General features: G+C 40.8%; 1 long non-coding RNA gene across 2 annotated transcripts; it reads right to left on the bottom strand.

The window, feature by feature from the left end:
* Positions 1 to 14,874: 14,874 nt before the first annotated feature.
* Positions 14,875 to 52,339, bottom strand: LOC120396415. 2 transcript variants are annotated; one of them, XR_005593123.1, is made up of 3 exons: positions 52,205 to 52,339; positions 45,358 to 45,473; positions 14,875 to 14,976 (listed from the first exon to the last, which is right to left on the bottom strand). It is a non-coding gene; the product is annotated as an uncharacterized LOC120396415 (long non-coding RNA). The 2 variants fall into 2 exon arrangements; XR_005593118.1 differs by lacking the exon at positions 14,875 to 14,976 and adding an exon at positions 43,332 to 43,425.
* Between the last annotated feature and the right edge of the window lie 8,609 nt (positions 52,340 to 60,948).

The raw sequence follows: 60,948 nt of genomic DNA, 5'->3' as shown, positions 1-60,948 counted from the left end.
TGTGTCCACACTAAGGACACTAATTCGACTTTGTGAGTCCACACTAACGGGGCAAGCGTCGACATTGGAAGCGGTGCACTGTGGGAAGCTATCCCACAGTTCCCACAGTCCCCGCTGCCCATTTGAATTCTAGGATTTCCCCACAATGCATGCTGGGGGGAAAAATGTGTCAAGGGTGGTCTTGGGTAACTGTCATCATTCAACGTGCTTTCGGACGTCTCAAGGAAGCGCTGTGCATCCGGGAGGCTTTGAAAGCTAGGTTCCTCACGGATCATGGTAACCTGTGACTGTTCAGTTTCTTTACAGAGAAGCTGAACCTGCCCCTGCTTCAGTTTCTGTTGACTTTCTTCTGTGGTTACATACCCCGTTCACCATGTTTCCCCCCTTCCAACACACGTTTAAAAATAAAGTTAATGGAACATTGTTAATTAACAACGTTTTCTTTATTAATGAATTCGCGTTAAAGGGTTGAAACAGGGACGCAGACCGTGGTGGGTAGGGTGTGCAGTGATGTTAACACCGCTTCTACACTTGAGGAATGATAGGCTCCTGCTCCTAGAGCGGTCTGCAATGCCGGACTGGTTGTTTCAATGGAGCCTGCCATCCCTCCTTTTCAGGACTCTGTGTGCGGGGGCTACGTGACCTTGTGGCGGGGGAGGATGGTTACAGATTCCCCTGCTGCGTGGCTCTGTGGTCCGGGACAAGGACCGCTGCATAAGTTCTGTAACCGCCCTCCCATGCCACAAAGTCACGTACCCCACACCCACACAGAACATGGAAAACACCTCCCAGACCGACCAGGGTGCCTACTGACTGCACTGTGTGTGTGACCTGCTGTTGATCCTGCCCCCGTGTCTGTATCCTGGTAAAGGTGACTGTCCTATGCAATTAACAACCCCCCCCCCCTCACAGACAGTCTTCTGTAGAAAAACTTGACGGAAATAGTAATTAACAGCAAACTACTTTTAATAATCAACTACACAGTTAGGGGATGAAACTGGGATTGGGGCTTCGGTGAGCCAGGAAGGGAAGGACTTCTCAACATTTAGGGAATGAGAGCCTTCTTGTATTTGTGCACTCTGCAGGGGTGCAGTGACAGTTTTCACGGCCCCTGTCGCCCCTCCTTCTTGTTACTTTGGGTGAGGGGGGTTTGGGACTTTGTGGCGGGGGAGGGCGGTTGCAGATACAGTGCAGGGGGGCTCTGTCCTCCTGCCTGCAGTCCTGCAGAACATCCACAAGGCGCTGGAGCGTGTCAAATTTTCCCTGGGCATTTCCTGTGTGGCTGGTCAGAACATCCAAGCTCGGACTGCTGTCCAGAGCGTCAACAGAGTGGTGCACTGTGGGATAGATCCCAGAGCTACTAAGGTCGATTTCCGTCCACACATAGCCTAATTCGACATAGCCATGTCGAATTTAGCGCTACTCCCCTCGTCGGGGAGGAGTACAGAATTCGAACTAAAGAGCCCTCTAGGTCGAACTAATTAGCTTCCTGGTGTGGACGGGTGCATGGTTAAGTCGAATTAACGCTGCTAAATTCGACATAAACTCCTAGTGTAGATCAGGCCTTAGTTTTGATATGACATAAAGTAATGCTGAAAAATTCAGAACTCACCATGACACAGCAAGTATATTGAGTGAAAGATACTTATACAATATTCTGTATAGACATTTGAGTATTTAAGGATTTCTCTCTGCAAAAAGTAAATATTTTAAAGGGCCAATTCTGTGGAGCAAACCAAACAACATACTGATTGACAAAAAGGTACCAGTAATTTATGTTTGATTACAGTGTGTGTGTGTGTGTTATACATCTTCAAAGGTTACATTTGTTATTTCACCTTGACTGATTAAAGATTAAAAATAAAAAACATACAATATTTATTATGTGATCACATCTGCATTCCAATATGATGTGCAATTTACTTCATTTTCACTGGTTTTTGACAATTGGCTTTTCTGACATTTTGTGGAATAGTCACAAAAGGAAAATGCCCTTTTCATATGAGTGCAAAATTATTCTTAAAACTGCAAGTTGACAGCCTTATTCTGAGTGATGTGAGTGGTCTGGAAAGTGATTTGGAAACTGGCCTCCCCAACAGGCTTGTCAATACATTCCACCAATAAAAATAAAACTTATAGTTGTGATGAAAAAGTAATTTAATAAAACAAAGCTGCCTAGGTAAGAGAAACACTAGACTGGCTTCTCTGTATTGTATTTAGATCTGGTGATTTAGTACAAGCCCAGCTGTAATCAAAAGACAACTGTTCTCTTTTTATGTTCTTTGTAACCTTCTTATTTACTTGCAGTAATTTAATAACTTCAATTGGATCAAACACATAATGTACTACACTAATATGCCAATCTTGCAAATGCATGAGTAAAGTTAAGCGTGTGAACAAGAATCTGCACGATTGGGGCCTGAATGACCTCTGTCTTGTAAAGACTTGTGCACATACTTAAACTTACATGTTATGAGACGTCCCATAGACATCAGTGGGGCTGCTAGTCTGATTAAAGTTAAAAACATGTGTAAGTCTTTGTGGGATCAGGGCCTAGGTTTTTTAAGGACAATGGCATTTTCAGTTTAAGCCTAAACAGGGCAACAAACTAAGAAGATGCTTTCCAAGCTCTGGCAGATTACAGTGATGCAGAAATGCTGATTAAAAAGTACTGGCCTATTTGCACACTCTCATTTATAAACTTTTCAATAACCTGGTGTACAGGACCAAAATGGAGGAATTTTTCTAACTGGTTAAATTTAATAAACCAGAGGAAAAATGTATAAGGGAAAAAAATAATGATTTCCTGTCTTTGAGTTGGCTTCAAGTTAGGTAAATAACAGTCAGCTACTACAGCTATATAATTTACAGTTCTGTCAGGAATAGAAGGTTGTTTTAAAAAAAAAAAAGTTAATTCACAACATACTTTCTTTGGAAAAAGGTTGGTAACCACCATCATGTTTTTGTTATTCAGTTGTCTCATAAATCTGTTCCATTCAATTGAAATACAGAAAGTTCTAAAATAAGGAAATAATTAGTTATGAAATTTTAAAAAGAAAAAAGAAATTTGACTGATTACACACTGTATAAATTCTAGATACCCTATGATTGTATCAATCAAATATTAAGGCAGAGTTAACAGATGAGAGGAAAACAAACAAATGAATATTCTTAAGGGCCATTATAATTTCACATGCTATGCTGAGCATATTATAAAATGTGCACCAATAATAGAATATGACAACAAATAAAAGAAATCAGCAAACACTATTAGAACACAGAGCACACCATGGTAATTCCTCTGAAATAAGATAACGCAACAGGAAATTCTGCTTTTATAAGGTGCTGAGCACTTTAAATGCAGCTCATATCCTTTTGTAGGTGAGAAGGGAACATATTGTTTGAACCTGTAAAGTCAGGCTTCAGTTCTAAAAACAGAAGTGGTGGAATATGTGGGTTCAGCTGAAGATACCAGCCTCGAAATGACAGAAGCCTCCTAGTATGGGACTGGAAACAAACTCCCATATGTTCAAAATAGGGACCTTGGCTCAGAAAGAACTTAACGTGGTGAAAAGTTTTATGGATCATAAAGTTACTTGTTAAGAATCAGTCTGGCTGAAGGCTTTTGCCTAGTTTGGGACCCCATGTACCTGCTATTCTATTGTTATGTCAGTTACATTTGTAGAGACTGCAATCAAAACATTTTTTTAAGCTTAAACCTAACCGATTTTGTTGGAGAAAAAGAACTCTTTTGAAAGAAATGTTGAAATTGTTAGGAAAAAGATTGAGGAAAGGAAGGGGAATTAATGGAATTTGATTCATTGGGATTTTGTGAGCTGTACAAAAATCTGTCACTATTGACAAAATAGACAGTTACAAGGTGGAAAAAGAAATCCAGGACTAAATCCTAAGACATTGAAGCCAACGCGAGCTTGTTCATGTATTTCAATGGGATCCAGATTGGGCCTTATATTTTTGTGGGTTTGCTGAAAAACAAAAATACTTGATTTCACTGCAGATCTTTTGTGAAAAGAAAGATTTTTCTGCTCAAGTGTATTTTGCTGTATAAAGCAGTTTTTGCTATGAATATAGTGGATTGCCACTGGCAAGAACAACTCAGGCCTGATTCTCCACTGCTTCGCTCCTTGTGCAGTCATACACACCTAAGCAAAGTGGCTGCAAAATGCTACCAAATCAAAAATAGTAGTGTTTTTGCACACACTTTGCATAGGTGTAAGGCAGTGGGGTTTCAGGCCTCACCATTTCCAGCTGAGTCAAGTTTATGAACACTCCACAATTCAGCCTAGTAAATATAATTCTACCTTTCTTTCTCCAAAGTACTTAAGAACATTAGTACTCACGTGCTTAACTTTAAGAAGATGAATAAGTGTTTTGCTGTTTTAGGACCCAAAGCTGTGTTACCTGGCAACAGTAATAAAACGTTGTTTTGGGAAAATTCTTAAAGGGCAAACACATTACAAGCTTCCATGATAAAGCTCTGAGATCCCAATAAATCAAGAAAGCTCTTCTGGGAAGTTGCTTGTTTAACTTTTTGGTAAGGAAGGATCTATAAAAAGAAGATCAGCATCAAGGAAACCAGTTTGTTTGTGCCTATTACATTATTGTTAATAAACACTAAAGTGTATCATCGTATCATCAGCATTGTGGAATTTATCAGCCTCTGTAACAAAGTTGTCCTTTTCCCATCAGAAAATATGACCTAGTTTTAAGGATATCTAGACTAAACTTATGGAATCACAATATATTTTGTTTTAAATATGGGAAGATAATTGGACTTTCCTATATATCAAGAAAGTTGACCACATTTGCGTGACCAGGAACATGCCTTGGATAAAATCCATTATATAATCCCTATAATTACCCACGCTCTTTTGAAGGTCACCATTTTATACTCATGTGTTTGGTATTTCTTGGGTTCCTCTAACAATAACATTCATTCTCTTTCTAGCTAGACAACTGGAATTAAAAGATTTTTCATTAGGACAGTCAAAATTGATCAGTGATTTATTGCTTAAACTGTTGATCTCAGGACAGGCTGCTTTGATTTTCTTTTGTCCTTTGCTTTTTCAGACTTTGACTTCCAGTAACACAGGCACCAAGGTGAGAGCTTATAAAATTTGTGAGATGGGTGGGTTGAATTGTATGCCTCTTGTAATTAAAAAAAACAAAAAACTTAATGATTTGTTTAACAGAATAATTTTCAAACTTAAGGATTGTCACTGTACAAATCTGTCCAAGAAGTTTAGTTAGTGAGAACTTTGTTTATTATGGGCTAGATTGTGGAGTTACCATAAGCCATGAGGAAAGAGCAATATAGCATGTGCTGCCCTAGGAGCATTCCAGGAAACCAATTGTGACTCAGTCAAAATGAGGTTCCCTCGTACTCCCCTTGTTCTGAGGGTGGGGGAAAGTAGGGGTGGATGGGAACCACTTCTGGACATCTGCAGGAGAAGGTAGAGGAATGGCAGCCTCACAGCAGCTGCTCTTACCCCTGTTACTCCCAGGACAGAGTATTCATGTGGGTAGGTTATACAGCAGAACAAGGGGGCACCCAACAAGTTCAACACCACTTTCAATGGGGCTTTTTTTCCTACAACTATACCTGTCTAGGTGCATAAGGCAGTTCACAATGAACTCTAAGAGGAAAATCCAGACCTTCTAATCCTAATTTGGGGACAGAGGGCCCTGAAAACAGTGATACCACTATAATCCTGTATCATGGAGGAAAGGGTTGGTTGAGGGTGTGAATCCTTTTTCTGGGCCTTCACATGTTTTGAGGGTGGACTGAAGGCATTGGGATCAGTGGGTCAATGGCTACACAGATTTCCTAGATATTCCCCCCACCTCCAGCAGCTACAGGGTAACTTTTTTTGTCAGTTCACAGTCTTGGGGGAGGGATATTTCCCCCACCTTGGGGCAAGCCTGTACAGAACTGGGGCTTGACATGAGATAGGACTGCAGTCCTCTCTCAGGCAAAACGCTTATCGAAATCAACTGGCGTTTTGCATGAGTATGGCCTTTAGAATGTGATTTTCACGAACTATTTCTTTAAGGATGATGGACAAATGCATTTTACAAAAATATGATTAGTTTTAATTTGATGTGCTCAATGCCTCAAAGAGGTTATAACAAGGACAGTCATGACTGAGTGGGATTTGCCGTTGAAAGATGGTTTTGAACCATTCACTTTATGTTCTAATTTCTATCATTTACCAAACAAAACAAAACATCCCCCCCCAGGTATAAACTCTGATGCTTTTTCATTTGTTCCAGTTTCCCTTCTCATGTTTTAAGACGACATTGCTCAATTATGTGTACAGTAGGGAATGACCTGAATTATTTTCTTGGCCAGTGTCTGAAAGCATGAAGTATTACAAATTAACACTCTGAAATGGAATAGAATGTATATGGCCTTCACTTACACCATGGATTGAGTCAGAGTTCCCTTATGATGCATAGGTATATTCGGAGCTACTTTGTACATAGTTTTCCTTGTGTGATTTTGGTGACCAACCTGTAAAAAATTATTTGTTTAAAAGCAAATGCGAGTCCACGTATCTATTGATAAATATGGCTGTACACTTTGACAAACCCATTTCCACTAGTAGCTTTTACAGGTGGATGACAAATTCATGTACTCAATTTCTACGGCCCTAGGCCTCAGACAACAGGCATGATGAATGCCACAATTTGCTATTATCACAGCAAAGCTTTAACACACAAAACTGCATGAAGTACTAGCTCCCCTCTCCTACCACACCCTTACACTCTGTCCCTCCCCACAATAAACACACTGTGCATCGGTCATCATTTGGATGGAATATTAAGACCAGAATTTTCACACCAGCTCAATATCTGTATTCGGGTCCAGATTTTCAACAGAACTCTGCTCCCAATATACTGATCTCTTTTGAAAATCTGACCTTGTGCTTCGTAATGGGAGTGCTGGATGCTGAACACCTTAGAAAATCTTGTCCCAGTTGTGGGCGCTGAGCACTGGATAGTCTGGCCCTGCGATCCTTTGCACATCTGTCCAAGATACCTTATGCTCTTTTCTGGTGCATTTCAAGTAGAAGTTGAAAAACCCATGACTCTTTTCAAAACAGACTCTCATCTCCAAAGATGTGCACGAGCTGTTGATGAGCACATAAAGACTGTCAGATTTGCTTAGTGAGAGATTGCATTACTAGTGGCACCTTAAAGACTAACAGATTTATTTATGCATAAGCTTTTGTGGGGTAAAAAACCCACTTTTTCAGTGCACTTCTCTTAGTCTTTAAGGTGCCACCAGACTCCTAGTTGTTTTTGTGGATACAGACTAACACGGCTACCCCCAATGCATTACCAGTATGAAGCTCATTGCCCTGTTACACGTTTTTGGATACCTCAAAAGTGCTATATAACTACATTCTCTTCTGTCACTAAAGCATTCTTATGTCTGAAGGGACAAAATGTGCTTTCCTCATCAGCACCAGTATTTGATTAGTGGTGCAAGTCACTACCTTCGGGCTTTCTATTAGAAGCTTCTTAAGCATTAAGTGTTAGGGCTTAGAGTGAAGCCTAGTGGAAGCTGGCATAAGATAGCATGAGTATTATGCGCTTGACTGAAGGTTATGTAATAATGTGTGCTTGACCTAATGTTATAAAATGTAACATATGAATCTGCGATAGTTTAGCAATGTATTTTATGATAAACAGGCAAAGCACAAATAAACAGATGGTAGCATCTTAGAGGCTTTATTCAATAAGAGCTAACCTCATTGATGTATCAAGTCTATTGGGAAAAGGACTGAGACAAATGGTTGGGTTAACTATCAGAAATATAATTATGGTCAATTGGAATACCACATATAGATGACCAAAACCTTAAAATTGCTCTCCCAGAATACCAAATGTAAATAGAAGGTTGAGATTTGATCAGATATGGTCCTGGGTGTATGTGGGAAGAATGGGAAAAATGTATAAAAGGTTCTCAAACCTATCCCTAGCTGGAACACTAGGATGATGGCATGGGGCAACTGCGTAGGAAGCCTGGCCTAGCGCCTTCCTCTTGTGGTGGGCTCCACTGACTGTTTCCCACATCTTTGTTTCTAATGGTCTCCATACAGTTGTAGGTATGCACAATGTAAGACTTAAGTATGAACAACGTAGGAAATCACTTCACTGTACTACTTATCTATTTTTATTTTGTTGGTATTTGCCTGTATTAATGAAAGCTCAAAGTTTCTGTGTGTGCTTCACTAGTCACAGCTTAATCAACTCTAAGTAGTTGCCTGGACAAAGAATCTTTGCACCACAGACTAATCCCAGGCTACAATGGTCTGAGCAATTCTATCACTAAGTCAGTCTGAATAGAAAATTATGTTTAATTTGTACATAAACCATATCTTTGGAATATGCTTTCTATGTGATGCTGCTATTCATCTGGACAAACTTTTATTGAGGAAGATGGTACATTAGAGACTTACACAAACATTTGCACTGTAATAAAACTGTACTTAAGTGACAGAGTCTAGGATTTTGGAAATTATTTACTATCATTTGATCACAAATTCTCCTGCATGCAAACCTACCACTGAGTTCAATGACTACAAGATCAGCCTTTTGGTGAACACTTCTCACTGAAAAGGAATACCGTAGTTATAATTTCTACTATGATTTAGTTAAATTCATATAACATGTAGGATTTGATTTATGGCCTTGGGCACATCACTTAGCCTCTGTGTGCCTCAGCTTTCCCGTCTATAAAGAAGGTATTGCTGTTTAGAAAATTTCAAATTTGCTCATTTTACAAGCAGCTCTAAACATAGGGATAATTCTATCTGCATCACAGAGCTAATGTGACATCTAATTCCCTTTCTGCTTTACCTGCCCCTGACCCTAGAGGCAGATGTGACTCCCTGAGAAATTTAAAGCAGCCTCAGGGCTGTCCTAAGTTATGCTGGCTGGTTCTAGGCATGTAACTGGCCATAGGGGTTCTTGTGTAGTGGGACATGACCACACTATAAGGCACTCTGATCACACCCACTGTCTTACCCCCTCCCTTTGTAATGTCTCAATGCTGGGGAAGTGGGAAGCAGTGATAGTGAAGAGCAGGCATCGTTCCACCTCACCTTAGAACTCCCCTATATAAGGAGACTCCCCGGCTTGCAACTAAGCCTGCTTTCTGTCCCCGTTTGTGCTGCTGGAGGAGAAATGAACCAACTGACTGAACCAAAAAACAAAAAAATTGAATGGAATGGAATGTACTGGTGCAGCCCAGCAAAGCTGAAAATACTAGAACCACAGCATAGGCTTTGCACTTTTTAAAAAGAGTGTAGATTATTACAGACAGACTTTAATGTGGGCTGTAATTTTGGTTTTCTCCTTTTGACTATGCCAAAAATATTTTTGTTTTTGTTCAGGCTGCAATTGAGAATTTTATATTATCAAGCCACAGCATTGTGACCTTTGGACCCAGAGTGAATATTCAAGGCAATTTGGAGCCAATATATATATATTAAATTCTAAGGAGGAAGAGATTTAAAAAATGTTTTGAGTCCTGTAGTTCAGTTCTTCATTTCTCCTCAATATTTATTAATTTTGGTGCATTACTACTGATTTTATATGGGTGTTATATCAAAAACATTCAATTTATTTTGGTCAACAGCCAGACAATTAGACTTCTAAATAGCTGTATGGAACTGGGTGAACACACAGGCTCAGTGTGTCTTTTACATAGAAATAATTTTATATCTAAAGCACCCTCTCCTGTCCAGGTACTACACAAATAGTTAGTAATATAAAAATACCCACATAAAGTATCATTAAAATTGGCTGATAGGTCTCAAAGTGTAATCGTAAATAGGAATTGTTATCGAGTGGGTGTGTTCTTAGTGTGGTCCTGCAAGTATCAGTTCTCGGCTCCAAGCTATTTAACATTTTTATCAATAACTCAGTGGCAAACATAAAATCTATGCTGATCAAGTTTGCAGATGACACAAAGGTTGGGGGAATGGTAACTAAGAAGACAACAGGTCACTGAGACAGAGCGATCAGGATCAGTTGGTAAGCTGGGTGCAAACACAGAATACAAGTTTTAAGACAGCCAAATGAAAAGTTAAACATCAAGGAACAAAGCGTATGGGACGTACTTATATGATAAGGAATTCTATCCCAGGAACCAGTGACTCTGAAAAAGACTTGGGGATTATGATAGATATTCAGTTGGACATGCACTCCCAGTGCAACAGTGGGGCCAAAAGGGCTAATGGAACTCTTGGATATATAAAAATGGAAATACCAAGTAAGAGTAGGAAGATTACATTAAGCCTGTATTTGGCAGTGATGTGACTGCTGCTGGAATACTGTGTGCAGCTCTAGTATCCACACTTCAAGGATATTGCTAAAATGAAGACGGTCAGAGAAAAGCCAAAAGAACAATTAAAGGATTGGAAAACATATCTTAGGGTGAGAGACTTGAAGTGTTTAATCTCTTTTAAATAGAAAGAGTTAACGGGTGACTCGATCACAATTTATAAGTACCTACATGGGGAACAAAATTTGATAATGGGCTTTTCAATCAAGCAGACAGAAGTATAACAAGATCTAGTGGCTGAAAGTTGAAGTTAGACCAAGTCGGACTGGAAATAGGTGCATATTTTTAACAGTGAGGGTTATTAAACAAGGTTTGTGGTGGATGCTCCCTAACTAGCACATTTTAATTCAAGATTGGATGTTATTTTACAGGATGTACTCTGGTACAAAGAGGAATTGATGCAGGAAAATCCTATGCCCTTTGTTATACAGGAGGCCACACTAAATAGTCCCAGGAGGACTTATAATTTATGAATCGTTCTATTTATAATCAAGTAGAAATATAAAAATCAAAGCAAAAGACTGAACAGGATTGCTAAAAAGAACTCGAAGGGTAAAAAGCAACCTAAAGGCTAAATGAATTAAAAGAGAAAATGTGTCCAAAAGAAGTCTTTAAATGTTGTTTGAAGTCACGCCAAGATTGCTAGGCCTTTTTACTTTCAGCCTTTTAAGGAAATCAAAAATAGAGCTACAAGAAAGGACAAATCTGTGTTTCTTAAATGTGCTGTACGAGTCTCAACTTATTTTATAGGGCCAGCTACTACTCCCATTGACTTGGGAAAAAAACCCATTGACTTCAATCAGAAGGGGAAGCCCATAAGTAGATCTCGCTTCTTACCTGAGTACCATATCCACCTCCCCTCCCCTTTCCATGGTTCTGCTGGGCAGCAGTAGCATTCTGAGACATGTCACACCCTCTTCCTACCCTTGATAACTGCATCAAGCCTGATACTTTGCTTCCAACATCAGCCAGGGTTTGGTCATGAGGTTAATAGTTAGAGGTAACATGGCATTCAAAAATGCTGACAATTTTTAACCTGGTCCTCACACAAACCCTAAGAGTAGAGAAATTGGGAAACACAGGTTAAATAACTTCTCCACAATGACAAAGTGAGTCAGTGGCTGAATGCCTGAGCCAAAATATATCAAATAAAATGAAAGGATGCCATTGATTTCAATGGGCTTTGGAGCCACCCTGGGACTGGATGAGAATTTAGGCAATCCTGAATCATAGCCTCAGACTTAGTCCACTAGACCCTGCTACATCCCTTTAATGCTTTGCTGAAAACTGAGGAGGAAAACTTTTCACAGTGCAGGTAGACAAATGTGCGGTGCAATACTGTACCTAGGGGAATCATTCCCTTCGGCTACACCCAGGGTTACGTTTATACACTGACAACATGATGTTTTATTACCCTTATGATAGCTCCAACACTCTTGAGTAATGTGATCTTCCCTAATGTGAGAGAATCTCATAGCATGACCCAGTCTTTCCATATTTATTTGCATTTTGTTTCCTATGTTTGAACAGAATCCAATGTAGGCTAGTAGTCGCAGTAAAAACCACCCTCTGAACTGAATCCATTCCTGTAGACAGTTGGTTTTGCGCTGAAATGGGGATAGGGCTGAGCTCATATTATTTGCAAACTCATCTGATAAGTAATTGCTTCTATTTGCAAACTCACCAAATTTCTTTTGGAATCATTTCGACACAATCATTTGTTCTGTCCAAACCTTAAACATGCTAATAAAAATTATGCTTCAAATGAAATTATGCTGCAGCGATCACATTCTGAGGATGACTTTAAGGGTGATAAAAAAAAACAGGAGTACTTGTGGCACCTTAAAGACTAACAAATTTATTTTAGCATGAGCTTTCGTGAGCTAAAGCTCACTTCTTCGGATGCATAGAATGGAACACACAGACAGGAGATATTTATACATACAGAGAACATGAAAAGGTGGAAGTATCAATTGAGATGTGCACGTAGATTTGATTTATCCTTACAGACAGGCTTCAGTCTGAAGAGGGATAACAGACATACATCTGATATCGTTAGCACTGAGACAACTCCCATGAGAGTGAGTGAGTCAGTGTTTATGTGGGTTCTGCAATTCACAGACCTGAAAACTAAAGTCATATGCACTGAACTACCCTCCAACTTTGTATATGTGGGACATTCAGCACATCACTTTAAAAGTCACATTTGCAAACAGAACAGTACAATACACAGGCACTAAGGGCCTGACTGAAAGCTCACTGAAGTCAGTGGAAAGATGCCAATTGAAGTAAATGGATTTTGGACTGGGTCCCTAAATTGCAATCATAAATGATTTATGCACATATGTATTGTAAACAGGCAAATGCATGGAAAATTAGGTAATTCCCAAGTACGGTTTGTGCGTGTTAATCATTAAATTCAGGTACAATTGAGGTATCTATCGTTAAAAAACTTCCCTTAAGTACTCCAGTGGTAAGAGCACTAGCCTAGGACCCAGGTTCTATTCCATGCATGACAGATTTCCTGCATGACCTTGTGCAATCACAGTCTCTCTGGGTATGTCTACACTGCATTGGAGAGATATATTTCCCATGGTGGGTAAACAGACTCGTGCAAGCTCAGCATGGGCTACAGCACTAAAAATAACAGTGTGGACATTGCAGCACTGGAGGTGGCCCGGGCTAGCTTCCCAAGCAGGTTTAAAACAAATAAAAGGAAGTTCTTCCCACAGCGCACAGTCAACTTGTGGAACTCCTTACCTGAGGAGGTTGTGAAGGCTAGGACTATAACAGCATTTAAAAGAGAACTGGATAAATTCATGGAGGTTAAGTCCATCAATGGCTATTAGCCAGGATGGGTAAGGAATGGTGTCCCTAGCCTCTGTTTGTCAGAGGGTGGAGATGGATGGCAGAAGAGAGATCACTTGATCATTACCTGTTAGGTTCACTCCCTCTGGGGCACCTGGCATTGGCCACTGTCAGAAGACAGGATACTGGTCTAGATGGACCATTGGTCTGACCCAGTATGGCCATTCTTATGTTCTTGTGGACTCAAAGTGCTGGGTGGGCTTGGACTCGAGCCTGAGCCACCACCAAGCAACAATGTCCACGTTGCTATTTTTAGCACACTTGCTCGTGTCTGTCTACTGACACTTGGAACCTGCCAGCTGCAGTGTAGATGTCCCTTCTGGGCTTCAGTTCCCAACCTGTAAAATGTGAATAGAAGTATTGCCCTGCCTTATAGTGAGGATAAATACATCAGAGATCGTGGTATCTCAGCAGTTCACAATAATGGAGGCCATGTAAATACCCTGGATAGAGGTAACATTGTAAAACATGCCTTTGCTGATAATCCTATACTGCACGTTTCAGCTGTTCCATCATCTCCTTGGCTTGGAAAAGTTTCAGTCTCCCAGAAGGCTGGAGTCATTTTCTTCATCTTTATAGTGAATGCGAGTTAGTACTTGTGAAAAGGTACAGGAGACACAGAACAGGCACAACTTGGGCTATGGCTGTATAATCTTCACCACACATCATCATCCACATGGCTTCATCTTGTTTTTGAGGCACCGCTTAGATGCTTCAGAGGGCAAGTCATCGCTCACTGAAGTGCTTGGCTTGGCAGCTGAGCAGGGGCGGCTCTAGGATTTCCACCGCCCCAAGCAGGGCGGCACGCCGTGGGGGGCGCTCTAGCGGTCGCCGGTCCCGTGGCTCCGGTGGACCTCCCGCAGACGTGCCTGTGGAGGGTCCGCTGGCCCCATGGCTCCGGTGAACCTCCCGCAGGCATGCCTGCGGATGCTCCACCGGAGCCGCGGGACCAACCGCCCCTCCGCAGGCACGTCTGCGGGAGGTCTACCGGAGCCGCGGTCCCAGCGGACCTTCCGCAGGCACATCTGCAGGAGGTCCGCCGGAGCCACCTGCCGCCCTCCCGCTGGGACACCGCTCCAAGCATGCACTTGGCGCACTGGGGTCTGGAGCCGGCCCTGCAGCTGTGACAGTAAGCAAGGAAGGGCTCCGGTTTGCGCCAGTCCCGATTTGTGGTTTGAAGTGACATGATTGTTAATATTTGTGTGTGTGTGTGTAGACTCATTCCCCATTCAGAGCCTAATGGGTGCATTAAAACTGTAGATGAAGAGTGAGCCTAACAATCTGAAAGCAGATAAGAAATCAGACTAAAACATGTAGAACTATGGATGTGAAACCTCAGTGCTTGGAAATTAAAATAAAGTTGTCTGCTTACTATAATCACAGAAATGTATAAAGACATGTTTTCATTAATTCTGAGCTGCCTGTTTTGATGGTGGCTTAGTTGTCTGATAATACAGTGAGACAAATTAAATACTGCTTTGGGGAGTACACAGATCACATTATTTAAAAAGAGAAATTAAAAAGCACTCAACATCTGTTATTACTGTGAAGTTAATCTGTAGATCAACTTCATTATTTTAGCTCATATTTTATTTCACTGTTGAAGAAAAGGAGAATATCTAGTGTTGGTTGGGAAACAAAAATTCCAGTTCTTACTTTGGTCTCTGCCACTGACATCCTGACTAACTTTAAACAAATGAATTAGTCTCTCTGTGCCTCAGCCTTCCCATCTGTAAAACAGGAACAACAACATTTACTCATCTCATGAGGTGTTGGGAGGATTAATGAATCCTTCATTTTCTTCATCTGGACATGATACTTACTTTTAAGCCCTAAGATTTATGGATGAAAAGTGCCATATACAAGATAGCTATAATTAATATTTCGACAGGACTTTGGGATCCTCAAATAAAAGCTGCTGTCTTTCAACACCTCTTCAAATTTGAAAATCAAACCACATATTTCAACCTAACAGATTGGGAGACCTGCTCAGAAATTCAATGCTTATTTCAAAAGATATGATTGCAATGCTATATTCTATTCGCAAACATACTTTACTTTTAATACTACATAATGAATAAAGTTGAACTTTTACCTAAACCCTAAACCTAAATTTAACAATTCAGCACTTCAAACTTCTTGCACACACAGCCCATTTACAAACAAAAAAGATGAGGTTTGCTAAGCCAGAGAGAGAACGAAATAGTACAAACAATAGCATAGCACATACAGCACAGAACATATAGGCCTGGTCTACACTACGCGTTTAAACCGGTTTTAGGAGCGTTAAACTGATTTAACGCCACACCCGTCCACACTAAGAGGCCCTTTATATTGATATAAAGGGCTCTTTAAAACGGTTTCTGTACTCCTCCCCAACGAGAGGAGTAGCGCTAATATCGGTATTAACATATCGGATTAGGGTTAGTGTGGCCGCAAATCGACAGTATTGGCCTCTGGTCAGTATCCCACAGTGCACCACTGACCGCTCTGGACAGGAATCTGAACTCGGATGCAGTGGCCAGGTAGACAGGAAAAGCCCTGCGAACTTTTGAATATCATTTCCTGTTTGCCCAGCGTGGAGCTCCGATCAGCACGGGTGGCGATGCAGTCCCAAATCAAAATCTGAAAAGAGCTCCAGCATGGACCGTACAGATGTGATCGCTGTATGGGCAGGCAAATCTGTTCTATCAGCTCCGTTACATAAGATGAAAGTCCAAAGCATTTTTTAAAAATCTCCAGACGGACGCCATAGCAGGGACTCAGCACGCTCTGCGTGACAAGCGTAACGGAAAGCCAAAGTATCAAATCGACGCTCATGGAGGGAGGGGGGACTGAGGACTCAAGCTATCCCACAGTTCCTGCAGTCTCCGAAAAGCATTTGTATTCTTGGCTGAGCTCCCAATGCCTGTACGGTCAAACACATTGTCCGCGGTGGTTCAGGGCATAGCTCGTCAATGTACTCCCACCCTCCACCCCCGGAAGGAAAAGGGAAAAAAATCATCTCTTGACTCTTTTAAATGTCACCCTATGTGTACTGAATGCTGCTGGTAGACGCGATGCTGCGGCACTGAACTGTAGCATCCTCGCCCCCCCCCCCTTGGTGGGTGATGGTGCAATATGGCAGATATCTGTCGTCATCACCAGCCTTGTGGCAGATGGTGTAGTGCAATACGACTGGTATCCATCCTCGTCATCATCCCATAAGTACTCCTGACTGGCCTCCCAGTCATTCCCAGTAGACGGTACAGAACAGCTGGTAACCGTCTTCATCATAGCAACAGGGGGCTGAGCTCTATCAGCCCCCGCCCTTCATGTTTAAGAAAAGATTCTGTACTGCCTGGACTATCATAGCAGCTGGAGGCTGCCTTCCCCTCATTTTATTTCACTAACAAGTCACTGTTTCTTATTCCTGCATTCTGTATTACTTCAGCACACAAACGGGGGGACACTGCAACGGTAGCCCAGGAAGGCTGTGGGAGGAGGGAAGCAACAGGTGGGGTTGTTGCAGGAGCACCCCCTGTGAATGGCATGCAGCTCATCATTCCTGCGGGATCTGACACAGAGCAGCTGTGCTCTCGGGTTCTCTGATACACTGGATCTCTAGTACACTTGCCCCATATTCTAGGCAGGACTGATTCTATTTTTAGATACCATAAAGGAGGGATTGACTCGGGGAGTCATTCCCATTTTTCTCTTTTGCACCCCCGGCTGATCTCAGCCAGGGGCATCTATGACAGCAGCAGAAGGTATAGTGCAATACGACTGGTAACCTTCATCTCATTGCCAATTTACAATTTACAATAGCATGGTAGACGGTACAGAACGGCTGCTAACCATCTCTGCTGTCATGCAAAAGCAAATGAATGCTTCTGTGTAGCGCTGCTGAATCGCCTCTGTCCGCAGAATCTAGTACACATACGGTGACAGTGACAAAAGGCAAAACAGGCTCCATGGTTGCCACGCTATGGCGTCTGCCAGGGAAATCTAGGGGAAAAGGGTGCGAAATGATTGTCTGCCATTGCTTTCCTGGAGGAAGGAATGACTGACGACATTTACCCAGAACCACCCGCGACAATGATTTTTGCCCCATCAGGCACTGGGATCTCAACCCAGAATTCCAAGGGGAGGGGGAGACTGCGGGAACTATGGGATAGCTACGGAATAGCTACCCACAGTGCAACGCTCCAGAAATCGACGCTAGCCTCGGACCGTGGACGCACACCACCGAATTAATGCGCTTAGTGTGGCCGCGTGCACTCGATTTTATACAATCTGTTTTACTAAACCGGTTTATGTAAATTCGGAATAATCCCGTAGTGTAGACGTACCCATAGACAAACATTTCCTCTCTAGATAAGAAGATGACTTAATTCTCATCATCCCAAAACACACATTGTGGCTGTGAAATGACTTTCTCCATGCAACTTTGTCATTCTTTGTTGGCTGCACTTATTTTGTCTTTCAGGTACACTTATGAATCTCCTAGGGTTTATTTGACAATTACTATGCCCGTCATATCACGTTTGTTAGTTGGATACATTTCGAGAGCAATTTTGAGCCATTTATAAAACTATTAGTTTGCCAGGAAAACCACCAAAGTAACTCAGCTGAAAAAGAAAATAAAATCAAATAGACATTAAGAGCAGAGATGCCTAACTGAATATCACTGATTACAGTATTGTCCTTTTGACAATAAACATAATAGTAAAGAAATTAACCAATAATGTGTTTGAAATAAAATAGCCAAAATGGGAAGAGCAGGAGCCAAAAGCTATTGCAGTTTCACCCATATTGCTTCATTGGCAACAAGTGATACAGCAAGAAGTTAAAATGGTAGGAAAGAGATCTTTAATAAATAGGCTAGTGTTACATGCTTAGGCTCTAGAAGTTGTCTGTAAGCAGCTTTTTTTTCCTGAGCACCTGTTGTGACAGAAAACTAGGTTCCTCCTGAAATCCTACTCCTCCAGTCCCACTCATCATATTTTACAAAAAACATTATCATCAGGTTTGTTTGAGGAGTAGCTGAAACTAATCTTGCTCCAGAGATTTATAATTGACCTATCAAAAATGGTGCCATACTAGCAATTGCCCCCGCCGCCCCGCCTCCACTGTCACAGATTCATTTTCCATATATAAAAAGCGAGAATGGATATAGAGAATTGTGTAGCCAGATACATCAACTTCAATGCTGAGTTAGCCTCAAGTAGCTTTCAGGCCATGTCAGTAGAGTGGTGACTTACTGACAGTGTTAATATTACAAGATCTTTTATGTGTTTGGAGACAAAGTTAAGAGTGACCAACACAATAATTTAGGGAACAGTGTGCTGGGTGAGACAGGAGGTGAGAGAAAGCTATTACTGGATTCTTTAATGTGTTCAAACACAGCTGTAGTTGGTGGCATACTGAATGAGGAGTTACTTTTGTAAGCTCTGTTTTTGCTATCAAGATCTTTCTCCAAGCGTTTAATTATCTGTGATTAAACTAGACTAGCAACCGTTCACTTATTTCTCTCCAGACAAAGGAATAACCCAACAGGTACAGACCATTTTTTCAGGACCAACCCAAAACCATCTGTGAGGACCAGACCATTGCTCCCACAGTTAGCAGGATGAAGAGCTTTTAAGAAAGGCTTTGCTTGTGTAAGCAGGGGAATGGTCCCGCTATTGTGGGGAACTTTCCTGGCTTCTGTGTACCCCGGTGAAGTGGGCTAGCGAAAGGATCTGAGTCCTCGCTCCCACTTCCTTTACCCAGAGGCCTCCCTGCCCTTGAGGACTCTCCTGTTTGGCAGAGTTCTCGTAGCCCCAACAAGACTGGGCCCAGGATTCCTGGGGGGCTCAACCCCCAACCCTGCTGTGGCCACCTAGGACAGGGGCTAAGGTGTCCCCACTCCGGGGTACCCTCTCTGCACTGGGCACCTCCCTGACCCATTGATTATTAATAATTGATTATTCCATACAATTTAAAGCAAATACAAGTTGTTTACTTAACAATCAATTTAAAGAAAATAATAAGAATAAATGGGAACGGTTACAGGGAAACACATCACCCTGCTCTGTGGCAGGGAACATTACAAACAATGTCTCTGGACATCAAAGCACTTTGCAGTCTGTTCCTTGTAGGCCCCAGGCCTCCTTCTCAGGCCCTGGCTGTGCTGCAGGGATGCTGTGGGTGGGACACTTGAAATGGTGGCGACCACACACCTCCGGGCTTTGGGTGGTGGGATCCTTCTTCCCAGTGCCAGCCCCCCGGCAGGTTAAGGTCCCCCTCCCAGCCTGGCCTGCATGGACCCTTGGCTGGAGTGTCTTTCTGCGCTGGGCCCTTTTACCAAGGTTCCCCCCCTTGGCTGGCCCCAGTTGCTCACCACACTCTGGCTCTCTGGCTGCAGCTCTGCTCCCAGCACAGGATCTGCTCTCCCTGGGATGTGCCTCTGGCTCTCTGGCTGCAGCTCTGCTCCCAGCACAGGATCTGCTCTCTCTGCGCTGTGCCTCTGGCTCTCTGGCTGCAGCTCTGCTCCCAGCACAGGATCTGCTCTCTCTGGGCTGTGCCTCTGGCTCTCTGGCTGCAGCTCTGGCCCCTCTGGATCTGGCCTGGCTCTGTTCTCCAGCTCAGCTTGGGCCCCTGCTTCCTCCTTAGCTCGGCCCCACTCTGTCTGACTCCGGCACATTCCTGCTCACACACGGAGGACGGGACCCACACTGGCCTTCTGTCTCCCTGATTAGCCGGCCTGCCCTGTCAATCAGGCTGACCTGGAGCATTGGCCTCTTGCCATTGTTCCTGGGGACTGTCAGTCTCAGGGTCCAGATTTGCCATCAATCCCTCCCCTTTTAGTGCTGGGAGCTAGCAGCCAAAACACCCCCACTGAATGTTAGTAAGGGGGCAACAGTCCCCTTACACTTGCTTCCCCACTCCTTTCCTTTCACTGCCAGCATGTCTTTGGTGGCAGTGAAACCACTCATGAAAAGCTAGTGAAAAGGGCAAGTGCCTGTCATTTGATTCAGGGAAATGGACTAGTGCCCAGTTTTGCTGTCACTAATCTTCATGAGAAGGACAAAGGGAAGGAAGAATGACCTATTGCCCTCAGCAAGAAGGAGGAAGAGATCAGTTCCCTATGACTGTGATCAATCCTATCTGGAGCAAGTCAGTAGCAATGGTAGTTGTAGGAAGAAAGGCAGAGAGGGCATTCATAAAGATGTGTCCCTAATCTACTGAAGCCACGAGTAGTTTCATGACAGCAGCAGAGCCTGTGATGTTGCAGTCTATATGGTTTTATAAAAATATGTTAATGAGTGAATATAATGTAACTGGAATATGATTCATGCAAAAGGTCTCTTGTAAGGTATCATTATGAAGTTTATAATCTACTGAGTGTGATCATCCTATTTGTATAAATGTACCACTCTTGTATCTGAAACTAGAAATATGAAATATAACTCTGAGGGCCTATTGTAATTATGCAAAGTGTGGACCATTAATGGTGGTTTGGAATCTTGATGACTCCCATTAACCAGGACAATTGTCTGCAGATGGGTGTGTTTTACCTGTAAGTCTTCCTGTATACCTGTGTGCTGGCAAGTGGGCAATGAAGTTTTGTAGTGACATGTGATTATGTCACCTGAACTGGAATCCATCTTTAACCCGGTGTCTTTCCATTGAGAAGGAGGCAGGTGGGAACCCAGAAAGGGACAAAGGATTCCCGCCTTATGCAAAAGATATATAAAGGGGTGAAACAGAACAAAGAGAGGAGAGGAGCCATCATGAGGAATCCCCCAGCTACCACCTGAGCTGGAACAAGACCTGTACCAGGGGAAAAAATTGTGCCCAGGCCTGGAAGGTCTGAGGAAAAAACTTACTGAAGCTTCTCTGAGGGTGAGATTATCTGTATTCAGTTTGATTAGACATAGATTTGCACGTTTTATTTTATTTTGCTTGGTGACTTACTTTGTTCTGTTTGTTACTACTTGGAACCACTTAAATCCTACTTTCTGTATTTAATAAAATCACATTTTACTTATTAATTAACTCAGAGTATGTATTATTACCTGGGGGAGCAAACAACTGTGCATATCTCTCTATCAGTGTTATAGAGGGCGAACAATTTATGAGTTTACCCTGCATAAGCTTGATACAGGGTAAAACGGATTGATTTGGGTTTAGACCCCATTGGGAGCTGGGCATCTGAGTGTTAAAGACAGGAACACTTCTGTTAGCTGCTTTCAGGTAAACCTGCAGCTTTGGGGCAAGTAATTCAGACCCTGGGTCTGTGTTGGAGCAGACGGGTGTGTCTGGCTCAGCAAGACAGGGTGCTGGAGTCCCGAGATGGCAGGGAAAGCAGGGGTAGAAGTAGTCTTGGCACATCGGGTGGCAGCTCCCCAGGGGGTTTCTATGATGTCACCCATCACAGAGCCCTGCAAGAGCAGTAAACCTGCCCCAGTAGAATGTAGGAGCCACTTGAGAAGATGAAGAGACAAGAGCCCATTAAATCCAGAGCTCTAGTTTAGGACTACAATTTTGATGAGAACAAGACAAAGAATGGATGCTAGCTAAATAGATTATATGGTGATATAGTGCATCCCTCCATTGCCCCAGGAGAGTATGCCATCACCCATACTGTTGTGCTTGAAATGAAAGAAAAGTCAACGGCACTATATATTTCCCCTCACAAACATACACTTTTCTGAATGGCAGCAGGGAGGAATATGAGTGTGACTGACCTGCCTATAGCTGACCAATTCAAGCATTTCTTCAATGAGTCCACCCACGGAACAGTTGCTTATTCCCACGGTTCCACCAAACGGCAAAAGGAAACCCTGCTTTCATCGGAGATATGCAAGTGCGCTCTTTCCCCAAGCATGAATTAGCAGGGATCTGCCATATCACCTTGTAATGTGATTTTATATGGTCAATTATTGCATTAAAAAGAAAAGCAAAAATATTTGCATAAAAGCATTTAGACAACTGTAAGATTCTGGGGAAAAAATACACACTGGGCAATTTAAAAGGAATATAAAATGCACAGACCACCAGTGACTAGATACCAAGAATCTGAATTTCAGCTGCTGGAAAAGTGTCACTGATTTTCCCTTTACAGGAAAATATGACTACAACCCTTAGAAAAGTGATGCTTATGCAGTTAAATAAACTCTTTTTGAACCAAAAATATTTGTTTTCCTAAGCATGGCTCTGTAGAACTGATAAAATAATAATCTGTAGTGATTTGCTTCTGCCCTCAATCAAGCTGCTTGTTTGTGTTTCTATGTGTATGTGTGTGAAAGAGATTGTGAAATTGAAACTTCTGAGGTTTCACTGGTATCCTCTAAATCCAAGAATGCTGTGGGCTGACCTACAGTTATGACTGGTCCAATAGAAATATTGCATTCTTCAGCATTTGCCTCAGCTGTGTTAGTAAAACACAATCAGATTCTTGACAGACAATATTATTGGAACCTGAGTAGACCAGATCGCCATTGTTAGAGCACATAAAATAGAAACTCTGATGGTTATAATCCCATCTCTCCAGTCCTGTCACAGGATGAAGACAGGAAGAGAAATATCAGCTAATTAATATTGTGGGTTGCTCTTTGGTTATCAGAGTAAAATGCTGTTGTTTGCTTCCAGAGAATCTTAAAGTGCAAACCTATACCAGGAAATCAAAGCAACTGCCAGCAACAACAAATTTCAGCAAGTGGAAAAGAGGCTATATACACAAAAAATATAAATCTGCAACATGAAAACTTTCTGATGTAGGTTTCAGGAAAATATTAGAATTCTGTGGTTACTAATTTGGAAGCCATAGAGCCAGCTTTGGCTCCGTGAAAAATTCCTGTGGATCTATGAAGTCACTGATTTAATTTTGTAAAAATGGTACCAGATTTTCTAAAATATTTTACTACAAACTTCTAGTTCTACAAGACACTGCACACAATAGCTCCTTTGGAGTAGAGATCTAAATTTGCATATGCAAATCCTAGCTTGCTGTTTACATTTTTGAAAGTTCCTGCAGGCCTGATAAATTCAATTGGGCCCTCATCCATCCTCCATGGGCGCAGCTGTAAAAGCTCTAATGTCTGTATGTGCAAGGTAAATTGTCCGCTACCTGTGGATTAACAAATGTTAACATTTGTATACTCACCCCCCACCCCCGCATTGCCTTAGTAGGTTATGTAGATGCAAATTCTAACACTAATATATGCACAGGACTCAGCACAGTTACTGTAGGGTTGCCAGGTGTCCGGTTTTCAACCAGAACGCCCAGTTGAAAAGGGACCCTGGCTGCTTCGGTCAACACTGCTGTTAAAAAGTCTGGTCCCTTGCCCTAATCCCCTCCCACCCTCCGAACCTCTCAGTCCCAGCCTGGAGCACCCTCCTTTACCCCAAACCTCTCATTCTCAGCCCCATCCCAGAACCCGCACCCCTAACTGGAGCCCTCACCCCCCCTGTACCCCAACCCTCTGCCCCACTCTGATCCCCCTCCCACCCTCCAAACCGCTCGATCCCAGCCCAGAGCCCCCTCCTGCATCCCAAATCCCTCGTCCTCAGCCCGCACCCCCAGCTGGAGCCCTCACCCGCTCCCGCACCCAACCCCCCTGAGCCAGCCTGGTGAAAATGAGCGAGTGAGGGTGGGGAGAACAAGTGACAGAGGGAGGGGGAGGTGGAGTGAACAGAGGCGGGACCTCAGAGAAGGGGCAGGGCAAGGGTGTTCAGTTTGTGTGAGTAGAAAATTGGCAACCCTAATTTACACGGCATGCACAGGTCTTGGCAAACGTGTATACATTTGCACAGCAAGGTCCACGCACAGCACCTGTTCAATTTTGCATGTGCAAAAATGAGGTTGACCTTTGAAAATTTAAGCTTAAGAGACCTGAATAAAGAACAATGTCACCAAATTCAGACTCGTGTTTCACAGATACTTTATGGAAGGAAATGGGTATAGGAAACCTCAACTCTCCCAGAGCATACATAGGAAAAAAGGACTGGAAATCCCTTTGGGAACGAGGAGGTCCTTAGAGATGTGTCTAGCAGGGGGCTGGTACTACAGGGGACAAGGCCTGGACTTCTTTCCTTTAGGACAAATACTGATATCAGTACCATGTTTTACAAGGGTGCACATGCTGAACCTTATTATAAAAGTAGGTGCACTTTACAATAAGGATCAGTTCAGAGCAGCTTGCAGAATCAGAGCCTCAACTGCAAATCCCTCAGGAAAGAGACTCAGTCTCTCTATGTGTTTATACAGCAACAAGTTAAACCTGGCTGAGAATTGTCAATCAGAATGATTTTCTGATAAAAATGCAGTTTCCACACAATCAAAATGTTTTCTAATTTTATTAATTTTCTCTAGGAAACCCAAAGCAAAATTGGTCAGTCAGATATTTCAGTTTGTTGAACTGATCTGAAATGTTTTGTTTTGACTCAGTTCAGTGTTAAACTTTATTTCCTTATGGCCGTCCACTGAATTATGGGAATTGTAGTTCAGAAGCCTAATGCCTCCATTGTCTTTTATGGGCCATGTTCCCTGGCTGGTCTAGAACTTCTATGATGCCCTTGCAACCATGTGACTCCCATGGTGCACCATACCATTTGGGTCCTAGGAGAGATTGCATTTCATTATGGAAGATGTAACTTAGTCAAGGAGCCCAGCCTATAGCAGAGAATGGGGGAATCAGGCTTCTGAACGACAACCCTCATAAGGCGATGCACCACTATAGGGAAATGTAGTAAAATGTTGCACTGACTCTAAGTGAAACATTTCAGGTCAGTTCAACAAACCAAAATGAAATATTTTGATGCAGGAATATCTAAATGTTTTTCTTTTGATTGAAAATGCCATTTTGTTGCCCAGTCACCCAGTTTTGAGAGATCCTTTTGTAGCTCTTTGCAGTCTGCCTGGGACTTAACTATCTTAAGTCATTTTGTATCATCTGCAAATTTTTCTGCCTCACTGCTTACCCCTTTTTCCATTAATAGATTTTTTTCTCATTCTACCTTATATTTACAGGGGCTAAATTTATCCTTAGTTACTCTATGGACCTGATTTACATCTATTAATACACCAGAAAACCCTTTTTGGTTAAACAGCTAAAGCTTTCGTACATATAACATAACAAAAACAACAACAACAAAAAAACCCATAACATAAAAGGAAGTAACTGAAAAGTTAAGATATCTAACAATACATACTCTCTAGTCTTTTGCCAAAAACACATACCTTAGCACTACCACACCTACTGTGTATCATAGACCATGCACTACAACCGTAACTCTGTAGGAGGAAGCTTTGGGTGAGGCACTTACACTTTTCCCAAACTATCCTCTCAATAGTATTAGCTGAGGATTTTTGGGGTAACAGTTTGATGTGTGTGTAGTGGGGTGGAGGCTTGGTAACGGGCTAATGCAAAGTTGGCATATGCAACTTCACTTCTCTGGCAGATAAAACCTTTGCCATCAGCAACCTTTCATGTTGTATACATCAGCTATCCATTGCACAAGAACTTTTAAAAATGACCCTAAATCCCATTTTCCAACTGCCTGTTGCCCCAGATCTAGTCAAGATTAATCTCTCCACTAATTTGTATAGATAGACAATTTTTTTTTACAAAAATGTGAGTTGACGAATAAAAGAAAGACTGTCACAAACAAATTTCAGTCAGTGCCAAATTTCAAACACTTCCAATTTCAAAAACATGAACAGAAACTAAAGAAAAACTACATAGAAAATTCAAAGGGAATGAAAACTAATCCTGAGTAAAATTTCACAAAGAATGGCCCCCATGCATATACATAAAAAAAGAAATCAATGCCTCATTTCAAGCCTGTTTCAGAATACAACCTTAACTATAAAGTCACGACCAAGCAGCTCCATAATAAATTCATGTGTAAAATCTGACAATGCTCCAACTTCCCCCAAAGATTCTCTGACTTGTACCTAGTTAATTTTCCATCAGGGGAGGGGCAAGAGTTATTATTCCATTTCATAATGGCATTGCCATGAATCATAAGGGGATAATCCCAACAGGTTTTATTTTTAAATTGAAAAAAGGCTTGCTATCAAACTTTATGGAAGCATTTCAAGTAGTTTCTAATGAGAGCTACCTTCAGGTAAATTTACTACCAATGGCCAGAACACCTAGGTTACCATGATTTAGCAGCTGTATGAAACATCCCATTCTTCAAGACTGGCCGAAAACTGGCAGCAGTACTGAATTGATATTTTCCCTCTTTCCCTTCTTGTTTGTGTTGGAGACACTAGTTTACGCTCATTAAAAAACGTTAACATTGTGACTCTGAGTGCCAGCTGGCAGAGGGCACACCATACAGTAACTCAGATCAGGCCTGGCATACTCATTGCCCCTCCACACTGGTGTCATAAGCTATATGCGACAGGTGTCATGTCAGGTGTTGTGTGCAAACTGTGAAAATGCTGGTCCTTAATACTATTGCATGAGGTATGTACAGGTAGTACATAAAAAGTTCTAGTTGTGTGCTGGAAATAAGTTCTTACAATGTGTTTGGCAAGGAGTGCATACACCCAGTCTGTCCTAGACAAAGGAACATTGTGTTGCCTGCTTCACTGTCTCTCCAATATGAACCAAGGAAGGCGGGGCCAGAAATAGTGACTTGGGCCGCTATGTGACTTAGGTGTATTGTAAAATATTACCCTATATAAATATGGATACAACATCAAAGGAGAAAGGAAAATGAAGTTTCTCTTATATTTCAGAGAACAGTCCAATTGAAATCACAAAATTTCCAAATTCATTTAAACAACAAAGTATATTTCTTTCTACACATCACCATAAATAAAGTCAGCTGGTCTGGTAAAGTTTGTGTACAAATAAAGTTGAAAGAGAGGCCTTTGGGAAGTTCAGGTGTATTGGCAGTCAAGGGCTATATAAGTAGGGCCCTGTTTCCCACCACACTCCTAACAAGCTCTATCTCCTTCAAGTCTTAAACGAATTCACACATGTACCCAGGGGCGCTGGAACAATTTGTATAGTGGGGGTGCTGAGAGCCATTGAACCAAACTGTAAACCCTGTACGTAATGGAAACCACTTCAAGCCAGCACCTCTAGTCCCAGCACTTATGCATGTACCCACCCTCCCCTCCCTGGGGTCCACTTTAGTCGCACAGAACATCACAGTCTCTGACAAATCCCTTCTCATGGTTTCTAGTATGTTTACCCACATTACTTCCCACAAAGTCGTTCTTCCTTGGGTTTCTTGTCTCTCCGTGTTCTCAACTCTAGCATACTTAAGTGTTTTTCTCACAACCCTAGCTGTTGGATCAGGTTGTGTATTACTCAAGAATCTCAGCTTTCATTAAAAAAAAAAAAAAGCAGGTAAGTTTCCACTCCTCATGTTTGTGGAAAAACCCTAAAAATGTGAACCCTAAATACGCTAACACCAGGAGGCAAATAAAAAAAATGAGATACTGGGAGAAATCTTAAGCCACCCATGATTTTGGAGCCCTGACTTGGTGTTTGAATGCTTGGGGTCTGGTTTCCAGTTGTTGTTCACATGTTCTCTATGATTTTCCCTTTTGTTCACAATCTTGATACAGTAAAGTTGCAGCCAAGATCTGTAGGCTACATCTACAGTTGGAGCTAGGGATGTGATTTGCAGCTTGAGTGCACATACTTGCACTAGCTCTCACTGAGCTAGCCTGGTAAAAAGAGCTGCATTGCTGGGGAAGCCTGGGCAGGGGCAACTGGCTGTGCGGGCTACCTGACCCGAGTATGTGTCTTTAGGTTTCAGGTGGGTTTTATTCAGGGTAGCTAGTGTGTGCTACAGGAGCCCATGCTACCCCAGATACACTATTAATTAGTTTTTTAACTTGGGAATTCAATGCAAGCTAGAATAAGTATGTCTACATGAGCTGGGAATCACATCCTCAGTTCCAAATATAGACATATTCTTAGTCAGATGTATTCTAGATGTTGAGCAGTGCATAACAGCTTTCAGACACATACACACTATATAACTACAGATGGAAAATGTACTGGTGATCAGATTTTAGTGTTTGCAGGTCAGTTCATCACGTTCCTGGATTTTCTCGTGCTTTATAGTCTATTTATGCAGAGTTCAAGCTTGTGACAGAAGCATTTAATAACTTACATCTGTCTGCTTTAGCTAATCTTCTAATAAATTATTATTCCACTTCATTTTATTCTCTTGGCTAAAGTAACTGCTGATGGAGTGTACCACCCAAAACATATTTTTAGGATTCTGTTTATCCTGAAAAGAGATATGATGCAACATTAAGTAATGTGCACAGTATGGTATGTACTTTCAGTTGCTACTCGGTACATTGCTCTCTTGATACACATAGCAGCTGAGAACATCTGAAAAATGGGTAGATAAAGCTGCAAGTCTCACAATGGAGTCCTGCCAAATTAACTTTCTTGGTTGATCTATCAGGGCTGCTTTATCTATCTGCTTGATAAACAGATCCTGTCCTTAACACGAGAAACATAATGGTCAGAAAGGCCTCAATCTGAAGAAGAGTTTCAGAGACTTTGAAGAAGAAATGTACAAACTGAAAACAACAGGTATGAACTCAGGGATAAAGTGAGGGGCTGGAACTAGGTGAGAGGCCAGGAGACTTCAATAGCTAGGTAAGATTGCCAGGAAGTGCTTTGAGAGATGCCAGGAAGTGCTTAGAGAGATGGACAAGCATATGAAAAATGCATATTCAGAACAACAAAACATTTCGTGAATTCATGTTGGTTTCACTAAATTGTTTAATTCAAAAATAGCTAAAAAACTCTTTAACCCCCCCCCCCCAATGCTTCATTTTAACATTTCTTAAATGAAACATCTTTACTTTTTTCAGAGTAGCAGCCTGTTAGTCTGTATCTGGAAAAAGAACAGGAGTACGTGTGGCACCTTAGAGACTAACAAATTTATTTGAGCATCAGGAAAAAAAAAAAACTTTTGTAGTGATAATCAAGATGGCCCATTTCAGACAATTGACAAAAAGGTGTGAGCATACTTAACATGGGGAAATAGATTCAATTTGTGTAATGACCCAGCCACTCCCAATCTATGTTCAAGCCAAAGTTAATGGTATCTAGTTTGCATATTAATTCAAATTCAGCAGTTTCTCGCTGGATCTGTTTTTGAAGCTTTTCTGTTGCAAAATTGCCACCTTTAAGTCTGTTACTGAGTGGCTGAAGTGTTCTCCTACTGGTTTTTTAATGTTATGGTTCCTGATATCAGATTTGTGTCCATTTATTCTTTTGTGTAGAGACTGTCCGGTTTGGCCAATGTACATGGCAGAGGGTCATTGCCGGCACACGATGGCATATATCACATTGCTAGATGTTCAGGTGAATGAGCCCCTGATAGCCTGGCTGATGTGATTAGGTCTATCATAGGTCCATCATAGGAGAACACTTCAACCTCTCTGGTCACTCAGTAACAGACTTAAAGGTGGCAATTTTGCAACAGAAAAGCTTCAAAAACAGACTCCAATGAGAGTTGGTAGGGCTACTTCCACCTTTTCATGTTCTCTGTATGTATATATATCTTCTTACTATATGTTCCATTTTATGCATCCGATGAAGTGGGCTGTAGCCCATGAAAGCTTATGCTCAAATAAATGTGTTAGTCTCCAAGGTGCCAAAAGTATTCCTGTTCATCTTGATATTTTTCATTCAAAACAACTTTTCATTTCAAAATTCCCTTTAACTTTATTTAAAAAAATTAAAGACATTTTAAAAATAGTTGAAATTGAAACAAAACATTTGCCATTATGTCGAAACAAACACTTCATTTGAGCCCAAATGTTTTTTTACTTTTAAATTTGCCTAAAAATTTTGAAAAAAATCATTTTTAATTTGACCCAAAGATCCCCCTGCCCTGATTTTTTGGGATTGCACAGGAACTGAAAAACCCATTATTTGCACAGCTCTGCTTACCGCATGCTTAGTTTACACACTATGACTTTCCATTCACACTGGTCAAACTACTCAGAGTGTCTAAAGGAAATCGAATGCTTAAATCTTTCCAGGATAGGGGTGCCTCACTGGTGATCCAAGACGCACAAGTAACATGAAAAACAGATCAAGATTCATCACAACTTTTAACTCAATAACCAACTTATAAGTAGGGCAAACACATTTCCCCAATGGTAGGCATGTTATTTATTTAAGATGTACTCCTAGTTTGAAAAATCCCCAGTTTTCATAATTTTAGCAGCTGCCTCTTATTTTGAAGGTGGGGGGGGGGGGTTAGAGAAATATTTAACTGACTGGGAAACCTGTACGATTAGCTTATGTTTAACTTGGCCACCTGAGTGTTCACTCATGGGCATTCAAGTCATGCTCTGGCTAAAGACTGAAATATGTAGATCTGACTAAAAATAAGACTGAAAATGAGCCTGGTAGCCTTGGCTTCCTCGTACATGAAATTCCTTCATACAACTTCATTTGGCAGAGCTGGAAATTGTTAGCAACTGCAATTGACACCTTTCTCCAGTTTAGAAGGGAATCTATTGTCTGAATATTAACTGGAGCCATTCCCTCCACTGGGAGTAGTAGAACTGACTGAGCAGTACAGGAAACTAACTTTTCAGAAATGAGGCTTTCCCGGAGGCCCAGTTAATTCTGAAGAAGCAAGTGCTGTGTCTCTTTCAATTAAATTTAGTTGTTATTAACTATTATATTATGGTGTCCCAATTCAGGGACACTGTGTATTAAAAAATGAGCACTGTCATATTTACACTAAATTTGTTCTTTGGTTTATCTGGATAGTTAATGGCAAAGTAAAACACAGTAAGTTCACTTTATAAGGTAGAATTGATTGTCACAGTAACAGGTATTAAAAAAGTGGAGATTTACAGTTAACTTGATTTCTCTCTTATTTTTCTGAGCCAACTAAAAACTTCCAGCCTTAATTCCCTTGCCACAGGGAACACAGATTATCAGTGAACATTAGGGAAAACTGTGATTAAAACAGGAACCAAAATTGCCTCTAAAAAAGAGAGAACTCTGAAGATGGAATCTGGACAGTGCATTTTTGACAGCTTGGAAAAAATCCATCTTTTCTTCCCATAAAAAGCAGGTTTTGACAGAGTGAGAGGCTAAAACTGAGGGGCATGTCTGATCACAAATGTGTTAGGATGGGAAGCAACTGTGGGAGCTTTCAGCCCCATTCCAGGCCAAATAGATATCAAGACAAAGCAATCAGAAATCTGTTAGATCTGAAGAATGATAAACCTACAACACACCTTTTCAATGTGTTTTGTGTTAGGTAAGGGTAGGAAACCTTGAGAGCTATTCAGATTAAGCTACTATACACTTGTGTTTATACTGAATTTAAACTAAAGTGGCCAAATTGAAACAGAAATGAAACCTGCTTAACTTGATATTGCATTGGGCGGGGGGCAGGATTGTCCTTTGGGTGACATTCTTGATTTCACCTCAAATGCCATTCTCTCCTTCCAGTTCCCTCTAGATTCCATCACCACAGCTCTGGCTCAGCTAAAAGGGGTCACTGTAGACTGTGAAGAGATATTCTTCTCCACTGGCGCTAAGCACACTTCCTTCACTGCGTTCCCAGCTACCACCAGCTGGGACCAAGTTCAACCCCAGACAAGTACCAAGCTGCCCTAGTTTATTTTAACACTTATTTAGAGATCTGAATCTGGGAATAGCTTAATCTGGGATGGGAAATCAGAGTTCAACATTAGGCAAGGAAACAGGGCAAGAACTGCTTAGGTTAGCTCACTCTTATTTATTATAGATACTTGAACTTGGTCTGGAGAGAGGAGGCATTCAGTTGCTTTTAACCTTGATTAAAAACTTAAAAGGTTTTTAATGCTCCAGATTCCTTTTCTTAATGGCATCCACAGACTGGCTACTATACTTAAATAAAAAATAAGTTGCTTTTAAAGCAAAACTTCTTCCTAGCTGTGGATTTCCAAAACATTTTTATGTCTGATTTTAAGGTTTTATTTTGGTAATTGTATATAATAAACCATTTCAGTTATGCTTTCCTGGGTCACAATGTACCATAATCAGACCACTTCTGTGAATTTATATTTTTGCAATTCAGTTGAATGTCACTTATAGTCTCTCTGTATATATACACCTCTACCCCGATATAACACGACCCGATATAACATGAATTTGGATATAACATGGTAAAGCAGCACTCTGGGGAAGAGGGAGGGAGGCTGCGCACTCCAGCAGATCAAATCAAGTTCGATATAATGCAGTTTCACCTATAATGCAGTAAGATTTTTTGGCTCCCGAGGACAGCGTTATATCGAGGTAGAGGTGTAATACTGTATCTAAGTCCTCATTTGCCTCTTGTCACCTAAGTGTCAGAGAGCCTTTTGTTTATACCAGTCTCGACAGCTAGTTGAATGACCTGTTGCAATTCTTTTGGTATCTATTTCCTTGCAGAACAGGAGCCCTGGAGAGAGTGGGATACGCACTGCTGATCTTCTCTATTTCCCTCTCTCCTCCAAGATTGTGGGAGATGGGAGTTCAAAAAAGGAAGGAGCCATAAATGAGTGCTGCACTGTCAGTCATAGATAAGAAAGGAAGCAGAGCTTCAAGGTCTGAGTTTCCGTTACACTGGGGCCCTCATCCACCTATGAGGCAGCAGGGTTTCCCCACCGGCTGTAATCTTATATATGGCTCTGCCATTTGAAAGTATCCTCTTTCCTTCAGCTCTGAAGAGACTGCCTCAATGCTTGATTCAATGGAGGGCTGTTGGTTACAGTCAGTATGTAAATGTTTTGTTTCTTGTTAAGGTCCAGCCTAGACCTGTCAAAAGATTCAGCTGTTCCCTGAATGCTTATATATCTTGTAAGAGTAATGGCTATAGACATGCAGTGTGCAATGTGCATCCATAACGTTTTGCTTTGCAGTGCCATTCAGTGACCTATTAAGCATTGGAATTGTTTACTGTAGCATGACTAGTAACCTTATTCATATATTTTGCTGCATTTTATTGCTAAGACAGCGCACAGTAAAAAAATATAGTTTTTTCTGGATGTAATAATTTTGAATCCCAGATCTATTGTCATCTGCACTGCATCAAGGATAACATGGCAGCTCCACAAACTGATTGTTTTCCTACAGGGATCTTATGTCAGCCTTATGCCTAATTATTCATCCCTAATTGTTTGAGTAATGTGGATGTAAACTTTTTTTTTTTTAAACAGAAATGAAACTGTTTTTAAGGCTTAGGGCCAGATGTTGGCTGGCCCTCCTCAGCAGACATGTGAAACCTGCAAAAAACCCACACAAATTGGGCTGTTTTTTGGCTTAATTGGCTTGTGAGGTGCTTTTTGGCTAGTTTTTGGCTTGTAGCTTGTTGCTTCTTTTTTTTTTTTGATCGGCTCCCGGCAAGCAGGGGCAAGGTGGGGGAGAGAATCAGTGGTGCACAGTGGGCCCACCACAGTCCCAGACTGCACGGCAGAGGGATCTAGTCACATAGAGTGTTGGGGTTCGTAGAGATTGGCTTGTTTTGAAATGGGATTAGTTTGAGTTTATTGGCTTATTGTGAAAGTCAGGGTGCTTATTAACCATGTGAAAGTTGGCAACTGTGCTGCTCAGGTGCTCATGCAGGTTGAGGAGGTAACTTATTGCTAACATGTCACCCTTGTGAAAGTACAAGCTAAAATCCCATCCCTTGCTCTCCCTGAGCATAAAGGCTGCTCCAGGCTAGCATAAGCACTGAGCACCCAATATGGGGAGTTGCTGGTACCAGGACTATGCCTCTATGCTTGCTAGTATAAACTAACTACACACTGCAGACTTTCGACAGTTAATAGAGCTGATATCCCCTTGTAAAGCCCCTTATAATGCTGGGATTCAGCAAGAATTCCTTCAGGAGCTCCCGCTCCTCCTGACTTCCCCTCACAGAGCATAGCTGGTCGCTTAAAGCCACAGTGTGATCCATAATGAGAGAAAGCTCAGCAACCATGGACAGTACAGCAGGAGTTCTATATACTGAGGCCTGCATTTTCCAAGGACTCAAAAATATGCCTGCAAAAGTTGGGAGTCCACCTGTTTATACACACACCTTACCACAACTACCCACAAAAATACACATTTGCCTGAAGAAATGGGCACTTGTGCATGCAGTCACAAATACAGATTTGCAGATGAAACTACAAAATTCTCTGCATCCAAGTGTGCCGGCAAGTTCAGTGGGTACATTTTAGAAGCCCAAATACAGGCACAAATTCAGGTTTGCACATGCAATTTATGAGATTATCTGCATGAAAAACCATGTGTTTGCAAATTCAATTGGGTGCTCTTTAAAGGCCCATTTGAAAGTGTGTCTCTAAATCTATAGCTCCAGGAAGGAAAGAGTTTGCTCTGTTTAGGAATCAGTGGCTGTCCCTGAACACTAAGTTATCCATGTGCCCATGTGTAATTTAGCTATGGCACCATTTTCAGTGATGTCACTTCTGCAAGGTCCAGCAGCACCTTAGAGAGCTACTTACGGGAATGAGGTTGCTGGGTTAGGCATGCAGATTGGCGGATGCAGTAATTCACTCTCGGAAATGATTTCACAGTAAATTGAATCCTTAAGTAACCAAGCTTCCTGCTGCTAAGCCATGTATTTTGGTAACATGTACATATTCAAGAGACAGGTAGGTCAAGCATTGCAACAGCTCTTAGTCAGAATCCTCCATTAAGTAATGGGAGTGCATTGTCATGGAGCTGGGGGTAAGGTTGGATTAACACTGTCCTCCTTACTGTGAGTTACACTAGTGTTGTGTGGAGAGGATTTCATTGTAGGAAGGTTAACAACACTGAATAATAACTTACCTTATGAGCAGTCCTGCTGAGTTCAGTGAAATAACTTGTAAAATAAGATACTACTCAGCATAAATAGGTGTGTCAGAATCTGGTCCTTTGTGGACAGAATATGGTCAGAAGCAAGGAGCTTTCAACCCTTAGGACAAAATTAAGATTTCGTACAGGAGATTTGTTCTGAGGGAAGGGGAAAATGTGTGGTAACTGGTTTGGGACCACTGGAACCATTACAGCTTTTGCAGTTGGGAGCAGGTGTAACCCATGCGCCTAACAGGGAGACATCTCTTTTGAGAGACCCATTGGGGGAAGATAGGAGTGAGCCCTGTCTGTGTCATTGTTGCTAGACAGATTAAGCACTACACAGCTAGAAGCTTCTGGAATTGGGAGTGGTAGTTTTGGGTCTGCTCCAATAGGTTTCCTGTTGCTGGGGTCAGACTCCATGAGGACAAGCGGACAGGGCAGCTGCTTTGCAGAAGGCCAGGTGTCCTGTGTGAGTTGGGAACTCTGAAGCATTTTGCAGCGGGTTAGTGATATTGTTAACCCTCTACACAGGGAACCATGGGCAATGCTAATTATAGCAAGGGTAAATTGGGAGGGAAAAAGAACTTCTGTTGTAATTGTATGCTTTGAATGTTGTTTTGATTTTAGCAAAACTGTTCTAGGTAAATTGTCCCAACTAATCTGAGTCACCAACTTTTATTTAAATGTAGTAGGGTTTTATTTCAATCTATAAACGTAACTGAGTGGTTGGTTAATCAGTTAGCTGACTGGCTAGCAGTTTATTTCAGCAGAGGACGAGTCTGCCTGGATTCCAACTGAAGACTCCTACAAGCAAGGGGTGGGAAGATGTTGTTTTAGACTCAGCAGACTCTCTAGATTTGGTGATCAAAGACTCTAACTGAGACTTAGGTGAACAAAACCTAAACTTTTGGGAACTTTCAGCTTCTCACTGTATTGCTGTGGGAACTGAACTGTTTAGATTTTAATTTGTTTTCTTTATTTATATTTATGTGTAACTGTGAAGGTGATGCTTGTGGATTACAAAATAGCCATGTCATGTTGTAAAAATTAGATTATTTGTTTCTTTATCATAAGATTTTATAAAGTTATTTAATTAAATTCATTTCTTTAGTTGCCTTTGGGACTTGAATGTGGGGAGGTTGACCCTGTGCAATCCTTGCTGAAAATCCTTAGAGACTGAACTCTGGGTCTCCAGCTACACTTCTATGGGAGTTGGGGTTTTTTTTTAGGCACTGGAGAAGGGTAATGAAGTGAACTGTAGCCCACCCAAAGGTTACACAGGCACAATGCAATCCGAGGTGTTGGAGAAGGGTGTCAGCTGGCAGTCCATTTGACGCATCCTTTCCTAGCCTGCAGGCGGAGACAGCACTCTTCTTCCAAAGTCACTAGGCCATGCATAAATGAAGAGAAGGGTTGGTCCATGGCCAGATATGTCCCCTCAAAGCCAGGGAGTGTTGTTGGCAGTGCTAGCCAGCCATTTCCCTTTTCTCCTGGAGCATACATAGCCAAATTACAGCTGCTTCTTCTGGGTGGAGGGTGCATGAGAAGAGAAAGGAGCTCCCTGCAGTCTCTTGCCCACAGGTCTATTTGGCAAGAGCAGTAAGCAGCTATAATTTGGCTCCATTGTTGGGGGCATGTCTCTGCAGCAGGAGATAGGCCGAACAAATCTCACACAGGAAAATTCAGCTTCTTCCCTCCTGCTTATTCATATGTAAAAAAGCAAATCATACAGTAATACTAGTTATTTGCAAAAAATCACAAGAACTATCAGTAATAACCACTATTCCTTCCTTATGCAATGGTCATGCTTAAAAAAACCTTTTTTTTTTTTTTTTAAGTTTCTACCAGTTTAACAGATATTTCCTACAGTTAAAAGGGGGAATATAGTAATAGGAATGGTCACATCTCTCGAACCACTAGAAACTAAGTTCACCCGCTATTTTAGTTCAATATTATCAGCACCGACGGGAAAGTCACATTGCTTCTGAGTTTATGCTAACTACGTAACTGAATGACACACACTATTTTCTAGAGACGCTTACACTATCAGCCTGAAGTCTGACTCTATAAAGGATGTTAATTAGGAAACAGTGTTAGGGCTTTTGTTTCTGGCAGGAAACTGGTTCAGAAGAGCTCTAGTAATTATTTTGATTTAATGAAGGGCTCTCCAGGAGTAAATTTATATACTGCACACTGTAGCCAATAGTCACCCCACCGCATATATGATAGTTAATCTGCCTTACCCACTAACAAAGACCCCTGAGACTCTTGCACATTCAAAATAAGACAGGATGAAGAAAGATCGGAATCACCACATAGGAGTAGATTCGTGGTCCATCTAACCTGTTATCCTTTCTGGAAAATAGCCAGTACCAGATAATTCAGGGAAAGGCATAAAAAAGCCCACAAATCCTTGAATTGAGCAATATTTTGCTATGGGAATTTTAATAGTAACCAATGCTCAGAACCTCACTTTTGCAATTGAAAAAACGGCACATTGAGTACAATTGGGCTTCATTGCACTAGAACATGAGGTTGGTTCATTCTTGACTTAGAAAATGCAGTTTATTCCCTCCATCAAAAGATCTTTACCAAACCCTCCTTCCACCGCAAAAATAAAAATAAATAAAAAATAAAAAATTGAAGCCATTCTGGCTAATCAAAGATGTGATGTAATATGCATTTTAAAACATTCACAATTATGTGGTAGTCAATAATGTCTGGAGAAAATACAGATATTTTAAATCCATTGTTATAACTTTACAAAATAGCACTCGCTTTTTGTACTATCACAAGGGAAAAGAATGTAGATAGATTAAGTCAGAAAAGTGTCCAGGCAAAACAACAAAGGTTTCCACATTTGTTTCCACAATGGCTTCCATATAAAATGTTATTAGATTATAATAAAGAAGATGGTGATTAAGATTTTTAGTGCAATATTGGGGAGTTTGCCACACATCTTAGATTTCTCAAGGATGTTAACAAAGTGCTTGTAGACACAGTATTCCATATGTGAGAATCATAGAATATCAGGGTTGGAAGGGACCTCAGGAAGTCATCTAGTCCAAAGCAGGACCAATCCCCAACTAAATCATCCCACCCAGGGCTTTGTCAAGCCTGACCTTAAAAACCTCCAAGGAAGGAGATTCCACCACCTCCCTAGGTAATGCACTCCAGTGCTTCACCACCCTCCTAGTGAAAAAGTTTTTTCCTAATATCCAACCTAAACCTCCCAAAATAATTAGACCAATTTGCCAGTTTGAGATTTTAGTCCAAAAAAGTTAATTCTCTTTTTGATGGGGAAAGGACTCTAGCTGTAACAGCTTTTCCTGATGCTCTTCCTTCAAAGTTGGTGGCTCAAACTTGTGAATTTTGGGAACTGGAACTGAACACTTATATAGTTTGAGAGTGACCACATAGTTCATTTTAGAGACAACCTTTCTACTGTGCAAGGACCCTGTATACAAAATTGCAGCAAATTCTTACTGTACCATAAAAAGAAATCTATAGTAGAAATGCTGACAGACTACCACTAAGCATACGGAAGATGTTATAAGAGGAGGCACTAGCATAATTAATTATTAAAGCAATGAAAAAGTATTCTGGAAGAAGCCGGGTTTTTTTCCATTCTTATTCTCTGATTCATTGCTGGTCACTCATCACCTTGCTGACATAAACTCTGCTCAAGCAGGGTGGACAGGAGTTCAGAATCTTGATGTAATTCACTGCAAATGTTCTTCAGTGGCACTGTATACAGAGCATCTTTTCTCTTTACATGTCTTTGAATCAAAATGACCTATTTTAGTCTCTCTTGCCTATTCCTATCATGAAGTGGTGAAATAAATGCAGTTAGAGCAGTGAGAATTTTCCATAATGCAGTGGGAAAATGCCCACCTCATCCCTTCTTTGTTCTAATGGCTCTTACATTAGTGTTCAGGCCCTGACTCAGCAGTTCATCTCTACTCAGTAAAGAACTTAAACACATGCATAAGTGGCTTGCTGAAAAGCTGGGCCTAATATAACACGAATTTGGTTCGGAGACAGCACTAGATAAACAAATGGTGACGGCACTCTCTGTAGCTCTTATTACAGCCAAAGCTCCACCCACAGCCTAAACAGATAGTCAGGTTTTTTTTAAAAAAATCTGATGCCAAGATGTAATAGCACTTACTGAATTTCATGTCAGTCTTCATAATATGATCGTCCCTCTCCTTTGGTGTGCTTTGCTTGTATTGAAATCAGCAGATCATTCTCCACGCAGAAGCCATAATTTTGCATAGGACCCAGTATGCCTCAACATCTCAGCTCCCTGGGATTAATCTCTTGCTTCTCCTCTTGGGTGTCCAATAGCACCGTCTGATACCTAGCAGGAGTAGTGTTGCAGGCAGGTGCCAGGCTCTCCTCAGGTGCTGCTGGAACAGCTCCTTAAAACCTGCTCTTCCTGACCTCCACTCAGATTTTTTTCTCCACCTGCTGCTGTCCCTCCTGAGTGGGGAAAGGACTCTAGCTGGGATAGCTTTTCCTGCTGCTCTTCCCTCAAGGTGGTGGCTGAGGATCTGGCAGGGCTCCCTCCGCTGGCAGCTGCTAGTAAAGTGCAGGGAAGCAGCAGTCCTGAATTGGGGTTTTCATGCCCAGTCTCAGGCGGCCACAGATTCTTAGTTTTTCACCAATGGCTGTGATTGGCCAGTAGCATTGATGGGGAGGGAAGGGAGCGTGGCAAAGTGGTATATGGGCACATTACAGCTCTACTGAAACCACAGTCTGGTTTCTGTATAATTCTTTACTGTATAATACATCTTTTAAATAAATATATCCTAATAATTTTTCCATGAGAATCCTGAACTCTGCATTTAGCAGTGGAGTGTTCCCCACTGTATTTAATACCTCCTCATATAAAGTGTTGATGAAGATGTTGCCAAACTGAATGTGGAGGGTTTTGTTTCTTTGTTTTTTGAGTGGAGAGAAATGAAAAAAGACCAGTGCCTCAGTCTCTGTATAATATCCATTTAAGCTAACTAGTATTAATTTAAAAAAATCTTTCTGTTCCATGAGACCACAATACTAATTATTTCGTATTTTGATTTAATATGGTGCCTGCTAAGAATGAATTCACTTTAAAGTGTATATAATGGTCAGGATGAATAACATCTGCCAGCAGTTATCGCACAATAGTATCTGAAATACTGCCCTTCTCCCCCAAATAGGAGATCAATAAAGTAGCTCAGATACTTTTGAGTAGTAACCACTGGCAAATATTTCATGTCTAATGGCAATTACCGTAGCATGCTCTCCAAGCAGGTCCAAGAAAAGGAGAAAAAAGACCCTATAGATGTACTTCTGTTTAGAAATCTGTTGATTACAGGACATCCTGTAATAACAATCTACTTAGGCAGGTTTTTGGGGAGGGATGAAGTTTTGGGAGTTTGACTGGGGTCTGGGTTTTTATTATGGTCTTTTATTAAGGAACCAAGCTGGCAAAATTATGTTTTGGGCTGATTTCTTTTATATGGAGGAAAGTTGTTGGTTTGTAATATGTTTTTTTTTGTTTGTTTGTTTTTCCTCCCTTTGCTTTGTATTTTTAATTGCCTGTGAGAGGTACTTAGAGCTGGAGACAGGCATTGCATCTAAGTTCTACACTGATGTAAATAATATTGAAAAACATGACTTTTTTTATTTTGCTTTCTTTTTCCCGCAAGCCTAGACATGAGTTTTGACTTCCCAGGAATTTTGTGATTTGCTTATTTCTGAGTCAGTCTTTGTGGTTTAGCTGTGGATTCTTTTTCAGATTGTTGCAGCATTAGGTTTAATCTCTTCTGAACGTGGAAATGGTACGTTATTGAAATTAAACCTTGGAAAACATTTGTTAAAGTAATATGAAAGGTCAGACTCACAATAATAAGATAATTCACACCTTGTTGTGTCTGACATCACATATCTGTCTGCATGTGTGCTTATTTGTGTTATCTCTAATCACTTGTAAATTGTCACATTATGGCCCATATATATAGACACAACTCTTTCTGGCTTAGTAGGAGTTATACATAGATATCTGAGAACTGAACTTGGCTCTACTTGTATTCCAGTGTGTAGGCACAATGAGATGGGTTAATCAAAGGATTTTGGTCATATGAGATCTATAGAGTTCCTGGCTGCCATATGTTTTTATTCAGACCATTATTTTAATTTACAGTACCAACCACTAAAAATAATATCCACATGGTTCAAGTGCAAAAAAAAATTTTATTTTCCAGCTAAACTTGGTGAAAAAGTACAGCCCTCTACCCAAGGGGACATTTCAATTTTTTTATGATTGAATATAATGTTAAAGAAATGGAAAAATAAAAGTTTCTGTCTTCCTTACAGATGCTTAGGTTTGAGAAGTTTTCTCCAATTCCAGCATAGATAACAGCAGTGACAGACACACACTTGCTATTTGCATTTTTCCACTTTTTATCGGGGAACTTTTGACTGAGTGACATTTGAGTACGTTACTGTGAAATGGATTCAGATGTTGCAAAAATGCACCAAGTTTTCCAGAACATAAAGCTAAGGGTCTCCAGGGTAGTAAGCTGCTATTTTTGTTACACTAAATAATTTGAAATCAATGTTACACTGGTAATAAATAAAATGAAAGTCAGAAATAGCCTGTTCCCTTTGTTAGAGTTTTAACCCATGCATCATATGAAAAACCTCAAACCACAGTATTTTGAAAGTCTTTTGTAAGTCTGTGTCTTGACTTCACACTGGAAAAATATTGGTGACTGTATAACCATTTACTGTATGGAAGTTTAATCCCATTGAGTTCAGGTGTGAAATCTTGGTCCCACTGAAGTCAGTAGCAAAATTTACATGGACTTCAATGGAGCCAAGATTTCATGTCAAATCAGAAAATATCTGCAGCAACCCATCTTGCAAGGCCATATATTTTCAGGAGGCCAGTTCATTCACCAGAAATATTTGCTGGCCATGAAAGCCCCTAATGAAAATTAATCTGTCAACTCCGTGACCAAAAGGTATGGAGCTGAGTGAAAAGTGGAGAGGTGTGTCTTCAAAAAATGCCAGATTTCCACTCTCTTTAAACACCCAGACCTGAATCTGCAAAGCTGATGTGTTTTACTGCAGTAAGAGCTTTGGTGTAGGTTGCAGGTTATGGGGAATGGTCAGGGATCAATGACTGATTATTCAATATTCTGAGTCCCTGCCAGCCACACACCGGGTCAAATTAAAACCAAAAATTGGGAGAGTTTGGAATAGAAAGGAGGATCTCTGCCTCCCTTCAGTCTAACCTTTTTGGGTTTTGTTCTCTGTTTTAGCCTGCACAATAAGTAGCCTATTCACTTCAGTTGGCTGTTTTAAGGTCAGCCCAAAGACATTTGTCTCTCTCTATCTGTGTTGGGGTGAGGGGGTGGGGAGAGAGATGTGGATAGTTGCAATAAGCAACATTTTCTGGCTGAACTCAGCAATCAGCCTTTTAGAAGAACACAATATCAAGAAATCAGTCATGGCCCTTTTAAACATTTTCTCCAACTGACCGACATCCATGTAGCTTTGAAAGTCCTGTTCTCACACTAGGAGCGATGCTGTATATGCCCCGTGCATGATAACTGGAATCCCTTGACATCAGGACTGGTTCAACCAAATCTGAAGTGCCCAAAGCAGTTTGAATGAGGCTGTCAAGGCTGATTCCCCACTCTGGGTCTTCGAGTGCAGAAAATGGGGATCCACAAAGATTCTAAAAATTAATACTGGCCACTCCAGGCTTGTATTAAACTCCCAAGGTTACAGCTTTTTTCTGACCTTGGATGGGTAGATGCTGCCACCACCCAAGTGCAAAAAAACCCTTTTGGAACCCAGGCAGGCGCATCTGGGAATTCCTTCCTGTGGGGTAACTTCAAGCCCCTTCACCCCACCTTCCGGGGAAGAGCAGAGAAAGAAAATAAAAGAAATCGGCTGTTGCCACCAGCTAATTAAACAACTTGTACATAAACCTTTTAGGACACAAAAACCCAATCCTGTTCTTTAAAAAGGTAAATTGTATTAAAAACAAACAAACAAACAAACAAAAAAAGGAAAATACATCTGGAAACTAGGCTATTGCTAGATTTAAAAAGAGCAAATACAATAATTAAGCATCAAGGATAGTTTCTTGAGGTCCAGCTTAAAGGTTACAAACAAAACAAAAGCACCTGTGGTTAGCACAGAGGAGTCCACAAGCCATAAAGAAACAAAAGAGATAAACCTAATTGTATCTTCCTAGACATTTCCTGATCTACTTATATATCTGGAGTTTCAAATGAGTAGTTTCTAGGTATGATCTGATGATTTTCATACCTGGCGCAAACTTTTACAGCATAGTTCCAGCCCTGTCTCTTCGCTCTGGAGAACAACGACAGACAGACAAAGGGAAGTTTTTTCCCAATTTTAAAAAGTTCTAGGCTTCCCATTGTCTCTTTTGGTCAGGTGCACACTCCCTTCATTTTACCTGGGGACTTTTTAACCCTTTACAGTAAAGCAAGTAGAGAACAGCTACTAACAGGGGTTTTATAGCTAACTGGCTGGCTGGGTGTCCATAAAAGGGAGCTACCTCCCCCCTCTTCATTTATCGCAGAGACGCTTTAATGATAAATCTCATCAGTCTTCTCCCAACTACCACTTGCCCCAAATTCTTATTCCACGCCCGCCCAGGAACAAACACTGATGTGGGATTAGGGGGGATAGTGATGGAGACCCACTAGTGGAATGGATAAGGAGCCCAACAAGGTAGTAGGGGTGTGAGTAGGTTGGTGTAGAGCAACTATGGATGGAAGTTTCCTTGTAATCAGGAGGTGGGGGGAACCTGCTGTGTACCCCAGCTCGTGCGGTGATAGAGGGAGACATTTTGATTGCACAGGAGGCTCAGATTATTGCCACCAGAGCTTTAATGGCACAAAGCAGTTTGTTCTTCACTCCAAGTGGTGCAGCAGCATGCTGCCCGTAGAGCATTGCTACATGTCCCTATTCAGGTGCAGGCCTCCCCCCCATATAGCTGCAGGTTTTGGAGCATTGCCTGAATTGGCCCTGCCAACATCACTTCCCCACCCCACCCCAACACACACACACACCTACTTCACCCTTCTACTCTCTTGGTTGAGTAGATATGGTGCAATCATCTTGGTCCCAATCTCTTCCCAGCTCCCAGTCACTTTTCCCAGCCATTTGCAGTATCTTCCCCCCCGACTACAGGTACCAGTCCCAGTCTCCTTGCTCAGCCAGTTGCAATATCCCCTACCCTCAGCTCCCAATCTTCCCCCAGGCTCATTGTCCCACTCTGCTCTCTCTGCCCTCCCACCCACAATGTCTGGCTTCTCCCCGCTCTGCATTTCAGTCAGGCAGCTTCCCCTTCCTGTTCCCCCTTGCTGCCTGGGTGCCAGCAAAGGGAGCACTGAGAGCACAGGAGAGACAGTCTTCCTACTCTCAGTTCTTGTGCCAAGTACCACCGCAGCTCACAGCAGCAACTGCACGAAGAGTCCTGCTCAGCCCTGGGCTGGAGCATGCTCAGTGCAGATGGAATCTTCAGAGAATTTAGTTGCCAAATGCTAAGAAGTCTCTGCTGAGCATGTGTGTATTGAGATTTTCCAGACACTTATAACTGAACTAAATTTGGGCTGATTTTTACAGAGATGGTTCATCCTTCATATCCTTCTGCCAAATTTCAAATCTCTGCTCCAAAGCAAGGAGGCAATAGCACTTCTCAGTGAAGCAGTCATAATATTCATTTCTTAACATGGGCAAATCAACATATTTTCCCCTAAACTTGTTCTCGGAAAAGGCAGAACTATTTTTGCTGAAACTTTCCAATAAAATTACGTTTGAGGCAGGCATCTGGCAGGGAAAATTTCAGGCCAAACTGTTAAAGTTTGGCAAAGTTCTGACATTGAAAATAGGCCCCACATTATAATGAGATGTGTTAACTATAGTGACACTACTAACTCTACAGCCGCGGAGGTCCTTGACAGTGGAACCAGTGGAAATTCATTGACCATTTCCACCCTGCAGGCCAGGATAAAGGAGCCACAGGGCTGCTTTAGCCCAAAGCTTCAGTAATGGTAGCCAGTTAATGTCACTGCCACCACCTTGAGCAGGGTAGTTTCTTACATCTGGCCCCCATGTAGATCCCCAGTACATAGCTTGGTTATTCTGGCTATGTGCTAGGACTAAGATTTGGCTACCTGTGTTCAATGAGTGTTCATTTAAAATAAAATTAAAACATTTAAATTCTTCTGTTTAATGCCAAACTGTATCTCCCAGCTAAAGGGAGAATGGGATTACCTTGGAAGCTGAGCACCTTCATTTCCAACAAAATCTCTGCTGTGTCTCACCACTTTGGAAGGCTTTCTTGTTGACAGAATGGGTTGGGTTTTTTCCTTTTTCCACTCTATCTCCATCTACATGCAGTTGTGGAAATAGATTTAAACATACAGATGGCATTTTGGATGGAATCTGGAGAATGTAAAAGCATAAGAAGTGACATAGAAAAATCTTTGAGGGATTGGGGGATGGACAGGGGGATTCCCAGAGGGGAATGACAGGACTGCCTAATGTTTGATGTAAAATAAGCTATAGTTCTTTCTTAGGGTGGCAATAGGCACTAATGCCTCCTGTTTCTCATCTGCTATGCATTTTGTCAGTAGGGATGATGGTTACTGGCAGTAGAGGTGTGCATGAGATGTATGCGTCCATATACAGGAATGATTTTATAAACAAACAAACAAAAGCCCTGTGTAATTCTGTAATAATCATACCAAGTTACTATGATTTACATTCTCTATGGACTCAGACTTTTTTTCCTTTAAAGATGCTGTGGGTTCAGTCAATCATTAAGTTTAGAGTATCATTTTTTTCATAGGATCGAAACAATGACAGATATGGACCAGAACTGATAGCTATAGTACCCCTAATACTTCTCTTACATCCCTATCAAGAGTGCTGTTTAGTAAAGCAGTATTTCCAGGAATGATGCCACAACGTCAGCTGATTCCATGACAACTTCATTCTCAGAAGTACCATATTTGGAAGGCAAAACTGTCAACAGTAGATCACTTAGTTTTCTGTTTCCCCATTCAAATGAACGTTGTGCTCTGTTGGGGAACTCCGGTTAGAGGAAGCCTTGTGCTTCAGAATACAAGGTGGATGCCAACTGAGGATAGGAAGGAATGCACCTGTTATATCTTTCCACAGACAAAGAACAAACATGTCTTTTGAGTCTGAATGATTTAGATAAAAGGAAGGAAGACCAAATATAAAATCTCTGTGAGAATGACACTCTATGTAATGGAAGCCATTATGAATTAAGTCACAGGGATTGCTTCTCCAGACAGGCTAAAATAATAAATTGACACGTAAAGGTACAGTACAATAAAAAAAATCTCCAAATGCACAATCAATTCCCCCACCATCAACCCTACTGCCATGGTTTGTACAATTAAGTAAATTAGGGGAAGTTAATAATTTCCTCTAAAATAAAGCATTCATCATTGTCGGTGCTGGGAACATGACTCCAAACTAGAAGGGTCTTTGATCGATATCAATACAGTTCTTATTTTCCTATCTGTAATAAACTACAGAGTCAAATGCCTAGTGAATGGACTTTAATATTGTTAATTAGCCTTAAACAATAACAGTTGCCAATTTCAATAAGAACTCAGTTCTAACAGACAGGATGTCAGTATAAGGCAAATCCCTGGATCTGGCTGCTAAAGTCTCCCCTGGACACACAGACTGAATCTAACACACTCTCTCTTTGATTAAAACTATTATAGACGCGGTGTTCTTCATATTCTTTCAAGAAGTTGTCAAAGCACCATATGGAAAAAGCCTAAACCAAATAGAAACTTTCTTTCCATCATTCATGTATATCACCAGGAGTCCAAAATTGCTTTAGCTCTTTCCGTACAAAGGTGGCTTTGATTACTTTGTATTTTCAAGGTTTTAGTTGCAGCCAGCTTTGATAATTTAACTAATATATAACACAAGAGGACAATCAGATCAAATAGGAAGATCCACATTAAGGTGACCTAATCTCCCCTCCTAGATTTCCCCCTGTGACACACGGCCAGAAAGGGTTAAGCATCCTGCAGGCTAGTTGTGTCTGTGTTTTTGTGTGTTTACGTATATATTGTTAGGGGTTAACAATGTAATCAAACCTTGTCTATGCTGTATTCCATTAATTCAGAGATAAAAGGAGATCTTAACATTTAAATCAACTGTAAACACAGTGATATTGCTGTATTCATCTCTCTTTGAAATGTATAGTAAATCACTTGCAAATGGTGGAAAACAGGCAATTACCTTACGTTATCCCTGTAGCTAATTACTGGAGATGCTTAGGAAATAGGTCTACTTCAAAGTCTCCATGATTGCTTATTGTTCACCTAAGAACTTCAAACTGTCAAGAGAAGGTGTGGAACTGTATAAAACCCTTGGGTCCTGATCTTTTTTATCTCAGATCTGCCTGATGCTTTATGCAGGGGAAGCTTGAGTTATAAGACTGAGATCTCCAGTCCTGCCTGGATCACCCTGAATATGAACATTGGACTATAACCTCTGGACTAATTCTGAAAAAACTCTTTGCAACTACAAAGCTCACCATAACTACTATGCATCTGATCTCAAAACTGTACTCAGGTCTGTATGATTACTGATCTTTTAACCAATACTCACTCTCTCTTCTTTTAAAATAAATTTTAGTTTAGTTAATAAGAATTGGCTGTAAACATATATTTGGGTAAGATCTGAAATATTCATTAACCTGGGAGGTAATGTGTCTGATTCTTTGGGATTGGTAGAACTTTCTTATATGATGAATATGATTTTCAGTAATCCTCATCATATTTGAGTTGGTTGTCTGGGTGGAGGCCTGAGGCTGGGTTGCTTTAAGGGAACCATCTTGTTGGCTTCTAGGTAACCAGTACGGTATTATAGAAGCTGTTTTGTGCTGTCTTGGTAAATCTAAGTATTGGGATAACCACCAGCTTTGGGGATTGCCTGCCCCATTCTTTGCAGTTTAACCTAATTGAATAACCCTAGTGCGGCTCCCTTGGGATCCTGGTCACACATCCAGTAGTGAATTCAGGAACGTGCAACGTTTGGCCTATGTGCCATGTAACAGCTGAATCACAGCAACAACAAAAAATAAAGTTTCCAGCAGGTTGTCTTGAGTCTATTATATCACATGCTATGCAGATCTGTTTCAAGGGTTCCCTCTTCCATTTCTAATTCATCAAAGAATGTTGGAAACTTGACAAAGATCTCAAACTGGAATTGCAGATACTGTATCCCTGAACAAAGTCCTTTGGCATTAGATGAAAACACATGCAGTATATTTTATTGTCTTCCCAAAGCTTCTAAATACAAAAGTTTGTCTTTAATTAGACATATTTTCTTTCTACCATAAAATTAATTTAATTAGAAATACATTCTAAAAAAACTGTGAAAGGTTTATGACTTCTGGATTGCAATATTCATAATGTATATGTTATATGAAATGAAAGTCAGTGATCTGTGATGTTCTCATATGAATTTGGTTTTTAACCAAAGGAGAAACCCTTTCCCCTCCACCTTGGGAGTGAGAGATGGGCAAGATGCCTTTTTCACCACATTCAGTAGAAAGAAATAGGTGCCATTTCCTTCCTCCTCCAGGGGAAAGTGGCTTGATATACCTACCTTTCTATTTTGTTAGACACTCAGAAGATTTGGTCTGAACATCGAAAGGAAAATACATTTTTAGTTTACCAGTAAGACACAAATTTAGATGTAGAATGTGCCAGGTCTGGAGCTTAGGTGCATGTCACAGAGCTGACATATCTACTGTTAACAGGAATAGTTTTTAAATTTCTTGAGTTGAAGACCCTTAAATATCTATCCAAAAGCAGTGGCTCCTTCAAACAGAATTTCTCTCTATTCCTCCCTGCTTCAGCCGTCTCTGTTCTTTTCTTTCCCAAATTCTCCCAAACTTCCACTACTTCCCCCCCTTCCATCGTCCTTTCCCAACTCCACTTGAACCCCCAGTTCTCCTTTGCTTCTCCTCTCTTGAGCCCCCGTCTGAGTCCCTTGCTTTCTTTTTATGTCAGCACACAAGTACTAGTCTCCCCTCCCCCACTTTTTTTTGCCTCAGATCCCAGTTTTTAGCTCCTAGACCTTGGCTGCCCTTTCCTCATCTTTCTCCACCTTCCTGTTCTGGGGCTTCTTTCATCAGCATGAGCCCTGACCTACAGGTCTGAGCAGGGACAAAATCCATATTCAGTAATTTAGGATTGGGCCTCAGACCTCAGTTCTGCAAACTCCTGAGGTGAGCTGGAAGAATGAAGGTAAAGAGTGGAGCTGAGAACAGGACAGCTTCTAGTACTGGAACAGAGCTGGGAAACTCTCCTCCTGAACATAGGGAAACACCAGAGGCCATTGCAAGAGCCTGTACCACAAAGAAGAGAATTCCAGGAGCAGAAAGCCAGTGAATCTTACAGTTCCCAGAGCTTCTGCAGCCCCAGTTTGAGAATCCTGATCTACACTAGTGCTATTATATTTCCTATCTGCCCCTCTGAAGATAAGCATCTAGGTATGTTTCAAAAGTGGACACGCCTCTCCCTGCCCAAAAGGGGCGGCTCTAGACATTTCGCCGCCCCAAGCACGGTGACATGCCACGGGGGGTGCTCTGCCGGTCGCCGGTCCCGCGGCTCCGGTGGACCTCCTGCAGGCGTGCCTGCAGAGGGTCCACTGGTCCTGCGGCTTTGGTGGAGCCGCAGGACCAGCAGACCCTCCGCAGGCACGCCTGCGGGAGGTCCACCGGAGCCGTGGGACCAGCGGACCCTCTGCAGGCACGCCGCCGAAGGCGGCCTGCCTGCTGCCCTCCCAGCAACCGGCAGAGCGCCCCCCCATGGCATGCCGCCCCAAGCACGCGCTTGGCATGCTGGGGCCTGGAGCCACCCCTGCTGCCCAGTTCAGTTGCTGTGGTACTTGCTAATGATTCCGAAGGAAGAAAAACATGGAGAAAATGGCATTGGTGGGACTTTAAAATGTAACATAATGATCTCATTAAAATCATTTTCATCCTATTGTTAGCTCAGAGAGTAGTGCATTATTTTGAATAGATTAGACATTTCTAATAGAGCAAAGAAAACCAAATCTGCACAATAAAATGAGAAGTATTGGTTTAATCTAAAGGGTAATACAAATGGAATCGTTATATGATGGAAAATGGCAGAACAGGAGTTCGAAATTATAGAGTGCTTTAAATAAATCCAAATTGTGCCTGCTTAAAAACAGCCATTTTAGCAAACTGTAATGTTAATAGTTGTATTTTCCAAATAATTAAAAATAAGTAAACTGACTTTATTCCAACATACATCAAAGTTAAAAGAAATACCCTGGAGTGCTTTGCTTTTGCATTCCAGACATTAATTCTGTTCTGTTATTTAGCATTTGAAATTGTTTCCATGGATGTTTATTAAACATGAATACAAAAGAGCTAGTGCAAACCATGCATTTCGCTGGTGGGTAAAAGGTGACATAGTATAATCTTTTAATTGTTTTTGATATGGAGCATCAGACTGCAGGCTGAATACCATTTTAACTACTTAGATATGATAGTAATTAGTTGGGGCCCAATTCTACATGGGACTTGCATTAAAGTCAGCGAGAACTGTGTGTTTGGAAAACCTGCAAGTCTGGGCCTTAGGAACCATGTTCGAAAAAGAGCATGGCCGCTTTTGCACCATATCAACTAAGTCACCCAACTCTTAAAAATATTTGCCTCCCTCTCCCCCGCCCCCAATGAACCCAATATTGCATGAGTTTCTCCTAATTTTGGTTTTCTTTACAAAAGGTCCCCAAAGTACCATGTAGCCTCTGGTCATAAGGGTCATTGTAGTGGTGATTAAATTAATCCATTCGCTATAGTTTTGTTCCTTTAAGATGTAACTGTAAGAAATAAAGAGTTGGAGTAAAAAACATTCCAGAGAATTCCCACCCTGTGCAAGACACTGAGATGCATTCTTACCACCTGCAAGATATTCGTAGCAAGTTGTGAAAAGAATGGATAGAATTAACATCCATTGCTAAGACAATGCAACTGCTGTAAAATAACTTTTGGCTCACACATAAGCCTCATTTATCATCTATTTTTATTATTTTCAAACTCCAGCAAAATAAAAAAAGACCTCTGCCTAATTGTTACCAGACTGTGCGATTCAAACACTATTTGTATTGCATTCAAAGAGGAAAAAAAATGAACTCCAGTGCTTTCAACGTATACAGCTTGGTTTCTAAAATTAAACTCGGTTCCTTTTTACAGCTCATACTTTAGAGAATTCAGATAAATTAAATGCCATTTGAAAATAGCCAGAATCTATAGCATCACTTTCTCATACTTTTTTCACTTCACATCAGCTCGGTGCGGCTGCTTCACTGTGTAAATATTTACCTTTAAAAAAAACCTCTTTCTTTGCTTATTATTTTGCTCGCACATGCAGAATAGATACTGACATAGCCTAGCAGAGAAACAATTACATCCTCAGCTAAAGCTGATATAGTGGGCCAACACTTTCTCTTTTATACCAGTGTAGAACCACAACCATAGTGTTCCTACACTTTGATGTACACCCGCATAACTGAGATTTTGTAACAGCTACACAAAACACTACATTTGAAAACTTGGGTACATATTAAAACTTTATTTGGAAAAACAGACACCTAGATTGACAATCCACAATGAGATTGTGTCCACTTACCCTAGCCGTGAAGTTGGCCCTTGGTGTTTGATTTACCTATTAGGTGCTGAGTGGAGATCACCCTGTGATTGAAATCCTCTGTTTCTCTACAGGACAGGTGGAGTGCAAGGGTGAAAGCTTCCCCACACAGTCCAACTAATGTGCCTCATCTCTTGATTTTTCTCCAATGTAGAAAGACTGGTCATGTTCTACCCTACAATCCTGACACAGACAACAAGGGTGCCAGTTGCTCACCTGTCTCTTAGCACTCAGACTGAGACCAATACTTCACAGATTGTGAACTCTTCTGGGCAGGGACCATGTCCTTCTCTTCATTTCGTAAGGCGCAGCACATTTTTGGGCACTATAAACACAATAAAATGACAGCGGCCACAAAGCCAGTAAATATTTCTCACCTGGGTCAGATCTGAACAAGCTACCTAGAGGTGAAAGTCTCTCTATACCATTGCCCTGAGAAACCTAGTCCATTTTGAAGATATTTTAAGTGAAATAAAACTGAAGGTTCTCGAGTTGGATTCCCAGTTACCAAAGGTGAGTGTAATATTACAGTGGGTGACTTTTTCTCTGCATAACTATAGTTCCAGGTTCCACATAAGCATCCATTCTAAAACATCCTTTGTGACACCTAAATGGAAAAGAATGACCAGCTCCTATGACTACGTGAACAAGCTGTACTCTGGCTTTTATACTTTCCCACAAATTTCACCAGAAAAATCAGGAGATGCAGAAACACGTACATGGGCCACATGCGTTCTGCTTACATTGCCTTAGCTACTCTAGTTTATATCACATGGGCCCGCCACCTGACCTTGACCCGACCCCAACCTTAATATTTGCAAGCCAGAGGAAACAGTTACGTAACAATTTATCTCAGACAGAAACACTTACAAGCTGACCCATTACACTGAAGCATTGCAGAGAAACTGCAAATAAGTGTTGCAATTTTATTCTGTCCACATGCCTACACTGTGCTATTTTAGTCTTACTAAAATATTTCATTTCCTTTCTACAGCCATCTGTAAAATTCAATTTTGATCTTTTTTGTTATTTGCTTATTCTAATGTCCGTGGCCCATTGATTAGTTGCATAGTGCAGTACTTTGCAGTTACATTAACACTCAGTCTAAAAATAAACATAGACTGCTTACCAGCTTTTCCTGAGTCATAACCCAAAGATATTGCTGCCATTCTCATACAACAGTAGGTAAATTTACCACAAGAAAGAGAGAAAACGTTTCTATATTCCACTTTTTTTAATCATTGTGGAGTAAACAAATATTGTATCTGTTATACAGAATGAACTTCCATAGAAATATGTAATCAGTGGGCTAAATATAGTCATGAAAAGGATTAATTAGACAACTAAATATTGTTGCTTGAAAAACAAAGTGGAATTAGATTTACAATAGTAAGAATTTTCAAAACTCTAATCTGATTTCTAGAAAAATCTGCAGTGATTATTTCTCAGAAAAATCCTTCAAGTCAGCAGTGGTTGAGACAGTTCTTTTAAAGACACTCTCTTTTCCTCCCTCTCTTTTCCTGCTGCAGAATGATACCCTCCATTTTATATGCTCCTTGGATGTTTTTGCATGCAAAAAGTGGTCTTTTGTGTGTGCTGTTTTCCAATAATTTAGGGTTAGAGGGGAAAGTCAATCCTGTAATTAAACTAAAACAGATTTGTCCATCTCTGTCATGAGGGAAATATTTGCAGTACTGGCACAAGAGAGAGAAGAGATACCATGGATTTCAACAGCAATTTTATTCACTAGTTATGTAATATTAAAATGCTCATCTCCTTCTGCTTTACTTCCTGGCCAAGAAGAACTCCTAACAATGAGACAAATTCAGGGCCTGAGACCATGCTCATTGACATCAATAGGCTCTGGATTGGGCCATCAGTTTCATAATATACATCACAGGATGACCAAGTTTGTTTAAAGTTGTTTAACAGAAACAATGCTAGTTATTTTCTGGATTTTGAAACAGCAAGAAATGTTCCTCTTTATTTAAAAATGGACTTAATGCACCATTGAAACAAATTAACACTGTCAATCTAGTTCTCAATATATGTCAGTAAAATTGCTGATTAAGCAATATAAAATATTTCCCACAAATATTTGTTCCAATTTACATTTATATTTGCTTCAATTATACATCTGCACCCATTTGGTGTTTACTTATGAGAATTCAGATAATCCAGTTTTACTGTCATGAATGTTTGTGCAAAATAAGTTTAACTGTCCCATACATATGTATTCATGAAAATAAAATATTACATTTATCCACACCTGTACTCTCTCCAAAAATGCTAGTACATTATTCCAGTCAAGGAAAAGAAATTCTGTATGACTTACCTGACCAATCACAACAAATCAATACAGCTCATATGGTGAATATTTTATGCCTACAGAGAAATGTTAACCCTCAAGCTACAGAGTTTGAAAAAGTAAATTACATTGAATAATGAACAAATCTGAGGAAATCACAGTCCACACACAGATTGAGTAGAAAGAGATGCCAGATTTGTAGGAAAAGTTTTTTATTACAAATTGATCAGCACTAATGAATAGTTTCACCATAGCATCATTGTAAGTGAATGTCACTATATAAGAACAAAGACATAGCCTTAAAAAGAAAGATTAATTGATATAATTAAGGCCCTAATCCTGCAGTGTTGAGGACTTCCTGAAAGGTTATGACCATGCTCAGCTCTCATTGACTCCACGCCCTTAACATTAATGCCTCTGATTCATTAAAGCAGGGGTAGTCAAATATTTTTTGTCAAGGTCCAAATTTCTTGGTCAAGCTGTAGCCAAGATCCAAACTCTAGAGAAAATAATAATAAAAAAAGAACAATAATGATGATATTAAGTAAATAAAAATATTTTGGGGTCCATTCAAATGTGTCTGGCAGTCCAGATTTGGCCCACGGTCCACCTATTGACTACCCCTGCATTAAAGCATTGAAGTACATGCTTAACTTTAAAAACAAATATATGATTGGTCCCGCTGAAGTCAATAAGATTATGCATATGACTAACGTTAAGCACATGCTTAAGTGTTTTGCTGGGTCATGGCCTATTTGAGCATCCTACTAAAATGAAGCAGAAGTAATGCAATGATTTTTACTTATGAAAAATCAAAAATATTTTGGCTAGAAATACTGGAAGAATAATTCCTTTATCAGAAGCATTTGTTTTGGCAATATTTTTGAAATATTCTTTAGCAGATGTGATATGTGGAAATGTCTGAATTACAGTATTTTAGACAGCGGGTTTGAAATGAAAAGCACGATGCAGTTTAAATTCATGCTGCAGACTGAAGCTACTTCAATATGTGGCATGCAGGATTTATCATACGTTGAGTTTTTTCCGTTCTTTGATATCATCGGGAAATCAGGAACACAAATGCACCACTCAGTTCAACATTTCAAAATACGGCAATTTATATTGCACTGGTATTCCTGAAATACCTCTTTATGCTGGGTAGAGAGGCTGCAGCAATGGTTGTGAGCTGCAGCAGAATTCCGCTTGGGCAGGAACTGAGGAAAGCATCTGCAGCGGTTAAGGTGTCTCAAAAGTTTGGCACCCAAAAACGGAAGCACTAATAATCATGTCAGTTCTGAAAATTGTAACCCCAAAGTCTTATTTATCCACATTTCATGCAAATTCTCTACCACTGCACTGGCCAAATTCCAGTGGGCACATGGGTAAAGGATTCAGGCATCAGACCCCTGTCTAGGGTAGCTCAGTTTCCAATCTCAGTTGGACTTTGATCTCTCTGCTGAAACTGTGAATTAGGGAGCCAATTTGCATCAACTGCTAAATTTTATGCACAGTTGTACTGAGAACAGCTAATAAGAACAGATACAACTTTAGATAATGTTTTCACCCCTCAGCCAGAAGGCCGAGAAGCTACATATGCAATCAAATAGCAATTTGGGCACTCATAATAACTTTAGATCACTACCAATATGGCCTCTACTTGAACCTCTAATGTAGAAGTAAAAGGGTGAATGGAATTAAACTTCTTTTATGAAGATCCTAGTGGGGAATTCTTAGCTGGTAGTTAGAGCACAGGATTAGAAGTAAGGTGATGTGGGTTCTATTGCCAGTTCATCTGTGGATTTTGCTGTGTTACCTTAGGCAAGTCTCTTCACATATTGTGTTTCAGCTTCTCCATCTTGTGAGGGGATAATATCCACCTCACACAGGTGGGCATTAATAACAGTAATATTCTACCAAACAGCCATTTCAATCAATCTGTGGTTAACATTCCTGTATTAGTCTTACTAGAGATTGGTATGTATGGCCATTTGCTAGGATTCTTCAGTTACTGTATAATAATTTAAAGCCTTTTCACCTCGTGACCTGTCAGTGCTACAGTTTACAAGTATTGTATACTAAAAACTTGATCCTATCTTTGAGTCATGACTTGGGCAGAACTTCCATAGATCTCAATGGTTCTTTTTTTTGGATAAATTAAGAATTGGGTCCACTATATATGGTGTGTTTGTATATATATTATACAAAGTACGGTAAGTGTGAAAAAGGAAGGCCTAAAGTAGCATAAACTAGCAAGCTTTCTACCAATTACAAATATGCTTATATTAATATATACAAAAAAAGAAGAGAAAATGTGCTTGCTCTCCTAGCACAGACATTGTGTGCAAAGTCTGCAGAAGAAACAAATTAAGATGACTGACTTGAAATAAAATACTGTAAAGGATGTCTGTGTAAAATCAGGGGACCCACTGATATTAAGATTTTATAAACTATTGCTCTTTAATTAAGCATCAACATTTACAATCATATGTTGCACGTGTGAATTATACTTATGAATGGTTTAAAATGCACATTTTGTAATGTATTAGGTTTGACTTATATATTCCGAAGAAACCTAGAAAGACTTCCAAGTTGAGCCAACCTGGCACCGTACAGCAATAATATGCATGTGCATTTTGTGACCATTTGCTTGCAAAATTATTTCTTGTAACCATAAAAAAATGCTTATTTGGAAAGAAGTACCTTTTACATAAAAAAATAGAACATGCATTCCATCCTTCTGTCTTGGTAATAGCTGCAGCATATGTTCGTGATCAAAAGTGAAGCATGCATGCCAACTTTTTTTCCATCCATTAAAAACACTCCTTCCTCCCCACCCCCCATCTCACCTTTGCAGAGGGGAGCAGTAAGTTCAGATAAACACTTCGTTGGTATTTTAGTAACATGAAGAATGGCTTTGCCTTTTGAACTCTACACCATCCTACTTTCAATAAAAGTTAGACTTTCAGTCAAAGTAAATATTAAAAAAAAAAAGAGTGCCACGCCTGCTTGACTTAAAAATTCTTTGTCTCCTTTAAAAAAAAATGAAAAAGGAGGAGATTTAGGTCTGTATGATATGTTTTCACTTTTTTCAGTGCTGAATTCAATTAATTTGTTTGCAGTCCAGGCATAGGACATGATTCTGTCCTCGCACATTTTACAGCCCTAAATCTCCAAAGACTAGGGTGACCAGATAGCAAGTGTAAAAAAATGGGGATGGGGGTGGTGGGGGGGAATAGGTGCCTATACAAGAAAAAGCCCCCAAAATCAGGACTGTACCTATAAAATTGGGACATCTGGTCACCCTATCAATGACAGAGTTGCTCTTGATTTACTCTGGTGTAAAATCAGATCATAAGCCCACAGTCAAAGTCTTGATCCAAAGCCCAGAAGAGTCAATGTTAAGATGCTTATTAATGTCACTGGTGTTTGGATCAGGCCCTTAATTAATATATCTCACATAAAATACAAACATAACTAGGTTTACCTCAGAGACAGAAAATCCAGATTGCTACTTTGGACTTCCACATTCACAGAAATGCTGCTCTAGAAGCCATAGCAGCTATTTTTAAAATTCATACTTCACTTTCCAGTTCTTTGCTTCTTTTCCAGAGAACAATTTACTACTGAAAATGTCATTGTCCTCCTAATCTACGCAGGGCCAGGTAAAGCAATCTCCCACGCAGTGCCCTTCCATACCTTGCTCCTGCTTGCTGTAGCAATGGCAGGAGCCACACATACAAGTAGTATCTGTTAGGCTGCAGAAGACCCCCTACTCACATTCCTCTTGCCAAGAGCTGGGGCCTCCTAACTCTCAGACCACTACTTCCCACCATCAGGTAAGTTGGGGGTCCACAACAGAGGATGGAGGACTAAGCCTCCATCCCCCAGAGCACAGAATTCTGAAGGGGATGGAACCACCTGCCACTATCCTAACAGATCCATGAGGAAATGCACACACAGAATCCTCTGCTGGGGTGGTGCTGGCGGATGCCGCCTCAAAGCATCAGGTTTCTGAGTTAACAACCCATTAAAATGAATGGTGCAGTTCACGTGTCTGAACTATTTTTCCAGGGTTTCTGCAGACTGCACCTGCATTGATTACATTTGGATCAGGGTTCCAAGCTTTAGGTCTGCAACCATGAGGACTAGAAAAACATATACACACTTTAACAAACACTGATATTCTGAGGCAAACATGTCATTGCAGGAGTCAGGACCCTAGGCCTGATCCAAAGTCCACTGAAGTCAAAGAAAAGACTTCCGTTGCCTTCAGTGGGCCTTGCATCAGGTCCATTCTGCTCATGCCTTAATCTTACACTGAATGTAAGTACAGATGACCTTTATCAACTATATGATCTCCAGTCTGTTTTCCACATCTTCTTATAATAGCACAAAAGGGGAACAACCCATTTACTATTTATTTTCCTTGACAGCTTTATGTTAATAGCTCGTTTTGACAGCAGATCAGCCAAGTCTTATGATTAGAGCTGGACAGATACTGCAACATGAGTTTTGTGAACAGTTGGTCCAATGTCATCAGGAAATACCTCTGACAGTACCCTCCCCTCCTTCCCCCCTTAGCCATTTGCCCTGTGCATACATTTATTTATTCCTGCAGGAAGTTTGTTTCTTTTTATTTTTAAGTATATATCTAACAAAACAGAAAAATTGATGTCTCTGAAAAATTCCCAAACCCCAAGATATATTAACAAAGCAGCTAACCCAGCACCCTCTCCCATAGGTCTCTCAAGAAAACACAAAGCCCCCAAGCAACTCCCTCTTAACCAATCAAAACTCTGACTCTTCACACAAACCTTCAGCCCCCATCAAGCCCCACCCTCCTGAAAGGCATGGGTGAACAGATAAGTTCTGCACAAGACCATCAAGACCACAAGACCATCAAAACAGTGCTATTTCAGGTCAAAAAGCAGAGAGTCCAAAGCAGATGGCCCCAATGCTTTACTAATAGACCATTCTGTTTTAAACCCTGGGGAATCCAGCTCTAGCACCTTTGCTGATGACTGTTATGGCAAAAAGGCAGAGGAGTTTGTTGGGAATAGTCATGTGAGTATGTATTGGCATGAGTGTTCATGCTAGGCAAGGAGCAGATGCAATACCATCTGACTTATATGAGCCATTCTACAGCACAAATCATGAAGGAAGAGCTGAAGCAAACAGTTTGCAGGTAATTCATAGATGGAACCATGTTCACATAAAACAGCTGTTTTATAGGAGAATTGGTGGAAAATTCACAAAAAGAAAACAGGACTAGATGTATTGGTTTATCTAGAACTGTATATACACATAAACAGACATACATACATAGGGGGAGAGAGAGAGAGAGAGAGAGAGAAAGAAAGAAAGAATGACTCATTACAAATAGTTTGAAGCCAGTTCTAGTTACAATGGTTATTTTGTGATAACCTGGTCATGACTCCTTTCAATTAACGGGGAACACATAACGATCTCAGAGATATTAGAAAACAAACGTACTCCACACACCATCCTCTTTCTAGATATTCTCCAATCTCATTATTTTCTAATCTCCAGAATGCTGCAAAAATATGATTAGAAGAGGCTTTTTGTAAGATGTTAAAATGACTTTGGAATTCACAACATGATTTCTCTACTATAAGTGGCAACATTTCCTCAGCCATCGGCGTCACGAGAGCACCATAGTGCATAGAGTATTAGAGACACATGAAGACCATGCCATTTTTTATTTAGTTTATTTTACACCATTATCAAGATGATGCCTGGGAAAGCCATTTGGTGTATGAGGTTTGCACTTGACTTGTTAATGTCAGTCTGCAGGAAAATAGATAGCACGTCTGTCTCATGAACATGGGTGTTGTCTTCCTCCTGAAAATGTGTCATATACTTATAGTTGAGAGGAAAGGAACTGTAGCCTTTCCCTTTAATATGGGAATCACAGGGAATACTGAAAGATAAACAGCCCACATGTTAACATTTAGTGAACAGATTTTGAAAACATGTGAGACTTACATAATGCATAAATGCTAAAGAACTGTTCATAAAAGAAGTAGTTGAATTGATGCAACTTTTTGGTAAAAATGTGGCCTGAATTTTATGAGATTTCCTTCTGGATTATGAAAAAATGCCAGCAGATGGCTCTTGGGAATTTGCAAGGTACTGTACTTGTTTTATAAATGAAATCAGGATTTGCTGCTCTATATGATTGTAGAATAAAAGCCCCATTTTTTACATTGACAATTTCTAGTGACAATACCAGTGAAAAGATGAACCATCCCTGTCCTAGTTATCTTTTTATTTTAGCCTGTTAAAAGCCAATCTTTAAGCATAAGGTGTGGGAGAAAAAGCCTACTTGGAAATATGCTGTTACTTTTAGATTACTCATTATGATTCCTAGTGTGCATAGATATGCTTTCTGTTTAAGTAGGTTTTCAATGCTGTGTGGAGAGGTTTTGAGATGATAGGTGAAGAATAAAAAATATTTAGCTAAACATAAGATCAATACAGCATTCTGATTTACTTCCTGTAAGTGTATTTGATGCAACTGCCTATGTGTGTCATAGGAATGGCTAAAAGTCACTGATTGTAACTAGATTAAATCAAAGAACCAGGGGCCCTGAAGGGAGTCTGGAGCATGTTACAGACTTCTATTTCCTCTAGCGACTTCCTCCAAGAGCTACATGTAAGTGAGCTGTATCCCAGCTCTCATGAAATCTGATCACTTTGTTTTCTGCACAAGAAAGCAGTTAAGCTAGGACAATCATCAGAATAAGTTTCAAACATCATAAATCAACATGGCGAGAAGTTAGATCAAATCTG

This window comes from Mauremys reevesii, linkage group 1, assembly GCF_016161935.1.
Source record: "Mauremys reevesii isolate NIE-2019 linkage group 1, ASM1616193v1, whole genome shotgun sequence".
NCBI classification, from domain to species: Eukaryota; Metazoa; Chordata; order Testudines; family Geoemydidae; genus Mauremys; species Mauremys reevesii.
Note: the sequence above shows the minus strand (reverse complement) of the source record. Positions and strands in the feature narration are given on the sequence as shown.